The sequence below is a fragment of the Triticum urartu genome, chromosome 3 (assembly GCF_003073215.2).
Source record: "Triticum urartu cultivar G1812 chromosome 3, Tu2.1, whole genome shotgun sequence".
In the NCBI taxonomy this organism is placed as follows: Eukaryota; Viridiplantae; Streptophyta; class Magnoliopsida; order Poales; family Poaceae; genus Triticum; species Triticum urartu.
This window is the reverse complement of record NC_053024.1, coordinates 8,274,162-8,346,250: the sequence shown is the minus strand read 5'-3', so window position 1 is coordinate 8,346,250 and position 72,089 is coordinate 8,274,162. Positions and strand designations below refer to the sequence as shown.

Sequence of the window (72,089 nt, the reverse complement as noted above, 5' to 3'; positions counted from 1 at the left end):
AGACTGCATTGCTAAGTAGGTAATACAAGGGAAGAAGAAGTGGACACACATATAAAAAGCAGCATCAAGCAGTGCAATTCATGGAGCATTAGGTTCATACCATGTCCTAATTAAGACAGCAAACAGTACTTCCACTTCCACCACAATTGACCTAACCTAGAGTCAAACTGTTTCTTGCTACTTGGAACAAGTTAAGGCATAGCAAAATTAACAAAACAAACAACCAGAATGTAAACAGGAACAATTACTTATCAAAAGCTCACTATCCCCAAAGTTGAAACAAGTTGTTGCAAGGTCAGCTGAGAATCCGGAGCATTGATGTTGTAGCTGTATGATAGTGAAAGGACGGTCAGCAACAAGGAAAACTATTGTCCTGCTTCATGAAACCGATGGTTTTAGATATCATCTCTAGTTTCTCTAGTACTTGCCGATGCGTGTAGACGAACCAAGGCATTCAGTGCAGTCCCAGTTTTTTCTAGAAAAATACTACAACTCCCCCCCCCCCCCCCAAAAAAAGCACAAAAAAGAAATACTACTGCAACTCTTGAAAGGAGACAAATATAATCATGTCCAATTCTCGCTATAGTTGTGAGCTTAGTCTCCATAAGACCTACCAAACCAGATGCAATAGAAGCATGAAGAGAAGTGAATTATAACATGACACCTCATTGAGAAGTTGACTATTATGATGCAATATGGAAGCATTCAATTTGACTAGCAGTGCCCCAAGGTATCCTACAAGTCAGGTGCAGCTTGCAAGTCAGCCAAGATGAAAATCTGCCTCTTATCATTGTCAGCTACAACAAAAGGGTACAACCAGGAAACACACTAAAAAAAAGTATTAAGAAGACCACTAGATCTAGAGGTAAGATCAATTCTTCGGTTCAAGAAAGAGGTACAAGGAATATATATATATATATATTTATGTATGTATATATATATATATATATATATATATATATATATATATAGTGTTACTATTCATCACCCAGGGTGCAGAATAAGTTATTCTTCACCCGAAGTAATCTTATGATCATTTCATAATTAAATTACGTTTCAAATTCAAATAGTTACATTCCTATTGATTCACTACGTAAAATTTGACATAAGAAAATAAAAATATAGGTCATAAGACAAGAAAATTTGCAGTTTATGTGTATTTTAGACTATGTTTTTACGTTTGTAATTTTACATAACATAAAATATTTTTTACGGCGATTATATATTTTCTTACGGTCCCTTTTTACGTCGGAAATAAGACAAAACTTACGGAACGTAAAATTACAATGAGGAATAGTTATTCTTTACGGCGCTATTCGTCACCCTAGGTGAGGAATAATTATTCTTCACCCCCCTCTATTTTACCATCAATGCACCGTAAGTGAGTTGTAGATTTCGTTGTATGTATGTTTGTTCTTCTCTCCTTCTATAAAGGTAAGATACGCAATTTGCGTACTTTTAAAAAAGACCAATATAGGATGAAGATTGTTCCTAGCAAAGTTTGTAGCTTATGTTTGGTTGTTGTTTTCATGTTGCTTGTTACGCCGTCTCCACCTCAACTGGATCGTCTTCCACCTCTGCCCAGCACAAGGAGCTCCTCCCATTCATCACGCAACCAAGTCAAAGAAAACGGGACGACGAGGACCTCTCGCAAGGGTCACGTGTGTTTATATTCGCGCCTCCGCGGCATGCTCCACTCATTTGGTCCGTCATTGACCTGGCCTGGCCTCGTTGACTCGTCATGCGGTCGTTGCTCAAAAAATTATCATCTTCCACTCGTTGACTCGTCGGCATGCGCTGCACGACTCAATCCGCATGCCCCCTTCCTTCTCCCCTGCTTCTCCCATCCATGTCTGTCAGCGTCACTGACCTGGCCTCTTCGCTCCAGCACTCCATCCGCATGTATATATTCCAGCTCGAGATGGAGGGAGGGAGGGAGCGCACGGTTCACTCTCACCACTCACCACACGCAATTATTAACGACCGAAAGACCTGGAAGTAGTACAACAAGACACCGACCTTCCACAGGGCCGCCATGGACTCGTCGTCGTCGCGCTCGGCGGCCTCCGGGGCCGCGCCCACCGTGTCGTCCGGCACCGTGTTCATCTCGGCGGCCATATTCCTGCTGTTCCTGACGTTCGCCCTCGCGCTCATCATCCTCCGCCACTCTTACTTCAGCAGCACCGGCGCGGCGCCCAGTCGGCCACGGGCGTGGAGCGCCCAGATGGTGGCCCCGCCTCCCAGGGCCAGGGGTGTCGATCCGGAGCTGCTGCGGTCGCTGCCGGTCACGGTACACCTAGCCGTGGACGGCGTCGGATTGGTGGAGTGCGCGGTTTGCCTGGCTGGGCTCGAGGACGGGGAGGAGGCGAGGTTCCTGCCCCGGTGCGGCCATGGATTCCACGCCGGGTGCGTCGACAGGTGGCTGGCGTCCCACACCACCTGCCCGCTCTGCCGGGTCACCGTCAGTAAGCCGGACGCGCTTACGTCGACGAGTCGCCCTTCCGTACCGCGGGAGCCGGCGAACTACACAGCGAACCTGCCGGCGAGTGTACTGCTCGGGGTTACAGACCAGGCCACGCTCGACGCGGTCACCATGGCCACTGACGGAACGATGGTGATCGACGTTCCGGAGTCAAGGACCGTGGCACTGGCAGCGACCCCGCGCGACGCGTCCAAGTCTCCGGGCGTGAACAGGCTGAGGTCGGTGAAGAGGCTGTGGAGCTTCGGGCGGCAAGGGCCGTCGGGGTCCACGACGCCCTGCGCCGGCGGCAGCGGAACGGCAGACTTAGAGCAGGGCATTAGCATCACCTATGCATCCCCGAGAGCTCCGGTCCGGTGTAGCGTTGAGCCGTCGCCCGGAACTGCCGCCGAGAAATCATCTTCATCGAGCGGCTAAGCTATATACGTACATATTTACACATGCATGGTGGTGGTGGTATATATAGGAGTTAATACATGTTTTAGTACATAAACTTGTGGTGGTGGGAACAGTTTCATACAAAAACTAAAAAACCCCAAAAAAATAGTACATGAACTCTACTGCCGTAACAAACGCATACAAATCTGTCCGAACTAGTCCGCGTGGAGTGCCACGTCAACAACCTGCATTTATCTAGAAACCCCCCGGACTTGTCGCAAAATTCAATCTTTCGTCCTCACTCGCGCCAGGCTGAATAGAGTTAAACAAAAACACCCTCAACGGTTCAGATATACAGCCGACGCCCTCGTAACCCCTCCCCTGTCTCGTCCTCGACGGCGACCCAGGGTGACACCGTCTTGGGCGTGGCGGCGCCGGCGATCTATGGAGCCGCGGCTTCGCGAACCAGGGGAGTTCCCTCCTGAGTACGGTATGTACCGAATCCCTTCCACTATACCGCAATTGGGAACCTAATTGGCCTGGGTTTGGTTAGGTTTAGGTGGCCCAGATGATCAATCCATGTTCGTCATATTTAGTGCTGAACAGTAGGTGTTTCCTGTGTGGATTGGTATGAGTTTCCTGTGCGGATTGATGGTAGACTAGGTTTTTGGGGATCGAGGCTGCAATCAGGAACCTAATCGGTGTGGGTTTGATTCTGTAGTTGATGTGCTGCTGTTGTAGTTTGTCTGGTGCTGTTGATGGGGATTAAAGAGGTGATTTTAGCATTCAGATGCCGTTGAAGATACCAATATGGAAGTGTAGTTTGTCTACTACTATTGATAGGAATCCATGCCTCTGTACTGCTGTTTGTAGCATTGTAATGCTGTCCATGTGTTGAGTCCATGTCTGCTGATGAAAACTTCAGTTTTTAACTGCACATGTCTACTGCAATTTCAGATCAAAAGAGTGTGTACTGCAATTTCAATTCCAGTTTAAAAGAGTGGGCAGAAAACTGAACTTAAGATCACTGCAAAATGAAGTGTGTACTGCAATTCCAGTTTAAAAGAGTGGATTTTAATTTATGGAAGTGTGCATTTGTCAGAAAGAGTGCATTTTTAACAAGTGTTCATTTCTACTGCATTTTTAAATTACTAATATGTTCGGGTGCACATATCTTCAGTTACAAATATGTTAGTACATTTACTGCCATGTCTCTCTTCATTTAGAGTTATCTTCACCGCCTATGTCCATTTTCACTTATATATTTCTCCAGTTACAGTTTTATTCAGTGCATATGTCCACTTATGTGTTGAATTGCATACATAAGTAATTCAGTTGCTGAGTTTTGAAATGTTCTGCTTTGTGCAGTGACAAATGGAGAAGACACTCAGTTGTTTTCAGTTGAGTTTGAGCACAATGGGATATTCATAGGGCAGGGTACAACTACAAACAGATCATATACAAATATTGGATGTACACATGATGCTTTCGACTACTGCCATGTTGATACATGGTCATTGGGCATGGTGAAGTACTGTTTGTCCAGGTTGGATTATGATCCCACTGATCCATTGGTCAAAGTGTATTGGGTTTTGCCAGGGAAAGATATTATGGATGGCCTTGTCTGTGTGGACACTGAGGAAGCAATTGCTGCTATGGTCACTGCAAGCAAAGAAGCTAAAACATTGGATGTAATAGTGGACGAGGAAAACAAAATAAGGACTTTGTATGGCGACGATGTCATACTCAATAGATGCCCAACACTACCTAGAAAATTGCCAAGGTCTGGTCAGTTTGGAGAAGGGACTTCTGGTTCATATGCAGAGGAGGCGAGGGAAGAGGAGGAAACAGGGGAGGAGGAGGAAGCAGGGGAATCAGGGGAAGCAGAAGATGCACAGACCGACTCAGACTTTTATGAGAGTGACTTTGACTGCGAAGATGGGGATGATGATCTGTTTGCTGAGAATGTGGATCCAGAGTTGAATGACAATAATGAGAAGCAAGCTGAAATATTTGACGAAGAGGACCCATTAGATGACGATGACCTCAAACTGTCCAAGGAAGAGCTTGAGAAGCTTAATTACAGATTTAGAGTATTCAATCCAGAGCTGGATAGCAACAACCCAATGTTCAAGGTTGGCTTGGTATTTGGAGAAATGAAAGAACTAAGGGCTGCACTCACTGCATACAGTGTCAAAAATAGAGTTAAAATCTATAAACCAAGGAATGAGGCAGAGAGGTTAAACGCATCATGTCAATCTGATTGTCCTTGGAAGCTTAAAGCTTCAAAAGACAATAGAACAGGCAGCATTGTTGTGAGAGAGTACAATGGAGACCACACATGTCAGAAAATATGGAACTCCAAGTGCTTGACAGTTAAATATCTCACACAAATGTTCATAGATGAATTTAGAGACAATAAGAAGATGGACTTGGTTACATTTGGAAGAAAAGTTCAGAAACAGTTTAAGTTGCTACCAGACAGAATGAAGTTGGGCAGAGCCAGGAAAGAAGCATTGAGGATCATTAATGGAGATGAAGCAGCTCAGTATAGCATGCTATGGGATTATGGCCAGGAATTGAGGAGAAGCAACCCTGGAAGCAAATTTATAGCTTGCACAACAAAGGTGAAGGAGAAGGATGACCTAGAGCCAAAGGATCATCTATCATCACTATATTGGTATTATGATGCATGCAAGAGAGGCTTCTTGAATGGTTGCAGACCAATAATCTTTGTTGATGGATGTCACTTGAAGAGCAAGTACAAAGGGCAGTTGCTTACAGCTGTGGGCATAGACCCAAATGACTGCATCTTCCCAATTGCCATGGGCATGGTTGAGGTGGAGTCCACATTTACATGGGAATGGTTCCTCACTACACTACAAAATGATCCATTCACTATCATGAGTGATAGGCAAAAGGGATTAATCAATGCTGTTGAAAAGGTCTTCCCAGATGCAGAACACAGATTTTGTGTTAGACACTTGTACCAGAACTTTCATCAAAAGTTCAAAGGTGAAACAATGAAGAATATGCTTTGGGCCATTGCTAGGTCTACAAATATGGACAAATGGAAATTGAATAGAGACAAGCTCAAGGAGGAGAATGAAGCAGCTTACAATTGGTTGGATGGGAAGCACCCGAACCAGTGGGTCAAAGCATTTTTCTCAGATTTCCCGAAGTGTGACATACTACTGAACAACATGTCAGAAGTATACAATAGGTGGGATTTGAATGAACTTTAATGATTTGTTACTTGAGCATTTGTGTTGTCACTTCAACATTTGTTACTTGAGCTAATTATGTATTGTGTCATTTGTATGTACTTGCAGCTACATCTTGGATGCAAGGGAGCTTTGCATTGTGTCTATGCTAGATTGTATAATGCACAAGATGATTGTAAGGCATGAGAGTAAGCAGAGGGAAGCAATGGAGAAGTGGACAGGAAGAATCTGCCCCAAGATCAGGAAGAAGTTGGACAAGAATGCGGAGTACTCTGGTAACTGCTATCCAACTCATTGTGGTCTTGGAGTATATTCCGTTGAGTCTGGAAACAACACATACATTGTAGACATTCCTGCTAGGTGTTGTGATTGTAAAAGATTTCAACTTAGTGGGGTGCCCTGCAATCATACAATTGCTTGCTGTAGAGCTGATAGGATAGATCCAGAAGAGTTGGTCCACAAATGCTATAGTATAGAAACCTATCTAAAGGCATATGGTCACAACATCATGCCTATGAGAGATAAAGCTCACTGGCAGAAAATGAATGGGATTAGAGTACACCCACCAGTTTTCACAAAGGTAATGGGTAGGCCACCAAAGAATAGGAAAAAGACCCCAGAAGAGAAGAAGAAAAAAGATGGTAGTATATATCTCAACAAGAAGGGTGTGACCATGCATTGCTCTATCTGTGGAAAATCCGATCATAACAAGAAAGGGCATGACAAGTACATGGCAGCAGAAGTTGAAGCTCAACTAGATGAAGAAGAAGAAATAGAAGATCTTTCAATTCTTCAGGCAAGTCACTGAATTTTGCAACATATATACTTTTTGCAAGTTACTAAATTATGCAACATAGACAATTCTGCAAGTTATCCAACATAATTATGCATGTATTATCTTTGCAGGACATAATGCCAGCAAGACTAAATCCCAGGTTGGACCCAATGAATGTTAGAACTAGCATGGTGTACATGATGGGCCATGAGGTAAAATTCATAAAGCAAGCACTTGTTTTTTTAGTATCACATAACTGTATTTCTTGCACTTCTCCTAGCACTTGCACTTGTATAAATCTAGTTATTTCTCTTGCTTATTATAAATCTAGTTATTTTGTTTGCATCTTCACATTTGCAGGATAGAGCATATGTGAGCCAAGTGACACCACCAGGACCGTTGCCAGAGCAAGCAGCTTTTGTGCTTGATGCTATAGACTCAATTCCTCAAAGGACAAGAACGACCACGACAACCAACAGAGGAAGGGTGAGAGCCAGAAGAAAATCAAGAACTATAAGTGAGCAAACACATCTAGATGAACCTGGTTCTAGTGCACAAGCAGGAAGACAAAACAAAACAAAAACAACAACATGCAGTACTGAAAGTGGAGTTGGGAGAGGAGCTGGCAGAGGAGGAACAAGAGCAAAAGGAGCCGGGAGAGGAGCTGGCAGAGGAGGAACAAGAGCAAGAGGAGTTGGGAGAGGGGCTACCAATGGAGCTGGCAGAGAAGTAGATGCCAATGGAACATACATTGGAGGGGCTGGTAGTGAAGCAGGCATAGGAGGAGCTTGGAGTGGATTTGGCACAGGAGAATTTGGAAATGGAGCAGGCATAGGAGGATTTGACAATGGAGCAGCCATAGGAGGAGCTTGGAATGGAGCAGGCATAGGAGTAGGGGGGCTTGGAATGGAGCAGGCATATGAGGATTTGACAATGGAGCGGCCATAGGAGGAGCTTGGAATGGAGTAGGCATAGGAGTAGGAGGAGCTTGGAATGGAGCAGGCATAGGAGTAGGGGGAGCTTGGAATGGAGCAGGCATAGGAGTAGGAGGAGCTTGGAATGGAGCAGACATAGGAGGAGCTTGGACTGGATCTGGCACTGATCCATCTCAGTATCCACTATATAGACTCATGTTTGGAGATGATGGAGCTAGGCACATGATCCCAGACCTTAATGCCACAGATGAAGTACCAGTTTCACATAATGCACCTCCAGGAGATCAGTGCTAGAGTGCTTGAAGTTCTTAAATAAACTTCAAGCTACTTTGTAGAAGTTCATGTATGAACTTTATTTTTTTAAGTGCTCATTTTGTAATGGTGTAGGCACTATTTTTGTACTGATGCACCCACTTTAGTGTTGTGTGCAATCTGCTGTGATCAAAATTCAGTAAAAACTTGATCAGTTCTGCAATATACTGTGATCATATTCAACATTTAAGTGTTGTCTTGCTTACTGAATTTTTTAGATGAATGTTTCTACCAAATTCAGACTTGTTTGAATTCAGTAAAAACTTGTTCTGGAGATGCATGTTTCTGCCAAATTTACTGCACTGGACTGAATTTTAACATCTATTTTTTTGCTGTCAAATTCAGTGCAAACAGAAGTTTCTACATCTGTCCAATTTTAACATCTATTTCTGACAGATTTTGCTTCTGCTGTCAACATGACTGAATTTTGCTTCTGCTGTAACATGACAAAAAAAATTGTAGGTACTGGGACTCGAACCCAGGATGAGCAGTGACATGCAACAGTCAATATACCAGTTCGCTATCAATGGATTTCGCTCAAACTACGTGTTATATCTCTTTTCTACGCTGAGGACGTGACCTCACTACAGCCTGCACGGCCGCGTACTCCAGTTTTCAGTGAGCACTGCAACAAGCAAGGAGGCCACCCGGCGTTTCGTCTGCGACGCACGTCCAACAAGGGAGGAAGCTGTACTAGTGCTGCACGTCCATGTTACGGCCGCACACTCTGACCGTGTGTGTAGGGTGGCGGCACACCACGAAGCGGCGCGTGACGCATATATGGCGCGCCAACAGTTTGACCAGCAGCTGAGGATGGTCGCACGCAAGCCGGCGGCGCACGACGGCGAGGCTGGCTGTACCCGTGCCCCTCATGCCGTGTCGTCGAACGACGAGGAGTAAGCATCTAGTCTGAACTTTCGTCAGTTCAGTTAATGCGGACGAAAGCGCAGTTACGTCAGTGTAGTTGTACTGCCATCAGTGAGTCTTGCATCAGTAGTTTGTGCTCTCGCCGGCGATGAGAGATCAACGTTGTTGAATGAGAGCGACAACGGCGGCGAGGGCAAGGGGCGAGAGAAGTTATTAGGGATTGAAATTAGGGAATCGCCGCGAGCAGAGGATTTGGAGTTTTGTGTGCTACTGACCAGGGGACCTAATAACATAAATAATATATATAGTGAGGGGCTTTCTAAAAAATAACAAGACGCCGGGCGCGTGCTTTTATCCGACGTGGCCTGCCAAATGTCACGTTGTGAGCAATTTGTATGCGTTTGTTAAGGCAGTAGAGTTCATGTACTACTTTTTTGGGGTTTTTTAGTTTTTGTATGAAACTGTTCCCACCACCACAAGTTTATGTACTAAAACATGTATTAACTCTATATATAGGACATAGCCGCATAGACGTCCTTTTAAAGATTGGTACAGTATATGATGATGTTCTTTGATAGCTATCAATCGATCAGAAAATGAGGACTAAAAGTTATCCTTGAGAGAATCACTAGCTCCATATGTGTGTCAGTGTGCGAGCATTTCTAGGACGTAACATCCAACAGCAAAGTTTATAAGTGGACAATCAATATCAAAGTTTATTGAAAAAAGTCTGCACTTTAACCCTGAACTAACCGCACGGTTTAAAACTCAACGCTCAATTCTAAAACCAGCCGATATACATGCCGAACTAACCACGAGTCCAAATAGCACGAAGCATCAAGCAACATACAAGTAAACGGATGCAAGAAGCGTGTGGAGTGCAATGCGAGACGGCGAATGCAAACAGAAGGCGACCCGAATATAAAGAGAAAGAAGCATGCTGGACACGATCCCATGCACGACACAAACCGACTTAAAGAGACAAGGACAAAAAAATGGCGGCAACAAGCCACTGACCGATATATAGGATCCAAAACACATAATAGACAATCACTCTGCCAAAGAGAGACACTGCGATGAGTAAAACAGCATACGTCTGGACAAACAAAGTCCTGGTCAGGCGTACACAAGCAATACACCCGCAAGCCGGTCGCTCGAGCCTGCCAGGCTGGCACTAGCGAAAGAGGTCGGCTGAGTGCCCACGCCCCACCGCACAACTATAGGAGGACGGACGACCTGCTCCCCGTGCGTGCATCCATTCGTGCTTCCGCGTACGTGGTTTGATTTGATTGAAATAAAATAAGGCCCGCCTCATCCCTTTAAAATCAGGGAGGAGATTATTAAATTAGAAATGAAAAAGGAAAAAAAAACAACCTTAGGATGAAATGGGAGCATGGGGAGGGAGCATGCAAGCATGGTGACGGCCCGACCGTAGGATGAAGCCGGGAGCAGGCAAGCCAGGTGACGGTTCAACCGTAGGATGAAGTGGGAGCACAGATAGGAGCATGGGAAGGGAGCAGGCCCACACAGCCATCTGAAGGCCCCACTGCATGGCCGCGTGTGCCCGTGTGGGGTTAATGAAACAACATGAAGCGGGACCCACATGTGAACTGTTGCTGCAACCGTGACGCACCCTCGGGTGGCCCGACTAGACCGACTCATTAGGGTTCAGAGACACATACAAGCTGGAGCAACCACGTCATCGCGCGAATGCGGGCACGTGGGGCGTAGCTCGCGGCTGGGCCCAAATTCGCCCAATGATGATGTCCGTTGGTGCGCCTACCAATCCACCCATCATAGACCTCCCAGCCGGCTCACCATGGCACACGCCGTCCGTGCAGGTCAGACCGCCTACATCGCCCTCGCGAGGCCCTTGCGGTAAGCCACTCGGCAACAGACGGCTCTGAGGGCCTCTTCATCCACAAGGAGATTGGAAAACGTACGCTCGGACCGTAATGATCGTACAAGCCTGACGCATGTAGAAGACGCCGACATGAAGGACCGACTGGCCCACCCGGCGCAGGGCAACACGATAAACCTCGCTCGCGGGGGTGCCCGACGCTGCCCAATGACGATGGCCACGGGCTTGCACCCACGGTCCACCCGTCATGAACCCTACAGTTGGGTTGCACGAATCCAAGCCGTTCAAGGTGCCATCCTGTGGCAAGCCAACCAGCAATGGATAGTTGGGAGGGCCTCTTCGCCGGTGAGGCGCTCGACGGGACGGGACAGGTACTCCAATATTATTTATGGGAGTAATGATATGCACAGTCGTACATATTTGACAACAAGAAAGCCATCTAAAAATCTAGGAATTCTAATACTATCGCATCTTTCTGTCAGACGCGATATGGAGGTGCAACGTTGACAACGCTACCGACGATCATGGTGGACCGTGGCAGAAGGGCAGATATATATCGTGAAATCCATGAGAATTGGATTTGCCATTCGATTTCCATCACAGGCCATACTAAGCATCGACGGTCTGCCCCCGATTTCGTAACTTGCACGTGGACACCTCAAGGGCTTTTCAACACTAGTACACATACACGTGTAACACACGTATCATAATCTACAATAAAAACATCTATTTGAGTATATTTTCTCTTCTAGGGAGTTTATTACCGACCCATCCAAATCTGTCTTATGCTCAGTGATATGAGCGCGTGTGTAACATACGACCCAGAAACATGTCTTCATATAACATTGATGATCACATAATTCTATTATAATTTGTTACATAATTTAAAAAAAACACAACTAAACACCATTATCTCTTGAAGGTCCATTTATTGATACGATCTATGGTGCTTCATCCGATGGATGGGATATTGGTTTGAGCTTGGTTCCCTTTCGTACTTTAAAATATATATCAAAAGCTTCCTCCTCAACTTCATTTCCTTCATACTTTAAAATATGAAAAAATATGTCTTGCTCTAGTAAAGGGACATCATCAATCATACCGATGAACAAAGTTACTCTATTAAGTCATCGTTTGTTGGAGTGACAGTCGGTGAAAGGATAAATGATTGTGAGATGAGCTCAACTTCGGATGATATGTTGGGGGGGGGGGGGGGGGGGGGGGGGGGGGGGGTCTATCAAGAATCATACAATCTTTGGGGTCTGTGTTGTTTCCGTCATCTTTCAAGTCTTGATTTCTTGTATTATCATCATTTTAACTAAAATGACAGGTAGTTTTGTTCTAAAATATGTCATATGATCCTATAAAGTAGTACTCAGAGTTAGTTAGTTTTGAAATAGTGATACGACATAATAAGTATAATGATACAGAACGAAAAATACATGTATAGAAGTATCAGACAACATATCTCCATTGAAGTACTTCATAAAATTTATATTATTTTACAAGATGGAGTATTTCATAAAATTTACCATCCACGCACCACAAGATGACCTACATGATTATAAAGCATAAAATATATTCAGTTTTATTTAATTTTTATAGATATTTATATAAAACTTTTTAAACCATCAACTGATCATGACTATAACAGCCGTGATGATTAAAAAATGGCACCCAAAATCGAACATGCCATATAAAAAGAAAAGTATTTTTCTAGAAGATGAAAGAAAATTGGTTTGGACAACGCCACAGTCACTCACAATCCTTCTCTGGACACTGCTAGTATATACTGTAGTTGTACTAAAAAAAAGTCAGTCATTCCACTGCCCCCTGTCTTTTCTCCCCCTTCCCTAATCTTCCATGGTCGCTAGATCCCTCCCTCCACAGCCGACGCTCCCTGTAAGGCCGCCCCTCCCCTTCGTCACCCACGCCGACGGACGTGCATGCCCCTGCTCCACCTCACTCCTTCGAATTCGGCCGTCTAAGTGCTCGAGGAGGCGGTCGAGCTTGGCATGCTCGCCGGCGACGCTGGCCCCTTACCGCACACGCCGGACTGCCGACCTCTCAGGCGGGCGGCGCACGCCGACCCCAGGAAGAGAGAAGCGAAGATTTTGTGCCGGCTTCTTGCTCAACTGGGGATTTGAAGAGGACGGCCGTGGACATGACCTTGGAGGAGGTGGAAGTTCCCGTCCCCACGAAGAAGCTGTCCACGGATCCAAATCTGTAAGCAGAAAGAAAAGAACCTGATCTAGGATTTCTTCACTTGTGTTATTCAGAGTCATCCTAATCCACCATACGTTCCCTTATTCAACTGGATGACCGCAGAGACGGGGGAAGGCGAGGTGGTGTTGTGCTGGTGGCCACCGGGAGCTTCAACCTTCCCACCTACACGCACAGGCATGTTTGGTAAGCCGCAACACCTGTTAAATCTGTTTAGCAACTATGAAGTGTTGTGTTAATATTAGAACAGGCTGAGAATCAGAACAAACAGATTACATATTACCCCATCTCTTGTTTCATACGTACAGAGCTTGCGAAGGATGAGTTGCAGCAGCCAGGGTAGTCGGTGCTGGGATGTTACTGCCTTACTGGATACATGTCCCTGGTGAACCGATGCTAACAAGAAGAAGGTACTATGCTGAACTGGAAATGTGTATTTGTTTGTGTTAACATCACATTCTCATGACCGAATTCGCAATTTGGGGCTGCTCATGACCTCTTGCCGGCTCCTCACCGGATTCGCCTCTGCGAATTGGCATGTTGAAGCTCGTCTTTCGTGATGGTTGATCCATGCATAATAACCTGATTTTTCATGTTATCAGTACATGCATACCATTGGATTTTCACTGTCATATAAGGTACTTTCAGTTTGGACGATGTGTTCATTTGATGGACACATTCTTGTGTTCTTGATACAGGCAATGCAGAAAGGCCATCAGCGTACCTTGACCATTCTCTCAAGAGTTAAGAATTCTTCTGTGCAAGGACGGCTTAGCTGATCAAGGTATATTTTTTTTTCTAAAAGGGGGGTCTCCCCCGCCTCTGCATGAAAACGATGCATACGGCCAACTTAAATAAATAGCAAATAGGTTCAACAAATGTATATGACAATGATTTTTGTTGTTGCAACACAGTAGTGTCTTCTCTCACATTGTTGGATCACCAAATGTATCAGTACTATAACACTGTATATAAATCAGTTGTTTACGACTTGTGTTTTGTCTCATGATGTGTCAAGGTAATGCTGCTATGTGGTTCTGACCTACTCGAGTCATTCAGCAAGCCAGGGGTTTGGATTCCAGATCAGATACAAAACTTGAACACTTTTTGGTACCGAAAGGGGATGGGAGCAACAAGTCTGAATCAAAGAGTATGTTTTGAATCTTCGTTGCACAATATTTTTATTGTTCTAAGAAATTCATGTAGTTGTATATGGAACATTTCCTTGATGTGATGGTCGGGCATATTTGTTACTAAATCATACTTTCAGATTACCTTTGTTGGCAACTCTAAATATTTCTTAGATGGCTTACCACATGTTGGGGATCGTAGCAGAAATTTAAATTTTCTACGCATCACCAAGATCAATCTATGGAGTAATCTAGCAACGAGGGGAAGGGGAGTGCATCTATATATCCTTGTAGATCGCTAAGCGGAAGAGTTACAAGAACGCGGATGAAGGAGTCGTACTCGTAGCGATTCAGATCGCGGTTGATTCCAATCTAAGAGCCGAACCACGGTGCCTCCGCGTTCAACACACGTGCAGCCCGGTGACGTCTCCCACGCCTTGATCCAGCAAGGAGAGAAGGAGAGGTTGGTGAAGACTCCGTCTAGCAGCAGCATGACGGCGTGGTGGTGGTGGAGGAGCGCGGGACTCCAGCAGGGCTTCGCCAAGCACTACGGGAGACGAGGAGGGAGAGAGGTAGGGCTGCGCCAAGAGAGAGATCAAATCGTGTGTTGGGCAGCCCCCATACCTCAAGTATATATAGGAGGGGAGGGGCTGCGCCCCCTCTAGGGTTCCCACCCCAAGGGGTGCGGCAGCCCAGGATCCCATCTAGGGTGGCGGCCACAAGGGGAAGAGGGGGAGGCGCGCCTGGGGCGGGCCTTAGGGCCCATCTGCCCTAGGGTTTGCCCCCTTCCCCTCTTGGAGGCGCCTTGGGCCTTGGTGGGAGGCGCCCCAGCCCACCTAGGGGCTGATCCCTTCCCACTATTGGCCCATATAGGCCTCCGGGGCCGGTGGCCCCTCCCGGTGGACCCCCGGACCCCTCCGATGGTCCCGGTACACTACCAGTGATGTCCAGAACACTTCCGGTGGCCAAAACCAGACTTCAATCTTTACCTCCGGACCATTCCGGAACTCCTCGTGACGTCCGGGATCTCATCCGGGACTTCGAACAACATTCGGTAACTGCGTACATACTTTCCCTATAAACCCTAGCGTCATCGAACCTTAAGTGTGTAGACCCTACGGGTTAAGGAGTCATGCAGACATGGCCGAGACAACTCTCCGGTCAATAACCAACAGCGGGATCTAGATACCCATGTTGGTTCCCACATGCTCCACGATGATCTCATTGGATGAACCACGATGTCAAGGATTCAATCAATTCCGTATACAATTTCCTTTGTCTATCGGTACGATACTTGCCCGAGATTCGATCGTCGGTATCCCGATACCTTGTTCAATCTCGTTACCGGCAAGTCTCTTTACTCGTTCCGTAACACATCATCCCGTGATCAACTCCTTGGTCACATTGTGCACATTATGATGATGTCCTACCGAGTGGGCCCAGAGATACCTCTCCGTTACACGAAGTGACAAATCCCAGTCTCGATTCGTGCCAACCCAACAGACACTTTCGGAGATACCCGTAGTGCACCTTTATAGCCACCTAGTTACGTTGTCATGTTTGGCACACCCAAAGCACTCCCACGGTATTCGGGAGTTGCACAATCTCATGGTCTAAGAAAATGATACTTGACATTAAAAAGCTTTAGCATACGAACTACACGATCTTGTGCTAGGCTTAGGATTGGGTCTTGTCCATCACATAATTCTCCTAATGATGTGATCCCGTTATCAACGACATCCAATGTCCATGGTCAGGAAACCGTAACCATCTATTGATCAACGAGCTAGTCAACTAGAGGCTTACTAGGGACATGGTGTTGTCTATGTATCCACACATGTATCTGAGTTTCCTATCAATACAATTCTAGCATGGATAATAAACGATTATCATGAACAAGGAAATATAATAATAACCAATTTGTTATTGCCTCTAGGGCATATTTCCAACAGTCTCCCACTTGCACTAGAGTCAATAATCTAGTTCACATCGCCATGTGATTAAAACTCACTGGTCACATCGCCATGTGACCAACATCCAAAGAGTTTACTAGACTCAATAATCTAGTTCACATCACTATGTGATTAACACTCAATGAGTTCTGGGTTTGATCATGTTATGCTTGTGAAAGAGGTTGTAGTCAACGGGTCTGCAATATTCAGATCCCTATGTATTTCGCAAAACTTTATGTCATATCATAGATGCTGCTACCACGTTCCACTTGGAGCTATTCCAAATTGTTGCTCCATTATATGTATCCAGTATCTCTACTCAGAGCTATCCGGATAGGTGTTAATCTTGCATCGACGTAACTCTTTACGTCGGACTCTTCTTCACCTCCATATCCGAGAAACATTTTCTTATTTCTCTAAGGATAATTTTGACCGCTATCTGGTGAGATCACCTTTGTACCCTCTTGCCAGACATGTGGCAAGGCACACATCTGGTGTGGTACTCAGCATGGCATACCGTATAGAGCCTATGACAAAAGCATATGGGACGACCTTCGTCCTTTCTCTTTCTTCTGCCGTGGTCAAGCTTTGAGTCTTACTCAACTTCACACCTTACAACTCAGGTAAGAATCCCTTCTTTGACTGATCTGTTTTGAACTCCTTTAAAAACATGTCAAGGTGTGCGTTCTTTGAAAGTATCATCAGGCGTCTTGATCTATCTCTATAGATCTTGATGCCCAATCTGTAAGCAGCTTTATCCAGGTCTTCCTTTGAAAATCACTCTTCAAACAACCGTTTATGCTTTCCAGAAATTCGACATTATTTTGGATCAACTATATGTCATCCAATATACTTATCATAAATGTTGTAGTGCTCCCACTCACTTTCTTGTAAATACAAATTTCTAGCAAACATTGTATAAACCTAAAAGCTTTGATCACTCCATCAAAGCATGTATTCTGACTCCGAGATGCTTGCTCTAGTCCATAGAAGGATTGCTGGAGCTAGCATACCTTTTAGCATCCTTAGGATCGACAAAACCTTTTATTGTATCACATACAACCTTTTCTTACGAAAACTGGTAAGAAAACTTGTTTTGACATCCATCTGTCAGATTTCATAATCGAAAAATACAGCTAATGCTAACATGATTCCGACGGACTTAAGCATCGCCACGGGTGAAAAATTCTCATCGTAGTCAACTCCTTGAACTTGTGAAAAGACTCTTTCCCACAAGTCGAGCTTCATAGACGGTAACATTACCGCCCACGTTCGTCTTCTTCTTAAAGATTCATTTATCTCAATGGCTTGCCGATCATCGAGCAAGTCCACCAAAGTCCATACTTTGTTTTGATACATGGATCCTATCTCGGATTTCATGGCTTCTAACCATTTGTCGGAATACGGGCCCACCATCGCTTCTCCATAGCTCGTAGGTTCATTGTTGTCTAACAACATGATATCTAAGACATGATTATCGTACCACTCAGGAGTAGTACATATCCTTGTCGACCTATGAGGTTCGATAGCAACTTGATCCGAAGCTTCATGATCACTTTCATTAACTTCCTCTTCAACAGACGTAGGCGCCACAGAAAACATCTTTCTGTGTTGCATCACTCTCTGGTTGAAGTAAAGGTTCGACAACCTCATGAAGTTCTATCTTCCTCCCGCTCAATTCTTTCGAGAGAAACTCCTTCTTGAGAAAGGACCCGTTCTTAGCGACAAACAATTTGCCCTCGGATCTGAGATAGAAGGTATACCCAACTGATACCTTTGGGTATCCTATGAAGATGTGTTCGTCCGCTTTTGGGTTCGAGCTTCTCCGGCTGAAGCCTTAAGCATTGCAGCCCCAAACATTAAGAAACGACAACTTTGGTTTCTTGCCAAACCATATTCATACGACGTCGTCTCAACGAACTTAGATGGTGTCCTATCTAAAGTGAATGCAGCTGTCTCTAACGCATATCCTCAAAATGAAAACGGTAGATCGGTAAGAGACATCATAGATCGCACCATAACTCATAAGGTTCGATTACGACATCCGGACACACCATTACCTTGTGGTGTTCCAGGTGGCTTCAACTGTGAAACAATTCCACAATGTCTTAAGTGATTGCCAAACTCACAACTCAGAAAATCCCCTTTTGATTAGATCGTAGGAACATGATCTTCTTGTTATGATGATTCTTAACTTCACTCTGAAATCGCTTAAACTTTTCAAACGTTTCAAACTTGTGCTTCATTAAGTAAATATACCAATATCTACTCAAATCGTCAGTGAAGACGAGAAAATAGCGATATCCACCACACGCTTCAATTCTCATTGGATCACACGCATCAGCACGTATGATTTCCAACAAGTCACTTGCCCGTTTCATTGTACCTGAAAATGGGGTCTTAGTCATCCTGCCCATGAGGCATGGCTCGCATGTGTCAAGCGATTCAAAATCAAGTTACTCTAAACATCCATCGACATAGAGTTTCTTCATGCATCTTACGCCAATATGACCTAAGCGGCAGTGCCACAAGAAAGTGGTACTATCATTATTAACTCTACATCTTTTGGCGTGAACATGCGTATTACCACGACCGAGATTCAATGAACCATTCACATAGGGTGCATGACCATGAAAGGTATTATTCATGTAAACAGAATAACCATTATTCTTAACTTAAATTAATAATCGTATTGCAATGAACATGATCTAATCATATTCATGCTCAACATAGAGACCTGATAACATTTATCTAGGTTCAATACTAATCCCGAAGGCAGATGGAGTGTGCGATGGTGATCTCATCAACTTTGGAAACACTTCCAACACACATCGTCACCTCGCCCTTAGCCAGTCTCCGTTTAGTCCGTAGCTTTTGCTTCAAGCCACCAATAATAGTAACTGAACCGGTATCCAATACCCAGGTGCTACCAGGAGTACTAGTGAGGTACACATTAATAACACGTATATACTTTGTTGAAGTTTCCAGCCTTCTTATCTACCATGCATTTGGGGTAATTCTGCTACCAGTGACTGTTCCCCTTACAATAGAAGCACTTAGTCTTGGGTTTGGGTTCAACCTTGGGTTCCTTTACTGGAGCGGCAACTGGTTTGCCATCCATGAAGTTTCCCTTCTAGCCCTTGTCCTTCTTGAAACCAGTGGTCTTGTTAAACCATCAACACTTGATGCTCCTTCTTGATTTCTACCTTTTGCGGTCTTAAGCACCGCGAACAGCTCCGGGATCAACTCCATCCCTTGCATGTCATAGTTCATCACGAAGATCTAGTAGCTTAGTGATAGTGACTAGAGAACTCTATCAATCACTGGCTTATCTGGAAGTTTAACTCCCACTTGATTCAAGTGATTGTAGCACCCATACATTCTGAGCACATGCTCTGCTGAGCTATTCTTCTCCATCTTGTAGGCAAAGAACTTGTCAGAGGTCTCATACCTCTCAATACGGGCATGAGCCTAAAATCCCAATTTCAGCTCTTGGAACATCTCATATGTTCTATGGCGTTCAAAACGTCATTGAAATCCCGATTCTAAGCCGTAAAGTATGGTGCACTAAACTATCAAATAGTCATCAGGATGTGTCTGTCAGGTATTCACAACATCCACAGACGACGTTGTAGGGGTTTGCACATCGAGCGGTGCATCAAAGACGTAAGCCTTCTGTGTAGCAGTGAGGACACTCCTCGGACTACGGACCCAGTCCGCATCATTGCTTACACTATCTTTCAACTTGTTCTTTCTCTAGGAACGTATTGAAACAGGGAGCTACAACGTGAGCTATTTATCTACAACATATTTGCAAAGACAATTTAGACTATGTTCATGATAATTAAGTTCATCTAATCAAATTATTTAATGAACTCCCACTCAGACTAGAAACATGACCCGAGTCAACTAGGCCGTGTCCGATCATCACGTGAGATGGACTAGTCAACATCGGTGAACATCTTCATGTTGATCGTATCTTTCTAGAAATTATTGCGAGGGATCATCTTATTTAAGCTACCGTCGTTCTAAGCAAATAAGATGTAAAACATGATAAACATCACATGCAATCAAATAGTGACATGATATGGCCAATATCATTTTGCTCCTTTTGATCTCCATCTTCGGGGCTCCATGATTATCGTTGTCACCGGCATGACATCATGATATCCATCATCATGATCTCCATCATCGTGTCTTCCTGAAGTTGTCTCATCATCTATTACTTCTACTACTATGGCTAACTCTTTAGCAATAAAGTAAAGTAATTACATGACGTTTATGTTGAAACGCAGGTCATAAATAAATTAAGATAACTCTTATGGCTCCTACCGGTTGTCATACTCATCGACATGCAAGTCGTGATTTCTATTACAAGAACATGATCAATCTCATACATCACATATATCATTCATCACATCTTTTTGGCCATATCACATCACACGGCACATGCTGTAAAAATAAGTTAGACATCCTCTAATTGTTGTTGCAAGTTTTTACGTGGCTGCTATAGGTTTCTAGTAAGAACGTTTCTTACCTACGCGAAAACCACAACGTGATATGCCAATTTCTATTTACCCTTCATAAGGACCCTTTTCATCGAATCCGATCCGACTAAAGTGGGAGAGACAGACACCCGCTAGCCACCTTATGCAACTAGTGCATGTCAGTCGGTGGAACCAGTCTCACGTAAGAGTACGTCTAAGGTCGGCCCGTGCCGCTTCATCCCACGATGCCGCCGAATCAAGATAAGACTAGTAACGGCAAGTAAATTGACAATATCGACGCCCACAACTGCTTTGTGTTCTACTCGTGCATAGAAACTACGCATAGACCTAGCTCATGATGCCACTGTTGGGGATCGTAGCAGAAATTTAAAATTTTCTACGCATCACCAAGATCAATCTATGGAGTAATCTAGCAACGAGGGGAAGGGAAGTGCATCTACATACCCTTGTAGATCGCTAAGAGGAAGCGTTACAAGAACACGGATGAAGGAGTCGTACTCGTAGCGATTCAGATCGCGGTTGATTCTGATCTAAGCGCCGAACCACGGCGCCTCCGCGTTCAACACACGTGCAGCCCGGTGACGTCTCCCACGCCTTGATCCAGCAAGGGGAGAAGGAGAGGTTGGGGAAGACTCCGTCCAGCAGCAGCACGACGGCGTGGTGGTGGTGGAGGAGTGCGGGACTCCAGCAGGGCTTCGCCAAGCACTACGAGAGACAAGGAGGGAGAGAGGTAGGGCTGCGCCAAGAGAGAGATCAAATCGTGTGTTGGGCAGCCCCCATACCTCAAGTATATATAGAGGGAGGGGAGGGGCTGCGCCCCCTCTAGGGTTCCCACCCCAAGGGGTGCGGCAAGGCAGCCGGGGGAGGCGCACATGGGGTGGGCCTTAGGGCCCATCTGCCCTAGGGTTTGCCCCCTTCCCCTCTTGGAGGCGCCTTGGGCCTTGGTGGGAGGCGCCCCAGCCCACCTAGGGGCTGGTCCCTTCCCACTATTGACCCATGTAGGCCTCCGGGGCCGGTGGCCCCTCCCGGTGGACCCCCGGACCCCTCCGGTGGTCCCGGTACACTACCGGTGATGCCCAAAACACTTTCGGTGGCCAAAACCATACTTCAATCGTTACCTCCGGACCATTCCGGAACTCCTCGTGACGTCCGGGATCTCATCCAGGACTTCGAACAACATTCGGTAACTGCGTACATACTTTCCCTATAAACCCTAGCGTCATCGAACCTTAAGTGTGTAGACCCTACGGGTTAAGGAGTCATGCAGACATGGCCGAGACAACTCTCCGGTCAATAACCAACAGCGGGATCTAGATACCCATGTTGGTTCCCACATGCTCCACGATGATCTCATCGGATGAACCACGATGTCAAGGATTCAATCAATCCCGTATACAATTTCCTTTGTCTATCGGTACGATACTTGCCCGAGATTCGATCGTCGGTATCCCGATACCTTGTTCAATCTCGTTACCGGCAAGTCTCTTTACTCGTTCCGTAACACATCATCCCGTGATCAACTCCTTGGTCACATTGTGCACATTATGATGATGTCCTACCGAGTGGGCCCAGAGATACCTCTCCGTTACACGAAGTGACAAATCCCAGTCTCGATTCGTGCCAACTCAACAGACACTTTCGGAGATACCCGTAGTGCACCTTTATAGCCACCCAGTTACGTTGTGACGTTTGGCACACCCAAAGCACTCCTACGGTATCCGGGAGTTGCACAATCTCATGGTCTAAGGAAATGATACTTGACATTAGAAAAGCTTTAGCATACGAACTACACGATCTTGTGCTAGGCTTAGGATTGGGTCTTGTCCATTACATCATTCTCCTAATGATGTGATCCCGTTATCAACGACATCCAATGTCCATGGTTAGGAAACCGTAACCATCTATTAATCAACGAGCTAGTCAACTAGAGGCTTACTAGGGACATGGTGTTGTCTATGTATCCACACATGTATCTGAGTTTCCTATCAATACAATTCTAGCATGGATAATAAACGATTATCATGAACAAGGAAATATAATAATAATTAATTTGTTATTGCCTCTAGGGCATATTTCCAACACCACAAGCATTAGTCCTGCAAAAACATATATTCTAAACCGGTTCATGATAGATCAACAAAATCTTGTTGATGCTCTCACCTATTAGGATATGCACATGAAAAAAAAAGATATGCCAAAGTTGCATAGTTTCAACAAACAGACATTCAAATGCACCATTTTGTACTCAGGAAGCAGGAAGTGCGACTTCTTTAGTTTTCAGAATTAGAATGGATCACGTGTACTCCAGATGTTTTCAGTTTAAATAATCATGCACATTCTCAATCATCATGTGTGCAAAAGTGGGTTTATACAGATTTATACAATTCATTGTAACATCCTGGAGCTGGATAGATGCTATATTACTTTGTAGAACGCTTGTGTTGGTGGTCATGTTGATGGAACTTGATATAGTAAAGTCACTTTCCTGTATTTACTTGATATAGTAAAGGCAATTTGCAACACAAATCCAGTTTCATTATCCTCATATAGTCAGTATGTAAAATGAACGCCTTATAGCATTTTGCTGTGCAACTGTTTATTATTTAGAACTCTATTATCAAAAATCTAATCATGATTAATGCTGCAAGAGTCAAAGGAAGAAGTCGAACCTGAAGAAGTCCTCGGAAGAATCACAGCTGCGTGTGCCCGGCTGGTTCAGGGGACACGACAGGCGCTGGCGCCCATGCCCTGGCGGGCGTGTGCGCGGCGGCGTGGGTGCCAGTGCAGGGCGGGCGCGGCGGTGTGGGTGCCGGGGCAGGCTCTCTCCTGGGCACTGGCGATCTTGCAGGACGGATGCCACGCTGCGAGCGGCAACAATCGACGATGGCAATCGTGCACGGAGGTGACGGGACGGTGCAGTGCGGCGTGGTCGCCGTGCAGGTAGGAGACGCTATTGGTGGGCGGCGTATGTGCCATGCGGCGAGGTCAAGGTCAAGGGCGTGAAGTTCCCTTAGCTTGCGATCTAATTTTCCGTGATTGTAGGGCACGTTGGGCTGGTTGTTAGTTTGCGATCTGATTTCCGTGATTGTAGGGACGCGCGGGGTTGGTTGTTCGACTACTACTCTTCTGGTGAAGTACGGTCAGTCATTGGTAAATGCTAAGTGCACACCGTAGAGGTATTGGATTAATGATGGCTGTTAGATTGAGATTTGTTGGCCTAATCGTGTGGTGCTGATTGGCTCGTGCGTTATTGTGGGACTAATTGCGGGGTGCGCGTAAGAAAGTTCTTATTTGATTGTTTAATAATATAGTAGAGATTTTCTACGATGATGAAGAACCGGCACACAGATCAGTCATTTTTGTTTTATCTTTGCATTGTACTATTCATTGGGTAGTGCATCTCAAAAACAAAATTTTGAATAGTGATGAGTACTACTAGGAGGACGTACTCAATTCGTTTATGCATTAATTCGTGTATTTTTTTGAGAGAACATTAATAATCGTGTAAAAAAAAAACTACTCCCTCATTTTCTACCCCAATCACATCCTTCTGTTTACTTTTGTTTTAACTGTTTCTTTACCGCTGGCGAAATTTCCTCGTCTTCCTTCCCGTCGCTGGCGGCGGCAGATCAGGTGCACATGCCTCCTCGATCTCCTCGGTGCCATCCCCGTCCTATTTCCTACAGCCTCCACGGGTTAGCCGGCATCATCGTGGTCTTTGTCTCCCCGCCGCGTCCTGAGCTCCACCGTTGCGTCCGTCGTTGTCGCAGGCTCATCCATCACCACGAGCTCCTGGCTGTGCACATCATGTTACCATACAGCGCAGCGCATCCTACTCGCTTCTCGGCCATCATGCGTTGCTGCCATTGGGACTTCAGCCGTCGACCTCGCTGCACAACGCTCGCCCATATTGCTGACCTCGTCTGTTCGTTGGGGCTCACCGGGAGGATGTCGTAGCCTTCGTCGGGATTGCTGGGAGCTCACCGTCGTCAATGCGGCCTCCACTAACAAGGGCCCTGCCGCCCCTGTCCATGCGGATGGAAGGACATCTTCATGCTCTGCAGCCTCACCAGCGACTCCTATGTCACGGCCTTCCCCATCCCAGTTACAGGCTATGCACACCACCACGATGTCTGCCATGTGCTCGAGAGAATTTCCCACAGGAATCACAGGCTCACGCCTTTATCAGAAGTAAGCGAGAGGACGAGCAGGACCGCGAATGTGGAGGGCAGCGACCACCTCACCGGAGGGAGACTTGGTCGGTGCGGTGGGGAGGTGGCATCAAGTTAAACATTGATTGAAGATTCTGTCACGGGTTCCTCACGGAATATGACACAACTGAATATGGAGATCCTGCTGTTGAGGACGTTGAGCCACACGAAGATTCAGAAGTTTCTTGCCTCATGAATTGATGAGGACAAGCTAACTCTTTTCTTTGGCACAAGAGAACACATTCAGAAGTTCTTTGCCTCATGGATTGATGAGGACAAGAACAAACATTGACAGGGCTGGAATATCTTCACAGTTAGGAGCCAGCGATTAAACTTAACATATATGTGACGTTCTGATTTTCCAACTGCTACAAATCTGTGAAAATATACCTTTTCTGTTTACAGTAGAAATACTTGCAAGGATAAGACACGCACATCTTACTTTTCTTTTAAGTTTTCAGGAAGTCATGTACTAACAACCATTGTGTCAAAATGCATGCACGTTAGAGTTTATGGCACCAAAACTCTTTACTGCCCATTATCATTAGTTTGTGGACATATATTCATTTGTGATGTGCATGCTTAAAATAATGTCATGTGAATATTTGTACAGTAAACGCCAAGGCAAACCATTGTTATTATACAAGAAAAATTCTCAAGTGCTTGGTAGTCCACAAAGTCCCATCTTCGTCCAATGGTTCTTTTTTATCAGGTATAAAACCAGCTGTTCTTTCCAAAGTTGAAGATGCAGAAGTAAGATTTCATAGAAATCTATCTAGCTCAAGTAGATGAAAGACTTTCTACAATATATTTTGGTGAGTATCTTAATATTTATTAATTGTTAATATTAAAAACAGAATTTCTCCATGCCAATATATTTTGGTGAGTATCTTAATATAGCCGGCCAGTGGGGAGGGACGCTTGCCACCGTCGCCTTTAGCAGTTCAGCTAGATTGAGGAACGGGGATTCGTTTTCTCGAGACGAGGAGCTCGGTTGGCGTGGCTGCAGTTTGGGCTGGACTTAGTACATTGCCAAATGAAAATGGACCATCGCACAAAATAGTGCAAAAAATTAGAAATAAAATTTAATATTAAAAAACATTGCCATAAAATGATATCATTTTAAGAAATATTCTCAAAAAATTTAAAAAACACCTTCTCAAAGAAGATAAACCTGTTTTTCTAAACAACAACAAATAAAATTGATTGATAAACGTTGCATAATGGCACGTGGAACAAGTTACATTTTATTTTTGCCCGGTGCAACGCACGGACATTTGTACTAGTCAATTAATTAGTTGTTTATGCATTAATTACTACTCCCTCATTTTCTGCTTCTGTTTATGTTTACCCTTTTTTTCGAGAATGTTTACGTTTACCCTGTACCGCTGGCGCAACCGAATCGACCGAATTATTTCGCCTTTCTCCCGAATTTCCCTCGTCTTCCTCCCTGCGCCCAGAAACAGAGTTGCCCTGGTTCGGTGCCTCGTCCAAATTCAGGTGAGCCGCCGGCCATGAATCCCCCAAAGCACCCCGTATCGACTGGTATGGGATAGCGTCACTCGTCTGGACCCCTTTCTCTCTCCCCCGCTCGCCTCCACACTGTTCTCCACCACGAGACCCACCCGAGAGCAGCTGCGCCGGCGATTCTCCTTCCACCGCCGCGAGCAGCAACGCCTGGGCCTTTTCTTAGTCGCGACCGCCCGTCATTGGCTGTCTTTCAAACAAGGAGGACAAGCGCGGCGACGGTGCGCCACCTTCTCCTGTTCCCCTGCTTTGAACCAAACAGATCACGATATCAAAGTTCAAACCCACCCCCGCCACACTCATCTTTGCTTCTCTTCCAGCTCCTTTTGATCTGATTCATTCATGCCCAACTAGTCCGTGCAGGAGGCTGATCATATCTTCAACCAACAAGGCCGGACCGCTGGGTTCAAATCTGTTGCGGAGGAGGATTCCTGATGGTATCCGAACCAACAGAGGATTGTCTAATCCGGCTCGTCCTAGTCCCCGTTTCTGTCTTGGTAAGTTACCCGAGAGCAGCTGCAAGGCCGGCCGCCTGTCTCAATAAGTAGCCTATTGACTACAAGTCCGGCCGCCGGTCTCAACAACTACTCCAGACAGCAGCTGCAACCTGCAAGGCAGGCCGCCATGGAGTCAACCTGCAACACCGTAAGTTCATACCCCTTCTGCCTTCTTGTTATTACTAGTATCAATTAAAGTAGGCCTTCTAATCTTTAGTAGATTCATTTTTATACTGTTACTACTCACCTTGCCCATGGAGAATCGTAACAAGAAGAAGATATGGCTTCTGTAGCTGTTTTGATCCTACTAGTTTATCTCTCTTTTGCAGATCATGAGAGATGAAGATAGCACTAGTGCAAGCGAAAACGATGATAGAATCAGCGCGCTGCCCGACCATCTTCTACTCAAAATCCTCGAATGCCTTTACATGCCCACGGCAGTTCAGACCGGCGTGCTCTCCACACGATGGAGGCACCTCCCGCATCAGCTCTCTAATCTGCAAATTAATGCCGAAGACTTTCCAGGCACGGTGGACCAGATAATGACTGCGTACACTGATGCGACAAGGAGATTTCTATCTCCTCCGCCTTGTGGATGCAATCGGGTCATCAAGATCCTGCAGCTCTGCTTCTACCTAGCAGACCCTTACTTGTCCTCCATCGGTCATGCCCTCGGGGATGCCGTGAAGATCGACGTACCAGAATACCTCGAGTTTGCGGCGACCGGCCATGTTGCATGTCCAAGTGAGGCTGAACTAGTACTGTTCAGACAGTGCTTTATGTCCTTCTTCCATGCTTGCCCCGGTCCCTTCAGTTTGCTCACCAAACTGACGCTGCGGAGCCTTTCTTTTGAAGACTCAGATATCCCCAATATCCTCAACACTTGCAATAAACTTAAGCTCCTTTCCTTGAGATCCTGTCAAATGGGCCAGGACCCTGTCCTCAAGATAGATGCTCCATGCTCGGAGCTCATAGGACTTGAACTTATCGACTTTGAGTGTGAACAAGTTGAACTAATCTCTGCCCCTCAACTCCTGGAATTGGTCTATGATAGTTGGTGCGGTGAAAACCCCCCAGTGTCTTTTGGCTATGTCCCCCAGCTTGTTAAATTATATTTCGCTTCTCCTGCCCTATCTTGGCAGACGCCATTCACATTGAGCGAGTGCCTATCTGGTAACAAAAACCTGTCAATGCTGCATCTAAATTTCCGCACTCAAATGGTAAGTTACAGTTCCCTCCTCGTCTACATCATGTTTGTTTGTTTCAACGTGTCCCTGTTAACATCATGACATATTCCTCATATTTCTATACTTCGTTCTGCTGCAGATTTGGATTGAACCTGAAGATCCTCGACAGCTCACTCCTATATTCAGTAAACTGAGAGATGCACATCTTTACAATATCTTTGCAGAGTGCGATCTGAATTGGACTATGTTTATCCTCGAAGGTGCACCTTCCTTGGAGAACTTTTATGTAAGTCCGTTATTTCAGTTCTTCCAGTTAACCCACATCTTGGCCTGGATATAATTTGTTTGTACGATATGTTTCCATCAGCAAAAAAAAATCGACATGTCTGTTTAAGTGTGTGATATCCAAATTTAAATACCCAATAAGAGTAATGATGTACGAATAGGAGATCTCATGAATATTACAGTAATGATGTACAATCTTGTTTGGATGCTGCATAGCGTTTTTTCACAGATAATGTCCATGCACGACGCATATTTTTTCCTGTGAGGTATAATCTCATGTTGGATTTCTCCAAGTCCCTAGGGAATCCTCAAAAATCATTCGTTTGTCCCAGACAGCTATATAGGCCATTCCAAAAACTAGTCCAAGGAGGGTGTTAGCTTTATAGCAATCATTCGTTACTTGGATGTATTGACTCTTGTTATTGTTGTCGTTCTTTATCTTAGATATTAATATCAAAACCAATGCCAACACTTAATCTAATGTATTGTTTATTTGTGGTCCATGAAGCTATCTCGACATTCATGTGAACTCAGTAAGACTAAGGATAGTGCTGAGAAGACCAATGTGTTGTGGGAACCATCCGAGAATTCGAGGTACTTGAACTTGAAGTTGCTCGTGATGAAAGGTTTTAAGGAGGAAGAAAAGGTGATGAATTATGTAAGACTTGTCATGGCACGAGCTGTCGTGTTGAATAGAATCGAGTTGTGTGATGAAGATCCGTGCAATGGGTGCAGTGCTATCAATCATGAGCCTCCAAGATTTATGGTAGATGAAGCTAGCAAGCAACGGATAAGGGAGCAACTCACCCATGGATCCTCCTCATCTGCGGAGATAATAATTGGATGATGGAAATAGTTCAAGAATAATGAAGAGACAATAACGATGGATAATGTCAATGAGTAGTAGTCTCATATAAGAATAAAAGACCCTGGCAGCTGTAATTTTGTTTTAGCATTTTAGCTGTTTATATATGGCCAAGTATATTTTTCTATGTGGGCAAATTATGATGCATGCACCGTATACGTTTCTGTTTTACTTTGAAGTTGACTATTGTGTGCTGATCTGTGCATTTCAAAATGTATGTCTTGTATTTTATTTGAAAAAAATATATAAAAATTGTGTAATTCTCGTTTAGTTCATGCTGAGCCACATGCTGGGACTGCTCATCTTCTATCAGCATCACTCATGCTCGCTTTGTTATTTTTTCTTGATTTTTGTTTCATAGTTATTTTGCATGGTGACGCGAGCCTGGTATTGTACATCCCATCTGGTCAAAGGTATTTGAACACCGCCTAATGTGCATGATCCCGAAGCCTTCAAAATTGATGTAAGGTGCATTAGTTAGTACTAGCAAAAAGGCCCATGTGTTGCTCCAGGTACAAAATAAATAAGGACATGGCTAGCGGGCGCCCGAGCGCTCACTGGTAGGAACTAGCGCTCATCCAGATATGGAAAAAAGTAGCTGACGCGCACGACTGCAGTTTACTAAAAAAGAAATCATGTCCTCGCGTGCATTTATTTGGGGATCCAAAAAGTTTAAAAAACTGTAACTTCTGATTTAAGTGTCGAAATTCAATTTTCTTTTCACAGCTGGCTTTCTTGCGACGAGTTCTTCGAAACTAAATCTCATATAGATAGGTTTCGTCGAATTTTTTCGAGGCAACTTTGGATACGACGGAGGCAACTTTAGTGCTATAGAAAAGCAACTTCTTTTTTCCCAGTAGGACCACCTATTAGGTTGGTTTGTGTAAAAAAAACTACACACAACATGATGCACCTTTTACATATGGAAAAGTCTAAGCTCACCATCGATGGGGCTATTGGAGGCGAAACAAGGACAATAAATTTTCGATCGTTATGCACTTGAGTATCACCTAAAAAAAAGCAATTTTTGGGGTGTTTTCGTGCAATTTGAGTGCATTCAACAAGCAACTCATGTGTGTTTCCTATTGGTTGGTTTGTGTAAAATGAGAAAATCAAGAAAATGTGTGCAAGTCCAACTCATCTTGTGTGTGTATGCAACTATATACGTCTGCATATAGCAATTGTTCTAGCAAACTCTAAGCAACTGCCCCCTAGCAGAAATCCACACAACTGTTCTAGCGGTGAAATTCGGATGGCTCCCGCTCCCGCTCCCCCCTCCTCCACCTCGCCGGAGGAGGGCCAATCACCAGCCTCCCAAAAAACCCCGGCCGCCTTCTCGGCGGAGCCAACGCTAGCCATCAATCCTCTAGACGAGCTCCTCCCCACAATAGCTCCTCCACCTTCGCCATTCTTCGACCCGCCTTATGTGAAAGCCGGGCAGGTTGCACTCCGCTGCTTCTTGGGCTGTGGCAATGCCATGGGCTTGGAGTTCGAGGATGATGCTTCATACTATCTCCGCCTCGACATCACCACCCCAACCATCCACCTCGCTTTACCGCTCTACATCGTCTTCCACTACTCCAACCGCCCCCTTGATGCCACTATCGTCGCCGCCCTGCTTCAGGCCATTCTTGGCGGTGCTGCTACTGATTTCTTCGTTGCTCAATGCTCTCCCCTCGTTTATTGTTTCCATGTTGCTTCTGCGCGTATAGCCAAGATCATCCTCGCCCAAACCACACTCCGCTTCCGCGCATACTCCTTCTCTTTTGTGAGAACCCTGCCTCCGATCCTTCCTTCTCCGCCCCCACACTGCCACATGCATGCCGCTGGCTCAACTGCTTCAAATTCTAGAGGATCTGGGACTCCAGTTTGAAAGCGTAGCATGGGCACAATGTCGCTCGCTTGTCTCCCAGCGTCCACCAAATCAGTCGCATGGATGCCGCATGTATGCGCGCGTCATACAGTTCCCTTTCACCCTTGATGCCGCCACGATGGGTCTCATCCTCGCTTGTCTTTTCGGTGGCATCCACCACCAATTCAACGTCACGGACGGCGGAGATTCCTGCTTCTCCTTCACTGTTGCTTCGCCTGACGTTGTCGCGCTCATCGCCTCTATGGGTGATTTCCGCAAGCTGGGCATTCTGCTCCGCTTCCCTTGGCCTGCGCCTACAGGGAGTGATGCATGCTCACCATCGGAGTCGGCCTCGCCGTCGTCTTACGGGCCTACGTCCTCCTCGTCGTTGGAAGTCGATCCTGCTCTGCTGCCACCTGCGTCCACAACTATTGTTCTCTCTAAGGAGCGTCGTCAATGGCCTGGTATAAGTTTTTTCTACCGTATGCTTAATGTTATCCGCTCCTGCCAGCTTACACCACATGCAAATTACACTAAGCACACACATTTGTTTTGGGTTACCTTCCTACCAATTACGGTTAGACGTAATGAACTAGTAGTAGAATCTGCCCTAAACCACTACTTTTTGGTCAAACAAGATTTTCTAGCAGTCAAAGTTCATGAGCATGTGTATAAGTCTGGCGTCCTCTCCCAATCAATTAAAATTCAAATCCTCAATCTTGGGTCCATAGGTTTTGAAGGGTTTCGGATCTTCCTCTTTGACCAGCTCGAACAAGCCGTTGCTCACTGCAGTCGGTTTTTCCATCATTACACCAAGTTTACTTACCCTACCTTGCCCCCTAGATCAGACTCCATTCTTGGCCCCTTTGAGCATCAGCATCTTCAGACCCGAACGACTCTGCAGCCCACCGCGGTCGCATGATTGCAGCACATCCGCCCTGCTACGCATGCAACGCTGACCCACCCCATGCATCATGATGGCGGTGCGGCGCCCCCTGCCCCACCAAATCTATCAAAAGACCCGTACGCTGCATCTGGTTCGGCGCATGCGGATGGAGCTGGCGCGAGCCCCCAGAACCCCCTCTTTGTCTCTCTGTCCATGCCAATTTTGGACGAACCGCTTGCCCGCCCCGCGTCTAATCCGGGCATGGCTGCGCCGCCCCCTGTCACCCTGCGCGCGCCCCCGAGGAACGTATCTGCAGCGAATCTCACGTTGGGAACTGACGAAGTGACGAGTCCGCACGCCCGCCCGTCGCCACAGACCCCTCTCGCTACCCATGACCAGCATCTAGACCTCATGATCAAGCCTAATCCCTCCACCCAGACTACGACGGCTGCTCGGCCGCCACGCCCCTGCCCGTCGCCCCCTCGCTCTCTGTCACACGCAATGGGTCTAGCCGCCCTGACGGCGGATATGTCACTCGTGCAGTACAACCACAATCCGACGAGCTCGTACAGAGATGCCCTTCTCTCATCCCCCCTCGACCACAGCCACCCGCACCCTCTCCCCCCCTATATAACCCCTCGATGCCTCCCCATTCCGCATCGATGCTCTCACACTTGTCCACCAACACAAAGAAAGCAGCGCTGCTTCCGCTGCCTAGCTGTAAATCACCTCGTCGAATCTTGTCGTGACCCAGTCCGCTGTGCTCGCTGTTGGAGGAACGGTCACCGCAGACGTGACTGCAGGTACAGGGGCATCTGGCCTATCTTCCCTCCCCTCCCCGATGCTTTCCATTCTCAACCTAACCCAGCTTTTTGCACTCGCAGCATGGACTCCGCCGGCTCCTCATCGACGGCAGCTCGCGCGTCCCACACACTCATGATCGGTGACATCCCCATCATGCTCCCCGAACCCTTCCCCGCTCTCTGCGTCCCCTCACCATTCATCCTCCACGGCACTCCGGTCGGCTCCGCCCCACGAGCCCCCGCCACTTCCCTCTCCTCCACCATCCTCTGCACCTCCACCCACGCCTACCTCACTCCCATCAGCTTTCAACCACACACACTCTCCCCCCTTCGACACACAGGAGCTGAGGGATCGGCTCGCCGACGTTTTCCTCGCCTCACAATACACCAGAGCCTCATCTCACATCTCCGAGACAGACACGAAGGACGATCTGCCCTGTCCGGCCCATGAGGCCGGGCTGCTGCCTCCCTATGGAGACATGCCACTAGTCGCAGCTCCTCGTTGTCTCGTTCACTGCCCACGACGCTTTGCTTTCGTCCACCTTCGCACCCCAGTCCCCAACCCCACTCCCCTCATCCGTTGAGCCATCCAGCATACTTGCGGCAATCCCCGCATTTATCATGGGCGGCTCCTGGATCAGGATCGCCTGCCTCACCCTCCACACACCGGCTGCACGCAATGACGTGATCAGCCACAACCCAATCGAGTACGAGGGAAACTCTTATCACTATAGAGCCCGTTGAGCACGTCGACCGCTCCATTGCCATATACACTGACCTTGCAGAGGTCGAAGTCTCTGAGTTTCCACATGAGCTATGGCATGAGGATGGCGTACGCTTCTCCCTGACTTTCCTTGGCGACGTGTGTGCCATTGACGACTTCTGCCTCCATGGTATCGACTACACGTCGGTCCGTGCCCTCGTTCTCCTCCAATCTGGCAAGCCAGCCCCTCCAGGCATTGTCATTCAGCTCCCACCCATAAACGAGATTAAGATGGCCAAAGTTGTAGAGGTCTCCCGTTGGCACCACGGTGAAGGTGCTAATCCGTTCAGTGATGGTTCGTCTGACGGTGACTCTGCACCTCTCTCTCAGCGGGACTCTCCACGACCGCTCTCCCCTGCTCACCTTGCTCATGTCGTCTACGTGGTACGTGCGGGGCGGCGTGCCAATCCCACCTACGGTGGCACTAGGCCGGTCGCCCCCCGTGCCCCTACTACATCTCTTGAATCCGACACAAACCAGTTAGCTCTGGCCTCACCTTTCACCCTCCAGGGATCTCGGCGCCAGCCTCTCATCATTTTCGACGACGATTCGGCCGCCTCGGATGGCATGCATGCACCGCTCCTGCATGCCGCTTCAAACTCGCTAGATGTGGTGCATGCACTCCCTTCCAACACGCATGCCCCACCTGTCATATGCCCGGTTGCCCAGGTGGGTTCCGTGGTGCCACCTCGCCCGTGCACTGACCTTCCTGCCGCTCCACTGGCCGCGGGGCCGCTGGTTCAGTCCAGCGCCTCTGCGTTCTCTGCGGTCCTCTCTCCTGCAGACGCACCTACTGCGCCTCCTTCCTTCACTTTCACCGCGGGCGAGTCCTCCCATGCTACTGGTAACCACTCTACCCCCTCCATGCTCGATCAATCTAATCCCTTGCCCTCTGCCTCTCTGACACTGACTGATGTAGCCTTGGACGCAGCCCTCCCCCTGCAGGATCTGGACACCCACGAGTGCATCATTCGCAAGGAGCGCCGCAAGTCAGAGCGCGATCAGTCCATCTCCAAGGACAAGCTGCGGCGGAGTGCGCGGTTGGCTAGCAAGCAAGCCTCCTACTCCCCCATGCTTGCTAAAGCCGTCAAGGCCAAGGCTGCTCGCCTCTCCACTACGGATGTCGACACGGCCATTGGCTGTGCTATCCAGGAGGCACACCTCCACGAGCCCGACGCCCCTCCTGCTTCTTTCAAGGACCTTGCTGCCATTGCTCTGCTCTGTGGCACGGACGACGAGCAGCTGGATGCCATCCTTGGTTCTGAGGATGCTGCCTCTGGTGACGACGCCTCTCCATGATCAGCTCCCCTCGCCCCTGGAGTTTCGGCACGATCCCTGCCTCGATTAGCTCTACTGCATGACGCTGCTAGATCGATGTTCTTTTGGTCACCGCATCCTATGTCGCATGAACCAATGTTACTTCTGGCCTCAGCTGTAGCTTTTGAGACTCTATGTCAGCTGTGCCCCGCTTCTGCCTGCTGGTGTTCCAACATTTTTAATGAGTAATGACGCCTTCCTAATTTGCTCCTGGAATGTACGAGGACTTGGTGATAACGAAAAGTTCTCTGACGTGCTATCCGAACTAATCGCAACTAAACCACACATTACACTCTTGCAATAATAAAAAATCGACTCTTTCTCTGACAGTAAAACAAAATCCTTCCTACCACGTCAGGCTGACCAGGTCTTCTCCTTGCCAGCTGTTGGAACAGCGGGTGGCACCATCTCGGCCGTCAACTCTGCGTCCTTCCAAGTAGTGTCTGCTACCTCTTCAGCACTGCGTTGGATTTCCTTGAAGAGGAAAGGATGCATCAAAGTAGCGTAAGTATTTCCCTCAGTTTTTGAGAACCAAGGTATCAATCCAGTTGGAGGCCACGTGCGAGTCCCTCGTACCTGCACAAAAAAATAACTCCTCGCAACCAACGCGATAAGGGGTTGTCAATCCCTTCACGGTCACTTACGAGAGTGAGATCTGATATATATGATAGGATACTATTTTTGGTATTTTTGTGATAAAGATGCAAAGTAAAATAAAAGCAAAGTAAAAAAGCAAAGGAAGATTAATATGATGAAGATAGACCCGGGGGCCATAGGTTTCACTAGTGGCTTCTCTCAAGAGTATAAGTATTTTACGGTGGGTGAACGAATTACTGTTGAGCAATTGACAGAATTGAGCATAGTTATGAGAATATCTAGGTATGATCATGTATATAGGCATCACGTCTGAGACAAGTAGACCGACTCCTGCCTGCATCTACTACTATTACTCCACTCATCGACCGCTATCCAGCATGCATCTAGAGTATTAAGTTCATGAAAACAGAGTAACGCCTTAAGCAAGATGGCATGATGTAGAGGGATAAATTCATGCAATATGATAAAAACCCCATCTTGTTATCCTCGATGGCAACAATACAATACATGCCTTGCTGCCCCTACTGTCACTGGGAAAGGACACCGCAAGATTGAACCCAAAGCCAAGCACTTCTCCCATTGCAAGAAAGATCAATCTAGTAGGCCAAACCAAACTGATAATTCGAAGAGACTTGCAAAGATAACCAATCGTACATAAAAGAATTCAGAGAAGATTCAAATATTGTTCATAGATAATCTTGATCATAAACCCATAATTCATCGGTCTCAACAAACACACCGCAAAAAGAAGATTACATCGAATAGATCTCCACAAGAGAGGGGGAGAACATTGTATTGAGATCCAAAAAGAGAGAAGAAGCCATCTAGCTAATAACTATGGACCCGAAGGTCTGAGGTAAACTACTAACACTTCATCGGAGAGGCTATGGTGTTGATGTAGAAGCCCTCCGTGATGGATGCCCCCTCCGGCGGAGCTCCGGAACAGGCCCCAAGATGGGATCTCGTGGATACAGAAGGTTGCGGCGGTGGAGTTAGGTTTTTGGCTCCGTATCTGATCGTTTGGGGGTACGTAGGTATATATAGGAGGAAGGAGTACGTCAGTGGAGCAACAGGGGGCCCACAAGGGTGGAGGGCGTGCCGAGGGGGGGGGGGGGTAGGCGCGCCCCCTACCTCGTGGCTTCCTCCTTTATTTCTTGACGTAGGGTCCAAGTCTCCTGGATCATGTTCGTTCCGAAAATCACGTTCCCGAAGGTTTCATTCCGTTTGGACTCCGTTTGATATTCCTTTTCTGCGAAACTCTGAAATAGGCAAAAAACAACAATTCTGGGCTGGGCCTCCGGTTAATAGGTTAGTCCCAAAAATAATATAAAAGTGGATAATAAAGCCCAATAATGTCCAAAACAGTAGATAATATAGCATGGAGCAATAAAAAATTATAGATATGTTGGAGACGTATCAAGCATCCCCAAGCTTAATTCCTGCTCGTCCTCGAGTAGGTAAATGATAAAAAAGATAATTTTGATGCGGAGTGCTATTTGGCATAATTTTAATGTAATTCTTCTTAATTGTGGTATGAATATTCAGATCCAAAAGATTCAAGATAAAAGTTCATATTGACATAAAAATAATAATACTTCAAGCATACTAACTAAGCAATTATGTCTTCTCAAAATAACATGGCCAAAGAAAGTTCATCCCTACAAAATCATATAGTTTAGTCATGCTCCATTTTCGTCACACAAGAATGCTCTCATCATGCACAACCCCGATGACAAGCCAAGCAATTGTTTCATACTTTAGTAATCTCAAACCTATAAACTTTCACGCAATATATGAGCGCAAGCTATGGACATAGCACTATGGGTGGAATAGAATATGATGATGGGGGTTATGTGGAGAAGACAAAAAAGGAGAAAGTCTCACATCAACGAGGCTAATCAATGGGCTATGGAGATGCCCATCGATTGATGTTAATGCAAGGAGTAGGGATTTCCATGCAACGGATGCACTAGAGCTATAAATGTATGAAAGCTCAACAAAAGAAACTAAGTGGGTGTGCATCCAACTTGCTTGCTCACGAAGACCTAGGGCACTTGAGGATGCCCATTTTTGGAATATACAAGCCAAGTTCTATAATGAAAAATTCCCACTAGTATATGAAAGTGACAAAACAAAAGACTCTCTATCATGAAGATTATGGTGCTACTTTGAAGCACAAGTGTGGAAAATGATAGTAGCATTGTCCCTTCTCTCTTTTTCTATTTTTTTAATTCCTCACTTGGGACAATGCTCTAGAAAATGATGACCATCACACTTCTATTTATTTACAACTCAATGATTACAACTCGATGCTAGAACAAAAGATGACTCTATATGAATGCCTCCGGCGGTGTACCGGGATATGCAATGAACCAAGAGTGACATGTATGAAGGAATTATGAACGGTGGCTTTGCCACAAATACTATGTCAACTACATGATCATGCTAAGCAATATGACAATGATGAATGTGTCATGATAAAAGGAATGGTGGAAAGTTGCATGGCAATATATCTCGAAATGGCTATGGAAATGCCATAATAGGTAGGTATAGTGGCTGTTTTGAGGAAGATATAAGGAGGTTTATGTGTGAAAGATCGTATCATATCACGGGGTTTGGATGCACCGGTGAATTTTGCACCAACTCTCAATGTGAGCAAGGGCAATGCATGGTACCGAAGAGGCTAGCAATGATGGAAGGGTGAGAGTGCATATAATCCATGGACTCAACATTAGTCATAAAGAACTCACATGCTTATTGCAAAAATCTACAAGTCATCAAAAATCAAGCACTACGAGCATGCTCCTAGGGGGATAGATTGGTAGGAAAAGACCATCGCTCGTCCCCGGCCGCCACTCATAAGGAGGACAATCAAAGAACACCTCATGTTTCAAATTTGTTACATAACGTTTACCATACGTGCATGCTACGGGACTTGCAAACTTCAATACAAGCATTTCTCAAATTCACAACTACTCAACTAGCACGACTTTGACATTATTACCTCCATATCTCAAAACAATCATCAAGCATCAAACTTCTCTTAGTATTCAAAACACTCATAAGAATTTTTTTTACTAATCTTGAATACCTAGCATAATAGGATTATTTAAGAAAATTACCATGCTATTTAAGAATCTCAAAATAATCTAAGTGAAGCATGATAGATCAATAGTTTCTATAAAACAAATCCACCACCATGCTCTAAAAGATATAAGTGAAGTACTAGAGCAAAACTATATAACTCAAAAGATATAAGCGAAGCACATAGAGTATTCTAACAAATTCCAAATCATGTATGGCTCTCTCAAAAGGTGTGTACAGCAAGGATGATTGTGGTAAACTAAAAATAAAAGACTCAAATCATACAAGACGCTCCAAGCAAAACACATATCATGTGGTGAATAAAAATATAGCTCCAAGTAAAGTTACCGATGGAAGTAGACGAAAGAGGGGATGCCTTCCGGGGCATCCCCAAGCTTTGGCTTTTAGGTGTCCTTAGATTATCTTGGGGGTACCATGGGCATCCCCAAGCTTATGCTCTTTCCACTCCTTGTTCCATAATCCATCAAATCTTTACCCAAAACTTGAAAACTTCACAGCACAAAACTTAAAGTAGAAAATCTCGTGAGCTCCGTTAGCGAAAGAAAACAAAAGATCATTCAAGGTACTTTAATAAAATCATTCTTCATTTATATTTGTGTTAAAACTACTGTATTACAACTTCTCTATGGTTTATAAACTATTTTACTAGCCATAGATTCATCAAAATAAGCAAACAACACACGAAAAACAGAATCTGTCAAAAACAGAACAGTCTGTAGTAATCTGTAACTAGCGCAAGATCTGGAACCCCAAAAATTCTAAAATAAATTTATGGACGTGAGGAATTTATCTATTAATCATCTGCAAAAATAATTAACTAAATAACACTTTCCAAATAAAAATGGCAACAGTTCTCGTGAGCACTAAAGTTTCTGTTTTTTTACAGCAAGATATCAAGACTTTCCCCAAGTCTTCCCAACGGTTCTACTTGGCACAAACACTAATTAAGCACAAAAAACACAACCAAAACAGAGGCTAGGTAAATTATTTATTACTAAACAGGAGCAAAAAGAAAGGAATAAAAATAAAATTGGGTTGCCTCCCAACAAGCGCTATCGTTTAACGCCCCTAGCTAGGCATAAAAAGCAAGGATAGGTCTAGGTATTGCCATCTTTGGTAGGCAATCCATAAGTGGTTCTCATAATAGATTCATAAGGTAATTTAATTTTCTTTCTAGGAAAGTGTTCCATGCCTTTCCTTAACAGAAATTAGAATCTAATATTTCCTTCCTTCGAATTCATATCAATAATTGCACCAATCGTTCTAAGGAAAGTTCTACCAAGGATAATAGGACATGAAGAATTGCAATCTATGTCAAGAACAATAAAATCTACGGGCACATAATTCCTATTTGCGATAATAAGAACATCATTGATTCTTCCCATTGGTTTCTTAATAGTGGAATCCGCAAGGTGCAAGTTTAAAGAGCAATCATCAAAATCACGGAAACCTAACAAATCACACAAAGTCTTTGGAATCGTGGAAACACTAGCACCAAAATCACATAAAGCATAGAACTCATGATCTTTAATCTTAATTTTAATAGTTGGTTCCCACTCATAATAAAGTTTTCTGGGGATAGAAACTTCCAAATCAAGTCTTTCTTCATAAGATTGCATCAAGGCATCAACGATATGTTTAGTAAACGCTTTATTTTGACTATAAGCATGAGGAGAATTTAGCACGGATTGCAACAAGGAAATACAATCAATCAAAGAGCAATTTTCATAATTAAATTCCTTGAATCCAAAATAGTGGGTTTAGCAACATCTATGGTTTTAATTTCTTCAATCCCACTTTCATCAAATTTAGCATCAAGATCTAAAAACTCTGAATTTTTGGAAAGCCTTCTAGGTAAAGGTGGATCATATTCAGTCCCATCATTATCAAGATTCATATTGCAAAACAAAGATTTAATAGGGGATACATCAATAACTTTTAGATCTTCATCTTTATTTTCATAAAAATCCGGTTTAGCGGCCATCCTATTAACTAAGGTAGCCTGCTTATCCGAAATTTCAGCAGTCAATTTCTCATCGAGCAATTTGGGATCTTAAACCATCAAATTCTTTAGACATATCATCGAGCTCTTTATTCATAAAACATAAAACTTTTCTGTTCCTTAAGCTCATTTCTGAAGAAATTATTATGCTCAAATTGCAAAATCATAAAACTCCTGACATTGCTTTCGATCTCTTATAACCTTTTAAGGTGAAGATCACCAAATCTAGGTAGAGCCATTGTGACAAACAAGCAATCCAACACACAAGTAAACAAAAAGCAAGCGGGCAAAAAGAGGCAAATAGAGAAAGAGAGGGAGGATAGAGAGAGAGGGCGAATAAAACGGCAAGGGTGAAGTGGGGGAGAGGAAAACGAGAGGCAAATGGCAAATAATGTAATGCGGGAGATAAGGGTTGTGATGGGTACTTGGTATGTTGACTTTTGTGTAGACTCCCCGGCAACGGCGCCAGAAATGGCTCGTTGTCGTTAGTTAAATCTTGACTTGCGCGAACCTCTCCGGCAAGGGCACCAGAAATATTCTTGCTACCTCTTGAGCACTGCGTTGGATTTCCTTGAAGAGGAAAGGATGATGCAGCAAAGTAGCGTAAGTATTTCCCTCAGTTTTTGAGAACCATGGTATCAATCCAGTAGGAGGCCACACGCGAGTCCCTCGTACCTGCACAAAACAAATAACTCCTCGCAACCAACGCGATAAGGGGTTGTCAATCCCTTCACGGTCACTTACGAGAGTGAGATCTGATAGATATGATAGGATAATTTTTTTGGTATTTTTGTGATAAAGATGCAAAGTAAAATAAAAGCAAAGTAAAAAGCAAAGGAAGATTAATATGATGAAGATAGACCCGGGGGCCATAGGTTACACTAGTGGCTTCTCTCAAGAGCATAAGTATTTTACGATGGGTGAACGAATTACTGTTGAGCAATTGATAGAATTGAGCATAGTTATGAGAATATCTAGGTATGATCATGTATATGGGCATCACGTCCGAGACAAGTAGACCGACTCCTGCCTGCATCCACTACTATTACTCCACTCATCGACCGCTATCCAGCATGCATCTAGAGTATTAAGTTCATGAAAACAGAGTAACGCCTTAAGCAAGATGACATGATGTAGAGGGATAAATTCATGCAATATGATAAAAACCCCATCTTGTTATCCTCGATGGCAACAATACAATACGTGCCTTGCTGCCCCTACTGTCACTGGGAAAGGACACCGCAAGATTGAACCCAAAGCTAAGCACTTCTCCCATTGCAAGAAAGATCAATCTAGTAGGCCAAACCAAACTGATAATTCGAAGAGACTTGCAAAGATAACCAATCATACATAAAAGAATCCAGAGAAGATTCAAATATTGTTCATAGATAATCTTGATCATAAACCCACAATTCATCGATCTCAACAAACACACCGCAAAAAGAAGATTACATCGAATAGATCTCCACAAGAGAGGGGGAGAACATTGTATTGAGATCCAAAAAGAGAGAATAAGCCATCTAGCTAATAACTATGGACCCGAAGGTCTGAGGTAAACTACTAACACTTCATCGGAGAGGCTATGGTGTTGATGTAGAAGCCCTCCGTGATGGATGCCCCCTCCGGCGGAGCTCCGGAACAGGCCCCAAGATGGGATCTCGTGGATACAGAAGGTTGCGGCGGTGGAGTTAGGTTTTTGGCTTCGTATCTGATCGTTTGGGGGTACGTAGGTATATATAGGAGGAAGGAGTACGTCAGTGGAGCAACAGGGGGCCCACAAGGGTGGAGGGCGTGCTGGGGGGGGGGGGGGAGGCGCGCCCCCTACCTCGTGGCTTCCTCCTTTATTTCTTGACGTAGGGTCCAAGTCTCCTGGATCATGTTCGTTCTGAAAATCACGTTCCCGAAGGTTTCATTCCGTTTGCACTCCGTTTGATATTCCTTTTCTGTGAAACTCTGAAATAGGCAAAAAACAACAATTCTGGGCTGGGCCTCCGGTTAATAGGTTAGTCCCAAAAATAATATAAAAGTGGATAATAAAGCCCAATAATGTCCAAAACAGTAGATAATATAGCATGGAGCAATCAAAAATTATAGATACGTTGGAGACGTATCAGTGTCCTTCTCTCATTTAACCTTCTCATCCACACTAATCCTACAATCAACCGCGTGCGCCCACCACATTTCCATCAATAACATCTACGCCCCCTCCTCGCGCTCTCTAAAGTTGGCATTCTTAGAAGAGCTCGTCTCAATTGCACAACCCAATGACACCCCCTGGCTCATCGCCGGTGACTTCAACCTTATCCGCTTTCCTTCCGAAAAAAATAACACCGCCTTCCGCCCCGCCGAAACCAACGCGTTCAACCAAACTTTAGATAACCTAGCGCTTATCGAATTGCCTTTACTTGTAACGCCCTCGATGCGGCTATATCTCCTACGTGTCGAAGCACGACTTAGAGGCATAACCGCATTGAAAGCAATGTCGCAAGTAAGGTAATCTTCACAACAACCCATGTAAATAGATAAAAGGGGAAAAGTTACATAGTTGTCTTACACTCACCACGTCAAATACATGAATAACATTACAATCATCCAATACACTCATGGTCCGACTACGGTACCAAAATAAAGATCAACCCCCACATGCGACACGGTCCCTGATCGCCCCAACTGGGCACCACTACTGATCATCTGGGAAAGACACATAGTAACGACGAGAGTCTTCATCGAACTCCCACTTGAGCTCAAGCGCATCGTCTGGAGCGGTATCATCGGTCCCTGCATCTGGTTTGGAAGTAAACTGTGAGTCACGGGGACTCAGCAATCTCGCACCCTCGCGATCAAGACTATTTAAGCTTATAGGTAAGGCAAGGTATGATGTGGAACTGCAGCAAGCGACTAGCATATGTGGTGGCTAACCTATTCGCAAAAGAGAGCGAGAAGAGAAGACAAAGTACGGACGAAGAACTATGATCAAGAAGTGATCCTAGAACAACCTACGTCAAGCATTACTCCAACACCGTGTTCACTTCCCGGACTCCGCCGAGAAGAGACCATCACGGTTACACATGTGGTTGATTCATTTTAATTTAGTTAAGTTTCATGTTATCTACAACCGGACATTAACAAATTCCCATCTGCCCATAACCGTGGGCACAACTTTCGAAAGTTCAAATCCCTGCAGGGGAGTCCCAACTTAGCCCATCACAAGCTCTCAGGGTCAACGCAGGATATTCCTTCTCCCGAGACCTTCCGATCAGACTCGGCATCCCGGTTTTACAAGACATCCTCGACAATGGTAAAACAAGTCCAGCAACACCGCCCGAATGTGCCGACAAATCCCGATAGGAGCTGCACATATCTCGTTCTTAGGGCACACTCAGATGAGCTCTCCATACAACTAAAACCAAACCTCGAGTTTCCCTGAGGGGGCGCTGCACAGGGCTCTAGTTTGGACCAACACTCAGGGGAGCACTGGACCGGGGGGGGGGTTAAATAAAGATGACCCTTGGGCTCCAGAAACCCAAGGGAAAAAGAGGCTAGGTGGCAAATGGTAAAACCAAGGTTGGGCATTGCTGGAGGAGTTTTATTCAAGGCAAACTGTCAAGGGGTTCCCATTATAACCCAACCGCGTAAGGAACGCAAAATCCGGGAACATAACACCGATATGACGGAAACTAGGGCGGAAAGAGTGGAACAAAACACTAGGCAAAAGGCCGAGCCTTCCATCCTTTACCAAGTACATAGGTGCATTAAGATAAACAAGATAATATGGTGATATCCCAACAATAAACAATGTTCCAACAAGGAACGATCTCCAATCTTCACCTGCAACTAGCAACGCTATAAGAGGGGCTGAGCAAAGCGGTAACATAGCCAATCAACGGTTTGCTAGGACATGGTGGGTTAGAGGTTTGACATGGCAATTTGGGAGGCATGATAAGCAAGTGGTAGGCATCGTAGCATAGGCATAGCAAAAGAGCGGGCATCTAGCAAGCAAAGATAGAAGTGATTTCGAGGGTATGATCATCTTGCCCGCAAAGTTGTCAGAGTTGACTTGATCCTCGTAAGCGAACTCAACGGGCTCCTCGTTCACGAACTCGTCTCCCGGCTCTACCCAAACAAGAACAACAAGCAAAACGGAACACAATCAACCACGTGCAATGCTCGAACAACATGATGCAAACATGGTATGACATGCGGGATGCGGTATGTGATGCATATGCAAGATTTGACAAGGAATGATTGAACCTGGCCTCAACTTGGAAATCCAAGAGTGCCACTGGAAAGGTGAGGTGATTTTGATTGGAATCGATATAAAGATCACCGGAATCGGATGCACGGTTTGGAAATGGCAAGCAAAACAAATATGGCACCGGTCTGCGATAATCAGCAAGTGACCAACTAAATGCGTCAAGATAAATAAGCTACAGGATTCAAACATGACAACAAAATACATGGAAGGGATCCATTCATGATGCTTGACAAAAGATGAACACTGAGCTACGGCTAATTCATCCATTAACAGGTTCAAACAAGCATGGCAAAAGTGCAAATGATAATAGGTTTCAGACTTGGTGAAATTAACACAAGTTTGGAATTTATCATCAGGAAGCACACTTTAGAGCATGAAAAGTACAAGCTAGAGGAACTTAACATGGCAAAGCAAGGCATGGCATGGCATTAAGCTACTCAAAGCACTTAACAAAAGTCCCTTAGTGACCTTGAGCCAAAAGGGATCAGAAAATACAATTGCAAGCATGAGAACATGACAAAAACATAAACAGATCTCAGACTTAGTGAAAAACTGGAGCATGCAAATCAGTTAAAGAGTAGGCATGTTTACGAGCTCGATGCACTCAGTACAGAGCATAGCATGACAAACTAAGCATACACCCATCAAGAATACATGACATAGGAGTTAGACATGGCAAGAACAACAACATAGCATGCACGGATCAATAGCAACATCCTCGGCAAAATCGCTAACATGTCAACAATCTGCCAGGATTCATGATATAGCAAAAGTAGAGCTCGATTGACTCAAGCTAGGGTGCTCCATAAATGCAAACAAAGACATGGATGGATAGAGCACCAAAATGTTAACAAAACATCCTTACTGATCATCCTCAAAAGAGGCACAGATCACTAGGAAACAACATGAACATATGACATAACGACAAAATCAGGACAAGGACTTAGTGAAATTCTAAGTCCCTGAAATCAGCATTACCGATTACACTACTTTGCAAGCTTGTGCTAGTCACCACACATACACAAAAATACATGGTAAGCACCTCTGTAAAGATGGCATGGCATATAACAAAACACATGTAGAGCTCAGGATCATATCATGCGCACATTAATCATGGCAAAAATGACAAATAGCTATTTGATGAAACAGATCTGACAAATTCACCACATAGCCCTCTTCCAACAGCATTTCGGGCATCAAGATGAGCTCACATGAAAATGATGCAATGAGATGAAATGATGTACTCATCAAGGCGGACATTTTGATATGCTACACGCGCAAATTGGAGCTACGGATGCAGAGATAGGACATGATGAAGATTGCAAAAAATAAGGGGAGAGGGGAAAGTCAACCCTAGGGTTTTTTTGGATCTGAGATCCAGATCAGCTACTGTAGCTGTGCACGCTTCCCGAAGCTCGTCGGCGCCGGAAAACCTGTTCGCCGGAGGAATAATCTTGCCGGGGCGGCTCGCCGTCCGGAGGAGGAGGACGTCGGGGCGGCGGTTGCCGGAGATGGGGCCGGCCGGACGTAGGAAGTGGACGGCGGGGGCGGCAACCACGACGCGGGGCGGCACGCAGGGCGCCGACGAACTCGCGGGCGGCGCGCGGCGCGTTGAGCGAGGTCGGCGGCGGCGCCGGGCACTGGCCTTCAGGAAGACGGCAGCGGGGCTAACGGGCGGCGCGGGGGCTCCTCTGGCCCTGTCGGGTGGCGGGGAGGGCCGGCCACGGGCCGAGCGGGCCCGCGCGGCGGCGAAGTGGGGCGCCCGCCCGGGATAGATGGCGGCGCGCGATACGCCCCAGACACACCCACCGGTGGTCGTTACTCCTGGTGGGATCTAGACTGGCCCCACAGATCAATACTAGTCTTTTCTGCGCACTTTGTCCTCACTTGTGCACACCCGGGAGCAACTTCCCGGTCGGTCATCCATCCTGAAACTACTCCAAGATGAGCACGCTTAACTTTGGAGTTCTGTCCGAATGGGCTCCCAGAAAAGAAGGAATTCCTTATTGATATGAGTAGTCTATCATCCCTAATAAGCCAGGCTATCACATACACCCCCACTCAAAGGAACCGACGTCCTCCTCGGGCCACAGGAACGTTCCCTCTTGGCACATACGTCTGTGCTTCCAGTCCAGTACATGTGCCATGCCGTGTGCCATGACGGGTCACAAACGTCATGAACAACATGACCACGCACCTGTCCGCAACCATCTATGTAACCGCGAGGGTCGGCTCTAATACCAACTTGTAACGCTCCGGACACACCCGCCGCTGGTCGTTACTCCTGGTGGGATCTAGACTGGCCCCACAGATCAATGCTAGTCTTTTCTGCGCACTTTGTCCTCACTTGTGCGCATCCGGGAGCAATTTCCCGGTCGGTCACCCATCTTGAAACTACTCCAAGATGAGCACGCTTAACTTTGGAGTTCTGTCCGAATGGGCTCCCGGAAAAGAAGGAATTCCTTATTTATATGAGTAGTCTATCATCCCTAATAAGCCAGGCTATCACATTACTGGACCGCAGGTTCACTTGGTCCAATAACCGTACCACCCCTACCTTAGAACGGCTAGATCGCATCTTCTTTAACCTTGCATGGGCAGATGATTTCCCTAACACTTCCCTCTCCTCTCGATCTCGCTTTACGTCCGATCACGTTCCACTCCTCATCCACGTCACCACCTCCATCCCTCGATCCAATTTTTTCAAATTCGAAGCGGCCTGGGCCAACTATCGGCCCTGTAGGGACATTGTTGCTCAAATTTGGGCTGCACAACCCTCATCGCCAACCAATGCCACTGCCTCCCTCGTCTCCGCGCTCAAAAAATCTCGCGCTTGCCTTAAGAATTGGGCACGTTCTCGTATCCCCACCCACCTACGCGAGGCTCGTTGCCAAGCTACAATCACCACCCTGTTGGGGAACGTTGCAGAAAACAAAAATTTTCCTACTCGTTTCACCAAGATCCATCTAGGAGTTCAACTAGCAACGAGCCATCGGATGCATCTACATACCTTTGTAGATCGCGTGCGGAAGCGTTCAAAGAACGGTGATGATGTAGTCGTACACGACGTGATCCAAATCACCGATGACCAAGCGCCGAACGGACGGCACCTCCGCGTTCAACACACGTACGGGACGGGAGACGTCTCCTCCTTCTTTATCCAGCAAGGGGGAAGGGGAGGTTGATGAAGATCCAGCAGCACGACGGCGTGGTGGTGGATGCAGGGCGTCACAGTAGCAGGGCTTCGCCTATACTACGAGAGAGAGACGTAACGGGGAGAGAGGGAGGCGCCAGGGGCTGGGGTATGAAGTCCCTCCTCTCCCCCACTATATATAGGGGTGCTAGGGGGGCGCCGGCCCTAGTAGATGGAATCTACTAGGGGGGCGGCCTAGGGTGGGGGGCTTGCCCCCCAAGCAAGGGGGCGCCCCCTTTAGGGTTTCCCCCAACCCTAGCCGCATGGGCCCTAGGGGGGTGGCGCCCCAGCCCACTATGGGCTGGGTTCCCTCCCACTTCAGCCCATGGGGCCCCCCGGGATAGGTGGCCCCACCCGGTGGACCCCGGACCCTTCCGGTGGTCCCGGTACAATACCGGTGACCCCGAAACTTGTCCCGATGGCCGAAACAGCACTTCCTATATATAATTCTTTACCTCCGGACCATTCCGGAACTCCTCGTGACGTCCGGGGGATCTCATCCGGGACTCCGAACAACATTCGGGTTACTGCATATACATATCTTCACAACCCTAGCGTCATCGAACCTTAAGTGTGTAGACCCTACGGGTTCGGGAGACAAGCAGACATGACCGAGACGACTCTCCGGTCAATAAAACAACAGCGGGATCTGGATACCCATGTTGGCTCCCCACATGGCTCCACGATGATCTTCATCGGATGAACCACGATTTCGAGGATTCAATCAACCCCGTACGCAATTCCCTTTGTCTATCGATATGTTACTTGCCCGAGATTCGATCGTCGGTATCCCAATACCTCGTTCAATCTCGTTACCGGCAAGTCACTTTACTCGTACCGTAATGCATGATCCCGTGACCAGACACTTGGTCACTTTGAGCTCATTATGATGATGCATTACCGAGTGGGCCCAGTGATACCTCTCCGTCATACGGAGTGACAAATCCCAGTCTTGATCCATGTTCAACCCAACAGACACTTTCGGAGATACCCGTAGTCTACCTTTATAGTCACCAGTTACAGTTGTGACGTTTGGCGTATACCCAAAGCACTCCTACGGTATCCGGGAGTTACACGATCTCATGGTCTAAGGAAAAGATACTTTGACATTGGAAAACTCTAGCAAACGAACTATACGATCTTGTGCTATGTTTAGGATTGGGTCTTGTCCATCACATCATTCTCCTAATGATGTTATCTCATTATCAATGACATCCAATGTCCATAGTCAGGAAACCATGACTATCTGTTGATCAACGAGCTAGTCAACTAGAGGCTTACTAGGGACATGTTGGTGTCTGTTATTCACACATGTATTACGATTTCCGGATAACACAATTATAGCATGAATAAAGACAATTATCATGAACAAGGAAATATAATAATAATGCTTTTATTATTGCCTCTAGGGCATATTTCCAACAGTCTCCCACTTGCACTAGAGTCAATAATCTAGTTACATCGTGATGAATCGAACACCCATGGAATTCTGGTGTTGATCATGTTTTGCCCTAGGGAGAGGTTTAGTCAACGGATCTGCTACATTTAGGTCCGTGTGCACTTTACAAATCTCTATGTCTCCATCTTGAACATTTTCACGAATGAAGTTGAAGCGACGCTTGATGTGCCTTGTCTTCTTGTGAAACCTGGGCTCCTTGGCAAGAGCAATAGCTCCAGTGTTGTCACAGAAGAGCTTGATCGGCCCCGACGCATTGGGTATGACGCCTAGGTCGATGATGAACTCCTTCACCCATATTGCTTCATGTGCTGCCTCCGAGGCTGCCATGTACTCCGCTTCACATGTAGATCCCGCCACGACGCTCTGCTTGCAACTGCACCAGCTTACTGCCCCACCATTCAAAATATACACGTATCCGGTTTGTGACTTAGAGTCATCCAGATCCGTGTCGAAGCTAGCGTCGACGTAACCCTTTACGATGAGCTCTTCGTCACCTCCATAAACGAGAAACATTTCCTTAGTCCTTTTCAGGTACTTCAGGATATTCTTGACCGCTGTCCAGTGTTCCTTCCCGGGATTACTTTGGTACCTTCCTACCAAACTTACGGCAAGGTTTACATCAGGTCTGGTACACAGCATGGCATACATAATAGAACCTATGGCTGATGCATAGGGGATGACGCTCATCTCTTCTATATCTTCTGCCGTGGTCGGACATTGAGCTGAGCTCAATTTCATACCTTGTAACACAGGCAAGAACCCCTTCTTAGATTGATCCATATTGAACTTCTTCAATATCTTATCAAGGTATGTGCTTTGTGAAAGACCTATGAGGCGTCTCGATCCATCTCTATAGATTTTGATGCCTAATATATAAGCAGCTTCTCCAAGGTCCTTCATTGAAAAACTTTTATTCAAGTAGGCCTTGATGCTGTCCAAGAGTTCTATATCATTTCCCATCAAAAGTATGTCATCTACATATAATATGAGAAATGCTACAGAGCTCCCACTCACTTTCTTGTAAACGCAGGCTTCTCCATAAGTCTGTGTAAACCCAAACGCTTTGATCATCTCATCAAAGCGAATGTTCCAACTCCGAGATGCTTGCACCAGCCCATAAATCGAGCGTTGGAGCTTGCATACCTTGTCAGCATTCTTAGGATCGACAAAACCTTTCGGCTGCATCATATACAATTCTTCCTTAAGGAAACCATTAAGGAATGCCGTTTTGACGTCCATTTGCCATATCTCATAATCGTAGAATGCGGCAATTGCTAACATGATTCGGACGGACTTTAGCTTCGCTACTGGTGAGAAAGTCTCATCGTAGTCAACCCCTTGAACTTGTCAATAACCTTTAGCGACAAGCTGAGCTTTATAGATGGTCACATTACCATCCGCGTCTGTCTTCTTCTTAAAGATCCATTTATTTTCTATGGCTCGCCGTTCAACGGGCAAGTCAGTCAAAGTCCATACTTCATTTTCATACATGGATCCTATCTCGGATTTCATGGCTTCTAGCCATTTTTCGGAATCCGGGCCCGCCATCGCTTCTTCATAGTTCAAAGGTTCACCGTTATCTAACAACATGATTTCCAAGACAGGGTTGCCGTACCACTCTGGTGCGGAACGTGTCCTTGTGGACCTTCGAATTTCAGTAGGAGCTTGATGAGAAGTATCTTGGTCATTATCATTAACTTCCTCTCTAGTCGGTGCAGGCACCTCAGGAACATTTTCTTGAGTTGTGCCAGTTTCCGGTTCAAGAGGTAATACTTCATCAAGCTCTACTTTCCTCCCACTTACTTCTTTCGAGAGAAACTCTTTCTCTAGAAAGGACCCATTCTTGGCAACAAAGATCTTGCCTTCGGATCTGAGGTAGAAGGTGTACCCAATAGTTTCTTTTGGGTATCCTATGAAGACGCATTTTTCCGACTTGGGTTCAAGCTTTTCAGGTTGAAGTTTCTTGACATAAGCATCGCATCCCCAAACTTTTAGAAACGACAACTTAGGTTTCTTCCCAAACCATAATTCATAAGGTGTCGTCTCAACGGATTTCGACGGAGCCCTATTTAAAGTGAATGCGGCAGTCTCTAAAGCATAGCCCCAAAAATATAGTGGTAAATCGGTAAGAGACATCATAGATCGCACCATATCTAATAGAGTGCGATTACGACGTTCGGACACACCGTTACGCTGAGGTGTTCCAGGCGGCGTGAGTTGTGAAACTATTCCACATTTTCTTAAGTGTGTGCCAAATTCGTGACTCAAGTATTCTCCTCCACGATCTGATCGTAGAAACTTGATTTTCCTGTCATGTTGATTCTCAACCTCACTCTGAAATTCCTTGAACTTTTCAAAGGTTTCAGACTTGTGTTTCATTAAGTAGACATACCCATATCTACTCAAGTCATCAGTGAGGGTGAGAACATAACGATAGCCACCGCGAGCCTCAACACTCATTGGACCGCACACATCAGTATGTATGATTTCCAATAAGTTGGTTGCTCGCTCCATTGTTCCTGAGAACGGAGTCTTAGTCATTTTACCCATAAGGCATGGTTCGCACGTGTCAAATGATTCATAATCAAGAGACTCTAAAAGTCCATCTGCATGGAGCTTCTTCATGCGTTTGACACCTATGTGACCAAGGCGGCAGTGCCACAAGTATGTGGGACTATCATTATCAACCTTACATCTTTTGGTACTCACACTATGAATATGTGTAGCAATACGCTCGAGATTCATTAAGAATAAACCATTTACCATAGGAGCATGACCATAAAACATATCTCTCATATAAATGGAACAACCATTATTCTCAGATTTAAATGAGTAGCCATCTCGAATTAAACGAGATCCCGATACAATGTTCATGCTCAAAGCTGGCACTAAATAACAATTATTGAGGTTTAAAACTAATCCCGTAGGTAAATGTAGAGGCAGCGTGCCGACGGCGATCACATCGACCTTGGAACCATTCCCGACGCGCATCGTCACCTCGTCCTTCGCCAGTCTCCGTTTATTCCGCAGCTCCTGTTGTGAGTTACAAATATGAGCAACGGCACCGGTATCAAATACCCAGGAGTCACTACGAGTACTGGTAAGGTACACATCAATTACATGTATATCAAATATACCTTTTGTCTTGCCGGCCTTCTTGTCTGCTAAGTACTTAGGGCAGTTCCGCTTCCAGTGACCGCTTCCCTTGCAATAAAAGCACTCAGTCTCGGGCTTGGGTCCATTCTTTGGCTTCTTCCCGGCAGCTTGCTTGCCGGGCGCGGCAACTTCCTTGCCGTCCTTCTTGAAGTTCTTTTTACCCTTGCCCTTCTTGAACTTAGTGGTTTTATTGACCATCAACACTTGATGTTCCTTCTTGACTTCTACCTCCGCTGATTTCAGCATTGAGAACAACTCAGGAATGGTCTTTTGCATCCCCTGCATGTTGAAGTTCATCACAAAGCTCTTGTAGCTTGGTGGAAGCGACTGGAGGATTCTGTCAATGACCGCATCATCCGGGAGATTAACTCCCAGCTGAGACAAGCGGTTATGTAACCCAGACATAGTGAGTATGTGCTCACTGACAGAACTATTTTCCTCCATCTTACAGCTGAAGAACTTATCGGAGACTTCATATCTCTCGATCCGGGCATGAGCTTGAAAAACCATTTTCAGCTCTTCGAACATCTCGTATGCTCCATGTCTCTCAAAACATTTTTGGAGCCCCGGCTCTAAGCTGTAAAGCATGCCGCACTGAACGAGGGAGTAGTCGTCAACACGTGTCTGCCAAGCGTTCATAACGTCTTGGTTCTGTGGGATGGGAGCTTCACCTAGCGGTGCTTGTAGGACATATTCTTTCTTGGCAGCTATGAGGATGATCCTCAGGTTCCGGACCCAGTCTGTATAGTTGCTGCCATCGTCTTTCAGCTTGGTTTTCTCTAGGAACATGTTGAAGTTGAGGACTACGTTGGCCATTTGATCTACAAGACATATTGCAAAGATTTTAGACTAAGTTCATGATAATTAAGTTCATCTAATCAAATTATTAATGAACTCCCACTTAGATTAGACATCCCTCTAGTCATCTAAGTATTACATGATCCGAGTTAACTAGACCGTGTCCGATCATCACGTGAGACGGACTAGTCAACGTCGGTGAACATCTTCATGTTGATCGTATCTTCTATACGACTCATGCTCGACCTTTCGGTCTTCTGTGTTCCGAGGCCATGTCTGTACATGCTAGGCTCGTCAAGTTAACCCTAAGTGTTTTGCATGTGTAAAACTGTCTTACACCCGTTGTATGTGAACGTAAGGATCTATCACACCCGATCATCACGGCGTGCTTCGAAACGACGAACTTTAGCAACGGTGCACAGTTAGGGGAGAACACTTCTTGAAATTGTTATGAGGGATCATCTTATTTACTACCGTCGTTCTAAGTAAACAAGATGCAAAACATGATAAACATCACATGCAATCAAATAATAAACGTGACATGATATGGCCAATATCACATAGCTCCTTTGATCTCCATCTTGGGGCTCCATGATCATCTTGTCACCGGCTTTGACATCCATGATCTCCATCATCGTGTCTCCATGAAGTTGCTCGCCAACTATTACTTCTACTACTATGGCTAACGCGTTTAGCAATAAAGTAAAGTAATTTACATGGCGTTTCTCAATGACACGCAGGTCATATAAAAGAATAAAGACAACTCCTATGGCTCCTGCCGGTTGTCATACTCATCGAAATGCAAGTCGTGATTCCTATTACAATAGCATGAACATCTCGTACATCACATATAGATCATTCATCATTCATCACAACTTTGGCCATATCATATCACAAACCACTTGCTGCAAAAACAAGTTAGACGTCCTCTAATTGTTGTTGCAAGTTTTACGTGGCTGAATTAGGGTTCTAGCAAGAACGTCTTCTTACCTACGTTAAAGCCACAACGTGATTTGTCAACTTCTATTTACCCTTCATAAGGACCCTGTTCATCGAATCTGCTCCAACTAAAGTGGGAGAGACAGACACCCGCCAGCCACCTTATGCAACTAGTGCATCTTAGTCGGTGGAACCGGTCTCACGTAAGCGTACGTGTAAGGTTGGTCCGGGCCGCTTCATCCCACAATACCGCTGAAGCAAGAAAAGACTAGTAGCGGCAAGAAAGTTGACAAATCTACGCCCACAACAAATTGTGTTCTACTCGCGCAAGAAGAACTACGCATAGACCTAGCTCTGATACCACTGTTGGGGAACGTTGCAGAAAACAAAAATTTTCCTACTCGTTTCACCAAGATCCATCTAGGAGTTCAACTAGCAACGAGCCATCGGATGCATCTACATACCTTTGTAGATCGCGTGCGGAAGCGTTCAAAGAACGGTGATGATGTAGTCGTACACGACGTGATCCAAATCACCGATGACCAAGCGCCGAACGGACGGCACCTCCGCGTTCAACACACGTACGGGACGGGAGACGTCTCCTCCTTCTTGATCCAGCAAGGGGGAAGGAGAGGTTGACGAAGATACAGCAGCACGACGGCGTGGTGGTGGATGCAGGGCGTCACAGTAGCAGGGCTTCGCATATACTACGAGAGAGAGACGTAACGGGGAGAGAGGGAGGCGCCAGGGGCTGGGGTATGAAGTCCCTCCTCTCCCCCACTATATATAGGGGTGCTAGGGTGGGGGCGCCGGCCCTAGTAGATGGAATCTACTAGGGAGGGGCGGCCTAGGGTGGGGGGCTTGCCCCCCAAGCAAGGGGGCGCCCCCTTTAGGGTTTCCCCTCAACCCTAGCCGCATGGGACCTAGGGGGGTGGCGCCCCAGCCCACTATGGGCTGGGTTCCCTCCCACTTCAGCCCATGGGGCCCTCCGGGATAGGTGGCCCCACCCAGTGGACCCCGGGACCCTTCCGGTGGCACCGGTACAATACCGGTGACCCCGAAACTTGTCCCGATGGCCGAAACAACACTTCCTATATATAATTCTCTACCTCCGGACCATTCCGGAACTCCTCGTGACGTCCGGGATCTCATCCGGGACTCCGAACAACATTCGGGTTACTGCATATACATATCTTCACAACCCTAGCGTCACCGAACCTTAAGTGTGTAGACCCTACGGGTTCGGGAGACAAGCAGACATGACCGAGACGACTCTCCGGTCAATAACCAACAGCGGGATCTGGATACCCATGTTGGCTCCCACATGCTCCACGATGATCTCATCGGATGAACCACGATGTCGAGGATTCAATCAACCCCGTATGCAATTCCCTTTGTCAATCGATATGTTACTTGCCCGAGATTCGATCGTCGGTATCCCAATACCTCGTTCAATCTCGTTACCGGCAAGTCACTTTACTCGTACCATAATGCATGTCCCGTGACCAGACACTTGATCACTTTGAGCTCATTATGATGATGCATTACCGAGTGGGCCCAGTGATACCTCTCCGTCATACGGAGTGACAAATCCCAGTCTTGATCCATGTCAACCCAACAGACACTTTCGGAGATACCCGTAGTCTACCTTTATAGTCACCCAGTTACGTTGTGACGTTTGGTATACCCAAAGCACTCCTACGGTATCCGGGAGTTACACGATCTCATGGTCTAAGGAAAAGATACTTTGACATTGGAAAACTCTAGCAAACGAACTATACGATCTTGTGCTATGTTTAGGATTGGGTCTTGTCCATCACATCATTCTCCTAATGATGTTATCTCGTTATCAATGACATCCAATGTCCATAGTCAGGAAACCATGACTATTTGTTGATCAACGAGCTAGTCAACTAGAGGCTTACTAGGGACATGTTGGTGTCTGTTATTCACACATGTATTACGATTTCCGGATAACACAATTATAGCATGAATAAAGACAATTATCATGAACAAGGAAATATAATAATAATGCTTTTATTATTGCCTCTAGGGCATATTTCCAACACACCCTAGATCTCGTTGAAGAAACTAGACCTCTATCTCAACCAGAATCCCTTACTTGGCAAATCATCATTTCCATACTCAAGAGTGCCATCCACGAGAAAATGACATACTGGCGCTGACATGCTAAAGTCTCTCGCGCTATCCACGGCGGGGAAAACACCAAGTTTTTCCACATGTAAGCCTCTCAACGCCTTCGAAAGAACAAATCTTCATCCTCACACGTCATATATCCGAATACTCTGCGCAACCTCAGAAAGCGGAAATTCTCAGAGACTTTTTTGTCTCTCTAATTGGCACTCCAGTCCCGACAACGTGGGCCTTTGATCTAAAATCTATATACCCTCACACGGTGCCCGGACTCCATGCCCTCGATGCACCTTTCTCCGAAGAAGAGATTAAGTTTGTGTTTCTCACAATGAACCCCCAAGCCAGCCCGGGTCCGGATGGCTTTGGACCTACTTTCTATAGATCATTCTGGCCCTTAGTCAAAAACCCTGTTCTACCTTTGTTCTATCATTTCCACCAAGGTATCGCAGACACCGAACGTTAAACCGTGCGCACATTGTCCTCCTCCCTAAGCAGGTTGCGCCAACCTCCCCTGACGCCTTTAGGCCCATCTCTCTGCAAAATTGCCCGATCAAAGCTGTTGCAAAAGTTATCACAGCTCTTCTAAAACCATTCATTCCTATGCTAGTTCATGGCAATCAAACCGGCTTCATTTCTGGCAGAAACATCGCTGAAAACTTTGTCTTCGCAGCCGATCTCGTTAGCTCTTGCTACTCTCGCAAAAAACCCACGATGGTCTTCAAGTTGGACTTTCGAAAAGCTTTCGACTCTTTGGCATGGCCTGCTCTAGAAAAAATTCTGGAAGCACGGGGTTTCTCTACCACCTTCTGCAGGTGGACCCAAAACATCCTCCTCACAGGCAAAACGGCCATTCTCCCGAATGGGGTTCCGGGCAAATGGATCCAAAAATGGTTTGAGACAGGGCGATCTAGTCTCTCCCTACCTCTTTCTTATCGTCGCCGATCTCCTCCAACAGCTCATCCTCCAAAACTCTGACCCCGTACTCCACCATCCCATCTTCTCCCACCTGCCTCCCACTGTCCTCCAATACGCCGATGACACGCTCATCGTTGCAGCCGCCTCCTCGCCCGCCGCCTCAACCCTCAAAAACATCCTAAACACCTTTGCACACGCCACTGGTCTCACCATCAACTTTGCTAAAACTACCCTAGCCAACCTACACACCGACGAAACGACGACTATTAACATTGCCCTCGCCATGCGATGCTCTTGCGCCTCCTTCCCGCAAACTTACCTAGGACTCCCCCTCGGACCCACCAGGCATCTCACTAATATATATCTTCAATCCACTGTTAGGACGAGATAGGAAACTACTTTCTGGCTGGCGTGCCAAGCTTCTTGATAAAGGTGATCGGCTCATCCTCATATCTTTAGTCCTAGATTCAATCCTCGTTTACTTCATGTCTGTGTTCCGCATTCCAAAGAAAACAATCAGAACTCTGGATTCGTTGAGGAGGGCTTTTTTTGGGCAGGAGAAGACGCTTGCTCAGGTGCTCAATGCCTTATTGCATGGAAAATGTTTGCTTACCAAAAAAATACGGTGGTTTAGGGCTCAAAAACCTACATGTTCAAAACAACTGCCTTCTCATGAAATTCACTGCCAAAGCTCTCTCCAGTACACAAAAACCTTGGCTAGAATGGTTAGATCTCCAAGACCCTAATGATCTAGTCTCCCCACCCCCGCAAACCTCTTTCCTTTGCCGCACAATTCCACAGCAACTCACTTCTCTACAAAATATAACCTTTGTGCTAACAAATAGTGGTTCACACACCTACTTTTGGTTAGATACCTGGTTGACTCCACAACCCTTGGCCATTACCTTCCCCCACTTATTCTCCCACTCCACTCTACAACTGGTTAAACTAGCTAACATTCTGTGTTTCGGTATTCAAGCTAACCTTCGTAACTGTCTCTCTCTCACGGCAGAACAAGAACTTGTCTCGCTTGTGGCTGTTTTGCAGGATTTATGCCTTCGGCAGGGGAAGACCAACGGTTCCTTCGACATGGCTTTGCCTTCTCCACCAAGCACGCATACGACGCCCTCATGGAGCAGCCAGATCACGATCCTCATGCTTCGCTCATTTGGTCCGCAAAGATTCCTTGGAAGCTCAAAGTCTTCGCTTGGCTGCTCTTCAAAGACCGCCTCAACACCAGGATCAACCTTGCACACAAACATATAATCGCCTCAGATATATGCCCTCGGTGTGCGAGCCTGCCAGAAGACTCCAGCCACCTGTTTATCACATGTCCTCTCGCCAATAGGATCTGGCAACGTCTTGGCCTTCTCCCTAGTTTGACGATATCACAGACCTCTGGGATGTCGCTACCCCTCCTCACCTCCCCACCTCCACATGGCCCTCGATCCTCCTGACCCTGCTGTGAATGATCTGGTCTGCTCGCAATGACATGGTATTTAGGAAGATTGATCAAAGTTCTGTAATAACTCTTAGAAACCTTATTTTCGCCCTCGATCTCTGGTCTCATCGTCTTGTGCTCCCACGGGACAAGGAGGACGTCTTCTCGTGGCGCTCATACCTCTCTGCACAGTGCACCGTGCCTATGTAATGTTGTAATTACTGCTTCGGCAGTCCTTTGAGTAATATATTCAGGTGGGGAAGCTCCCCCCGGTGATTCTAAAAAAACACAACTGTTCTAGCAAGATCCAAAGCTACTATTCCTAGCAAAAAATCCAAGCAATTGTCCGAGCAATCCAAGCAATTGTAATACCAAAACGCAATGTAAAATTGTTTATAGCAAAACCAAGCAAATGTATTACCAAAAAACAATGCAAAATTATTCTAGCATAACCGAGCAACTAAAACCAAGCAATTGTACTACCCGATCCAAGTAACTGCATTACTAAATAACAACTATGAAAAAATTGTCCTTGCAAAACCAAGCAATTGTCCCTAGCATTCCTACTTAGATTGTCTACTTTAGACAGAAAAACGTATGACCAACTTGAATAGCCTTTGTGGACAGCTATCTTACCCCCCTCCCCTCCCCATGCAACTTATTTGTTCTAACAAAAATCCAAAACAAGTCAATTACAAAGAAAACACAAAATGAAAATTGTTCTAGCAAAATAATCCAAGCAACTGTCTACCAAAACAAAGCAACTATATTAGAAAAAACACAAATGCAAAAATCTGTTCAAAACGAATCCAAGCAACTATCCTAACAAATCACGAGAACTTGATAATGATAATTACTTGCCTAACAATGATGCTCGGTTTGCATGTCATCGCTAATTAGTTGGCTACGATACTAGGACAAGTTGTCTGTCGGTGTAACTCAAGCTGCATGTACTCTGAAACATAGTGTTGGCATACTCGATTGTGTGGTAGACAACTTATATGTGAATTTAGTGAACATCATGGTCATGGGAGGCAACTTATTAAGGACTTCTCCTTGATAGGCAATTATAGTAGGCAAACTAAGAAGTTGCTTTCCTATAATACTAAAGTTGCCTCTACAGCACCCAAAGTTGCTCAGAAAAAAGTTCATCGAAATATACCCATATGGGATCTAGTTCTGAAGAACTCGCCGAATTTTGCAAAACCCAAATAAATGCACGTATTTTTCTTTCTTCACTTGTGTTCGGATGGGATGAGGACCAGATAGTTTCCTCTTTGTACTATAATGACGACACACACCCTTTACGACAGGTCTGCTCATATGCAATGTGAGTTTTTTTTGTCGCATAGCGTATGCACCCGGGAAGCCCAATTAGCGCAGCTGCACTGATAAGTATTTGGGAATAAATAAATATATGCATAGACAGTGGAAAAAATACCACTGAAACTTTGCAAATAATCAAACAACTATAGCAGAACAACGTTGTTGAAACAATTTTGGTTAGAAAATACTTTTCAAACAATTAATATTTTCAGTTTGTAAATCCCATAACTTTCTCAAGAAACAGAATAGATATGCTCTTACTTGATGTTCCAAGTTGTATGGCCTTTGTACCGTTGGTGATTTGGCACATGGCAAGTTGAAACAATTACCGTGGTCAGTGGTCGAAAGTATTCAGATAAAATTTCTTAGCAAAATTGATAAATGATTTCAGTTTAGATGGTTCAAGAAACAATGCAATTAGATATCATCGTTGCATGCCAAACATACCTGTGCACGACAATCGGAGAAAAAAATCAATTTCTGCTCCCTAAAATTTTCAGTATAACATCTGGTCTCACCCTGATTTTGGTTGTAGACCATTAGAAATATGATGGGTTTCACACCAACGGTAGTTCCCCTTTTCCATTATACAACTATTTATCTCAAAAGAAAAGGAGAACACACCACTAACTTCTCAATGTGCATCATATGACTCCGTAAAGCTTCAGGTGCATGAACATACTCCTTTTCCTTTTTATCTAGCACATATGGTCATATGTTGCATCGGGACAAAAATATTGGCGTTTTACTTTTTTTAAAATCACTTCGTGTGCCACTGCGCACTATTTCTTCTATTCAACTTCGACAAGCCTCACATTTAGCAGCAATGTGATAGTAATGTTTTTTCCCATGCCTACAACAGTTTGACTAAAAGGAAAAATAAAAATAGCTCCATCGAAGAGCAGAGGGAAAACTTTGTCAAACTTGCAAACCTAGTGTCACTTTTCTTGCTTTTAGCAAGTTATAATGTTACTTGTGTGAGGTGTTTCTTGACATCCTTGAAATGACCCCATTTTTCAGGGTCTTCTATGACCAATTCAAGGCATGATGGTAAGTTGTTTGAGCTTTAGACAAGTTTTGCATTTTTTTAAGTTTTCTCGGAGAAAAAGGCTGATTAATGGCAGAACATGCCGCACCGTGCATATGGTGTTAGTAGTCATTCAAATTAGGCACAAAAGCCTAACATGGGAATGTTCACCTTCTTGCAAAAGTTGGGGTCAGTCCTGAGATTTCCAAAGAAATACTATGTTCAATGGAGATTGTCCGGATATGCCAGAAGGGTCCGTTTACAGCACCTCATTTCTCAACATCCCTTTAAATGGCCCCATTTTTTCATGGCCTTGTATGACCAATTAAAGGCACCATGCAATTTTTTTTTGGGTTTTCGTCAAGTTTTGCATTTTCTGAAGTTTTCTTAGTGAAAAAATGCCGATAAATGGTCAGACATGTCGCAACTTGCATACGGTTTAGAAAGTCATCCAAACAAGGCATGACCTACCATGGCTATGCCCACCTTCTTGCAAAAGTGGGGGTCATTTTAAGGATGTCCAAAACTAAACTATGTTCAATGGAGGGTGTTCGAGTAGGCCAGAAGGATCTGGAAACTCATTGTTTTTCGACATCCATCAAATGGCCCCAATTTCTTTCACCACCTTCTATGACCAATTCACCACAAGTTTTCATCAAGTTTTGCATTTTCTAGAGTTATCTCGGTGAAAAAGGGCCGATAAGTGGCCAGACACGTCACCACATGTAAACGGTATTGAAAGTCGTTCAAACATGGCATGATGCCCATGTCGGGCTATTACAAGAAGTTGGGGTCATTTATCCATAGTCCAAAAAAACACTCGTTGAAAGGAGTGTGCGAGACTATGTCAAACGGGTGCATCCGTGATCATGTTTTTTTTCCCTTAATCTGAATGCTTCTGTTACATGCAATTTTCGTCATCATCGATCAACAAGAACATCTTCTTATCTCATAACCATTTCTAGAAATTCATCAACATTTTAGAATTTCAAATTGTTGAAAATTTTACAATTTGAAAGATTTTCCCGAAATTGTAATCAAATTGCCAACAATTGATGAATATTTTGAAAAACAATTGCAAACAGGTGCTTTATATAATTTATCACCTTTATTTTGAAGCACAAACATTTCTTAAATTTGTGAAGAAAATATTCGAGTACTCAAACATTTTATGAAATTACGGAACATACATTTTCTAGAGTTTTAAACAATATTAAAAAATAAGAACATTTACTAGTGATCCAAACAATTTTTCAAATTTTGAAACAAGTTTCAATAATAATAATAAAGTTCAAAAGGAGAAAAATGAATTAACTAAAAATGAGAAGACAAGCGAAAAAATAGAAAAGAAAAAAATATTAGGTCCTAGAAAATTAAAACATTTCACATTGTAAAAAATGTTCATGTTTTCAAAATATATTTTTTAAATTGAAAAAACACATTACTTTTTTTCAAGTTATAAGGCCCTTCCTAGTGCTCCAAGGTGTACCGGTGCTAAGGGTGCCACATAGGCAAAAAAGTGATGTGGCAGAGTAATTAAAGAGGAAAGAGAGTATTATGGTGACCCTAGAAGGAAACGGTGCTAAGCGCGTGGACCTAGGAAAAATGAGTATTAACCAATGCATGAAGGTGTTTTGGTGTTAAAACATTAAATAAGGAAGGCTTAGCTACAAATGTTAAGCACCAATGCATTGGGGACAGTTATTGCTAAGCTCTTTAATGCCTTTAGCACCCCACCTTAGCATCAATGCATTGGAAGAGGCCTAAAGAACGCATTAGCCTTTTTTAGTGGTAAACCAAAACTTTATTGCGAAGTAGCAGCTCAGATTACAGGAATAACAAACTGGTCATGGGGTAAACCCAGCCACACATGACGACCAGCCAAAAATGAAGTCACAGCTTGTGAGTTCTCTCGCCCAAGCGTTAATCTCCTTAACGATAGCACTATACCTTCCTTCAGTTCCATTATTTATCTCCGCCACCATTGATTTATTATCACATGCAATAACGACTTTGTCGAGGGACAAGTCCGGCGCAAGCGCTAGAGCTTCACGGCAAGCGAGTGCCTCCAATGTTGCCGGGTCTGAAATGTCAGTAAATACAATAGCCGATGAACCCAAGAATAAGCCTGAATGATCACGGCAAACTGTAGCGGATGCGCCACTATTACCATTTCTTGCAAGACCCCCGTCAACTTGTATCTTTGCCACCCTGGGGCTTGGCGCTGTCCATTTCATCGTACTTCTCACCCGCATCCCACTACCAACTGGATGTGTTGCTTTGCAGGGCTCGGTTTTCAAGGACTCCAATTCGGATATGAAGCTAGTGACGAAGCCATGAGTGGCATGTTGTTGGGGAACGTAGTAATTTCAAAATTTTCCTACGCACACGCAAGATCATGGTGATGCATAGCAACGAGAGAGGAGAGTGTTTGTCTACGTACCCTCGTAGACCGGCAACGAAAGCGTTGACACAACGCAGAGGAAGTAGTCGTACGTCTTCCCGATCCGACCGATCCAAGTACCGAACGTACGGCACCTCCGAGTTCTGCACACGTTCAACTCGGTGACGTCCCTCGAGCTCCGATCCAGCAAAGTGTTGAGGGAGAGTTTCGTCAGCACGACGGCGTGATGACGGTGATGATGTTCTACCGACGCAGGGCTTCGCCTAAGCACCGCTGCGATATGACCGAGGTGGAATATGGTGGAAGGGGGCACCGCACACGGCTAAGGAACGATCACGAAGATCAACTTGTGTGTCATGGGGTGCCCCCTTGCCCCCGTATATAAAGGAGGGAGAGGGGGAGGTGCGGCCGGCCCAAGGGGTGCGCCTGGAGGAGTCCTACTCCCACCGGGAGTAGGACTCCCCCCTCTTGCCTTGTTGGAAAAGGAAGGGGGAAGGGAGAAAGAGGAAAGGGGGGCGCCGCCCCCTTCCTTGTCCTATTCGGACTAGGGCGGGAGGGGGCGCGCGTTGTCGGTGTACTAGAGTAGGGGTACCCTAGTATCCCGAACTTGTGCACGGGCAGTCGCAGCATCCCGCGGCAAGGCTTGCCGAGTGACCGCCAAGACCCTCCGCGGCTACTTTGAAGACCATTCAAGAACAAAGTACTCAAACCAAGGCCCTGGCAAGAGGAGCTGGCCGGGAAGGAAACAAAACCCCGGCAAGAGGAGCTTGCCGGGAAGGCCAACCAAGGGATACCAAGAAAACTTGCCGCGACGCGCCACGCGCCCCGGCAAGGCCCGATGGGCGACAAGCTCCCGAACACGACAAGACGACGACCGCGGCAAGGAGCTTGCCGCGGCTAACCCCCACTTCGTGCCCGCGCTCCAGCACACCCGCCAACGTGTCGCTCTAGGACCCTCCCAAGCACACGTGGAAGGAGGCCGTGCAGCTAGGGGTGCGCGGTGGCAAGCAGGCGCTGACAGGATAACCATCATGGCAAACGGTGGCGTCCCTAGCGGTCCCTTTCGGTACTGTTTAGGCGACACAGACGGGCAATTAATGCCCTTGTCCCCTGCCGCCAGGGTTAGGTATGATACACTGTAACAGGTAGCTGTGCCTACCACAGCACCTTTCCATTTTTGCCCTTTACCTCCGTTGCCACCTGTCGGTAACCCCTTGAGCATATAAAAGGAGGCCCGTGTGCAACGTAGGAAAGGGGGGGGGAAGCACTCATGCTTGGTCTCGTTAGCCGCCGGTGTGTACTGTAGCACTCCGCGCTCCCGAGCAAGAAATCAATACAAACCACAAAGCAGGAGTAGGGTTTTACGCATCCGTGCGGCCCGAACCTGGGTAAATCGCTCGCGTGCATCGCCTCGATTTGCTCTTTGCGCAATCTCCTCCCCCGCCAAACCGAAAGGGACCCGGTCCACCGGTCCCATAGGTGCCCGAGGATCAGCACCCCGGCATCTTTGGCGCGCCAGGTAGGGGGCGCCGGAGTTGTGTGAACCAGATCCGGTGTTCTTGCGAGCTAGATCTTCATCAACATGCCGCCGAAGAACAAAGTTTCGGAGGCAGCTGCTCCGTCCGCGCCGAGCCAGCCACCGCCGGAGCAAACGGTTGGTGGGGCAGGCACCGGCGGAAGGACACGCGTCGACGAGGGAACTCACGGTGCTGCCAGGTCCCAGGAGAAGGCTGCGCTGCCCATCGGCGGCGTAGCCGGCTCCCACAATGACCAGGCACACTCCAAGACCTCGGCGTCCGTGCATGCACCGCGCCCATCTCAAGAGGCGCGGGACTGGCAGCGTCATGGTACTCACGGTACCATGCGTTCGCTAGATCAAGATCGAGCTGGTGGATCTCGGAGCGCTCAGGACCACCATGCACGTCAACCCGCTGGCGCAAGCGAGACACGGTCGCCTGGACGAGATACTGCTCCTTCTAACGTAGTTAGAAGTCCGAGCATATCCCGCTCCTTGCACCGTTCGTCACCGCCACCCGCCACCGCAGCAGAAGCTTTGGCGCGAGCTCAGCTGCTCCTAGACTACCCTCCAGCGGCGGACAAGATCGACGACTGGAGGGCCACTATCCAGAGTCTCATCGGCTTCGCCAACGGCGACACTCCACGGCAGCCGAGCACGTCTCAGCCACGGCAAGCCAGCCAGGCACGAGCCAGAGACGACAAGACTGGTGGGGGTGCAACTACTGTGCACTCTCCACCCCGAAGGCCGAGATCGCCGACTCGCCGGGTCCACCTCGACAGCGACTCCACCGCGTCGTCAGATCTGCGAGCTCGTCGCGATCAGCGCCAAGTTCTTCAAGAACGACAACAAGAAGACGCTCGTACTCGCATCGAGCGCCGCAGAGAAGCACGGCGTCAATCAGACCAGCGCGCTGGGCCCTCTGTCGATATGCATGCGGCAGGGGAACCAGGCGACTTGCCGTACGCGGTAGGTTGCCCTGCGTTTACTCCTGAGCTGCGGCAAGTCCAGTGGCCCAGCACGAAAAATTTCAAGCCGGACGTGCCGGAGAAGTACGACGGCAAGTCGCATCTGTCGGAGTTCCTCAGCATCTACACCATCGCGGTGCAGGCTGCTGGGGGACGGGACGACAAGATCCTTGCCAACTACTTCCCGCTGGTGCTTAAGCCCAACGTCAGGTCCTGGCTCATGCACTTGCCGGACAACTCCGTATCCTCCTGGGCAGACCTGTGCCATCAGTTTGTTGGCGCCTTCACAGGCGGCCACAAACCTCATGGCCAAGAGAGTGACCTTCACCTGCTCGTCCAGAAGGAAGGGGAGCCACTGCGCAAGTATATCCAGAGGTTCAGCCGTGTACAGCACAACATCCCAAATATCCACCCTGCCGCGGTAATCAGCGCGTTCCATCAGAACGTGCGTAACCGCAGGATGCGGGAGGAGATGGCGATGTGCAAGATTCGGGACGTCAGCGAGCTATATGCCCTGGCCGACAAGTGTGCACGCGCTGAGGAAGGGAGGAAATTCCCCGAAGAAAGCACTGGAGCAGGGGGATCTGAAAGCGAGGATGCCGTCCCGGCAAGGAAAAACCGGCGGCGCAACAACAGGAAGAAGCAGAACAAAGAGGTGCTGGTCGTTGAGCAGTCCGGCAGCGAAGCCGGCACCAAGCGAGCCAAGGTCAGTAGCTCCGGCATGGAGGTTGCCGCATGCACCAACTGCTAGGCTGTGGCGGCCGCCGACAAGCAGGACGGCTCCGACAACCAATACTGCAAGATTCACCGCACCAAGGGCCATGACCTCCAGAGCTGCAAGAAAGTCGAGCAGCTTGTCCAGCAGCAAAAAGCTGAGTACGAGCGGCGCGACAAGGAGAGGGCCCAAGGGGGTGCTGGAGAATCCGGCAAGAAGCGCGCCGGACGGGGAGGACGCCGCGGCAAGGCCAAGCAGCGGCAAGGAGACAGGCCTCCCCGCGGCCGCGACAATGATGAAGATGACGACGACGAAGACATGGATGACGTTGAGACCAGTGAACAGGAGTTTCAGAGAGCCACAGAGGTCTTGTGCGTTGACGGCGGTGCTTCTCTGCACACTTCACACCGCCAACTCAAGCAGTGGGCGCGGGAAGTCAATGCAGCAGAACCACCTGTCGAATCGCGCAAGCTTCTGAAATGGTCCAGCACGCCTATCATCTTTGACATTGAGGACGACCCTGATCGCACAACTGCGGTTGGGTGCCTGCCGATGTTGGTTTCACCAACTATCCGCAACCTCAAGGTCACTAAGATGTTAGTTGACGGCGGGGCCGGCTTGAACCTGATCTCCTCCGCTGTACTCCAGAAACTCCAAATCCCTGACAGCGAGCTCGAAGAGACCGGCACATTCCAAGGAACCAACCCGGGAAGGAGCAAGCCAAAGGGGAAAGTCACGTTGCTAGTAACATTTGGCAGCGAGCTAAACTTCAGGACTGAGAAGGTCACATTCGACGTTGCCGATATCCCATTACCCTACAATGGAATACTTGGCCGTCCAGCACTCGCCAAGTTCATGGCAGCCTCTCACTACGCATATAACATGCTGAAGATGCCAGGCCCGATAAGCGTCATTTCTGTCCCTGGCGACAAGAAGGATGCTCTTATCTGTGCCGACAAGATCTACCGGGAAGTAGCAGCCACGGCAGATCGCAATCCACTTGCCGCTGAAGCTCCCGGGGGGAAGAAGACCAAGTCCGGCAAGAGTTCTGATGCCCACTCCGGCAAGCGCACCTCTTCGGAGTGCTGCGCTACCGTCGAGGACGCACCATCGAGCTCCACTGGCAAGTGCAAGAAGACGATGGCAGCTCCGCCAGAGGCGAAGAAGGTATCCGCCAAGGAGGACGGCACTGGTGGTACCTTCACCATCAGTGCCACGCTCGACCCTAAATAGGAAAGCGCGCTCGTTACTTTCCTGCGGGCGAATGTCGACATGTTTGCATGGCAGCCGTCTGACATCCCCGGTGTTCCCAGGAAAGTGATCGAGCACCACCTTGCCGTTTGTCCCCATGCGCGGCCCGTCAAGCAGAAAGTCAGGAAGCAGGCAGTGGAGCGCCAAGAATTCATTGCAGAAGAGATCAAGAAACTGGAAGCAGCAGGCCTTGTCAGAGGAGTGCTCCATCCCACGTGGTTGGCCAATCCTGTAGTCGTGCGCAAGGCAAACGGGAAATGGAGACTTTGTATCGATTTTACCGATGTTAACAAAGCCTGTCCCAAAGACCCATTTCCTTTGCCGCGCATTGACCAGATTGTTGACTCCACAGCCGGATGTGATTTGCTTTCATTTCTTGACGCATACTCAGGGTATCATCAGATCTTCATGGCAGAAGAGGATGAAGAGAAGACCGCATTTATTACTCCATGTGGCACGTACTGTTTCGTACGGATGCCTTTCGGATTAAAAAATGCTGGTTCGACATTTGCAAGAGTAGTCCATGTTGCTCTTGAGCCACAAATACACAGAAATGTGGAAGCCTACATGGATGATATAGTGGTCAAGAGCAAGGACAGAGCAACCCTGATTCAAGATTTAGACGAGACCTTTGCAAATCTGCGTGAGATTAGCCTCAAGCTCAACCTAGAGAAGTGTGTGTTTGGAGTTCCCTCCGGCAAGCTTCTCGGGTTCTTCGTGTCTCAGCGGGGAATTGAAGCCAATCCCGACAAGATCAAGGCCATCGAGCAGATTGAAGCACCAAAGCGCGTCAAGGATGTACAGAAACTTTCCGATTGCGTGGCTGCTCTCAGCAGGTTTATCTCTCGGTCTGCTGAGCGCACCCTGCCATTTTTCATATTATTGAAAAAGGCAGGTCCAGTGAAATGGACTCCGGAAGCGGAGGCTGCGCTGCAAGACCTGAAGAGATACCTGTCCTCCCCCCAATACTTGTCGCACCTAAGCCACAAGAGAAGTTGCTGCTGTACATAGCGGCAACCAATCAAGTGGTTAGTGCTGCGTTAGTAGCAGAGAGGGAGGCAGATGATGAGCCAGCAACCGCGGCAAGCACATCCAGCGACAAGCAGGGAGCTTCCCCGACAAGCTCTGGTCCCGACAAAGATGGATCTGCGCAGATACACGACGAGATACACAAGAAGATGGTGCAGCGCCCAGTTTACTTTGTCAGTTCCCTTCTGCAGGGAGCTAGGTCAAGGTACTCTGGTGTGCAGAAATTGCTTTTCGGCCTTCTCATGGCCTCGAGAAAGCTGTGCCATTACTTCCAAGCACATGAGATCACAGTTGTCACTCGCTTTCCGCTGAAGAGGATACTGCAGAATCCAGAAGCGACAGGCAGGATTGTTGAGTGGGCACTGGAACTGTCAAGCTTTGGCCTCAAGTTTGAGAGTACTTCAACTATCCAGAGCAGGTCATTGGCAGAATTTATAGCAGAATGGACGCCAACACCAGATGAAGAAATTCCAGAAACAAGCATCCCCGACAAGGAAGCAAGCAAAGAGTGGCTGATGTACTTTGATGGTGCCTTTTCGCTGCAAGGCGCCGGCGCTGGTGTGCTGCTTATCGCACCCACCGGAGAGCACCTCAAGTACGTAGTCCAGATGCACTTTCCCAAGGAGCAAGCAACAAAAAATACTGCAGAGTATGAGGGATTGCTCGCCGGTCTCAGGATCGCGGCAGACCTTGGGATAAAGAAGCTCATTGTCAGGGGTGATTCACAGCTTGTCGTCCGCCAAGTAAACAAGAATTATCAGAGTCCGTTGATGGAAGCTTACGTTGACGAAGTGAGAAAGCTAGAAGAGCACTTTGACGGCCTACAAATGGAGCATGTTCCAAGAGCTCACAACGCCATTGCTGATGGCCTGTCGAAATGCGCCGCGCTTAAGCTACCTGTGGAACCAGGAATCTTTGTGCTCAAGCTGACTCAACCGTCCGTAACACCATCAACTGGACAGAGAAAGAAAAGGAAGTTAATTTCTGGTGACTATTTGCCGGCAGAGCTTCCTGAAGCCGCCGCCAAGAAGGTCCCCAAGACCAACGTCGAAGGCGCTGAGGAGCAGTCTGCTCCGGCAAGCCCTAGGGTTTGTTCCGTTGAAGCAGAAGCTCCTGGCAAGCTTGTCGGGGAACGTCAAGCTCCGGCAGAGACACCGCTTCTCGCTGTAGAAGTGGATGTTCCCGAAGCAGCTGAGACCAACACCAAGAGCGCTGAGGAGCAAGATGCTCCGGTAAGCCCTAGGGTTTGTTCCGTTGAAGCAGAAGCTCCCGACAAGTTTTGCCCCGGCAAGCTTGTCGGGGAACGTCAAGCTCCGGCAGAGCCGCAGGTTCTTGCCGTAGAAGCGGATGTTCCCGCAGCAGAGTTGCCTTTAGTCCTTGTTGTCGAGCCACAAGCTCCAACATGGGCGCAGCAGATTGTCCGTTTCCTTCAGACAGGAGAACTTCCCGAAGAGCAAGAAGAAGCGGAAAGAGTAGCCCGACAGTCAAGTATGTACCAGTTTGTCGACAAGACACTGTACAGAAGAAGACTCAACGGTGTGAAATTGAAGTGTATTCACCGGGAAGACGGACAAAAGCTGTTGGCAGAGATACACGGAGGCATATGTGGTCACCACATTGGCGCAAGAGCACTTGTCGGCAAAGCATTCCGGCAAGGTTTCTTCTGGCCAACAGCCCTCCAGGATGCAACTGCACAAGTAACCAAGTGTGAAGCGTGCCAGTTCCATTCCAAGCAGATACACCAGCCAGCTCAAGCTCTCCAGACGATCCCTTTATCCTGGCCATTTTCGGTCTGGGGGCTCGACATCCTTGGCCCCTTTCCCCGAGCTGTCGGGGGCTTTGAGTACTTGTACGTTGCAATCGACAAGTTCACAAAGTGGCCGGAAGTGGAACCAGTGAGGAAGGTGACAGCACAGTCAGCAGTCAAGTTCTTCAGGTCGATTGTTTGCCGCTTCGGGATCCCTAACAGGATAATCACCGACAACAGCACGCAATTTACGAGCCGCACCTTCACGCAGTACGTCCAAGATCTTGGCGCCAAGGTCTGCTTCGCTTCTATTGCTCACCCGAGAAGCAACGGTCAAGCGGAGAGGGCAAATGCTGAAGTGCTGCGCGGGCTCAAGACCAGAACTTTTGACAGGCTGCACAAGTGTGGGAGAAACTGGATCGAGGAGCTGCCGGTGGTTCTTTGGTCGATCAGAACGACGCCGAATCGAGCCACTGGACAGACACCTTTTGCTCTAGTCTATGGAGCAGAGGCAGCTATCCCCACGGAACTCGTATACGGGTCACCTCGAGTGCTCGCTTATGATGAGCTCGAGCAAGAGCGGCTGCGACAAGATGACGCGCTGCTCCTTGAGGAAGACCGTCTTCAGGCCGCTGTGCGAGCTGCTCGCTACCAGCAAGCTTTGCGCCGCTACCATAGCCGCAAAGTTAACGCCAGAAGTCTCGAGGAAGGCGACCTTGTTCTTCGGCGCGTTTAGTTCGCCAAGAATTCCAACAAGTTGACGCCGAAGTGGGAAGGCCCTTACCGGGTGAAGCGAGTCACAAGGCCTGGCACTGTCCGCCTTGAGACCGAAGATGGCGTACCGGTGAGCAACTCCTGGAACATCGAGCATCTTCGTAAGTTTTACCCGTAAGGCGCGGTTGTCGGACCCTGTCCGGCAACCACCCTTTTGTACAAGTCTTGCCGCTGTTGCATGTAATCCTTTGTACAAAGCCAGGCGCAGACCCTGAGCACAAGCAAATGAAGCGCTGGCACCCCGGGGTTATAGCATGCATGCTACATCGAGTCTTGTCCTTGGTTAGGGTTGATAGTGCCTAACAGCGGCTAACCCCTAGCTTAGAGGTCGAGTGTCCGTTCCTTTGCTTTTCTTTCGTTCACAAGGCTCGCATATCCTGGCCAGACCGCTTGAGGACGAAAAGGAGAGGAAGGGCGCGCCGGCACCTGGGCCCCGGCAAGCCAGTGTTGCTGGGGGCTGCGAGTACGAAGATTCATCCAC

The 72,089-nt window shown here is 46.7% G+C and overlaps 2 protein-coding genes and 1 long non-coding RNA gene across 6 annotated transcripts; all 3 read left to right on the top strand.

Moving 5' to 3' along the window:
* The first annotated feature begins 1,945 nt into the window (after positions 1-1,945).
* LOC125547575 (E3 ubiquitin-protein ligase EL5-like) lies at positions 1,946-3,773 on the top strand. The gene has a single exon (XM_048711398.1). It carries the CDS (start codon positions 2,036-2,038, stop codon positions 2,894-2,896), a length of 861 nt encoding a protein of 286 aa, XP_048567355.1. The 5' UTR covers positions 1,946-2,035; the 3' UTR covers positions 2,897-3,773.
* Positions 3,774-13,361: 9,588 nt separating this feature from the next.
* LOC125542338 lies at positions 13,362-24,194 on the top strand. Of its 3 annotated transcripts, none has more exons than XR_007297869.1 (4): positions 13,362-13,464; positions 13,753-13,838; positions 14,073-14,204; positions 23,301-24,194. It is a non-coding gene; the product is annotated as an uncharacterized LOC125542338 (long non-coding RNA). The 3 variants fall into 3 exon arrangements; XR_007297868.1 differs by having other exon boundaries at positions 23,293-24,193; XR_007297867.1 differs by lacking the exon at positions 23,301-24,194 and having other exon boundaries at positions 14,073-14,496.
* Positions 24,195-26,260: 2,066 nt separating this feature from the next.
* Positions 26,261-29,383, top strand: LOC125547574 (F-box/FBD/LRR-repeat protein At5g22660-like). 2 transcript variants are annotated; one of them, XM_048711395.1, is made up of 5 exons: positions 26,261-26,603; positions 26,746-27,027; positions 27,209-28,099; positions 28,206-28,352; positions 28,860-29,383. In XM_048711395.1, exons 2-5 carry the CDS (start codon positions 27,007-27,009, stop codon positions 29,196-29,198), a joined length of 1,398 nt encoding a protein of 465 aa, XP_048567352.1. In that variant the 5' UTR covers positions 26,261-26,603; positions 26,746-27,006; the 3' UTR covers positions 29,199-29,383. The 2 variants fall into 2 exon arrangements, with proteins under 2 accessions (XP_048567352.1, XP_048567353.1); XM_048711396.1 differs by lacking the exon at positions 26,261-26,603 and having other exon boundaries at positions 26,661-27,027.
* Positions 29,384-72,089: the final 42,706 nt, after the last annotated feature.

What these genes read in the sequence shown, in the direction of transcription:
- LOC125547575 (XM_048711398.1), top strand. Translation starts at nt 2,036, where the DNA reads ATGGACTCGTCGTCGTCGCGCTCGGCGGCCTCCGGGGCCGCGCCCACC.
- LOC125547574 (XM_048711395.1), top strand. Translation starts at nt 27,007, where the DNA reads ATGGAGTCAACCTGCAACACC. An exon ending in TGGAGTCAACCTGCAACACC is followed by an intron (nt 27,028 to 27,208) that starts GTAAGTTCATAC and finishes TCTCTTTTGCAG; the next exon opens with ATCATGAGAGATGAAGATAG. An exon ending in CTTCCTTGGAGAACTTTTAT is followed by an intron (nt 28,353 to 28,859) that starts GTAAGTCCGTTA and finishes TGGTCCATGAAG; the next exon opens with CTATCTCGACATTCATGTGA.